The sequence below is a fragment of the Mixophyes fleayi genome, chromosome 12, assembly GCF_038048845.1.
Source record: "Mixophyes fleayi isolate aMixFle1 chromosome 12, aMixFle1.hap1, whole genome shotgun sequence".
In the NCBI taxonomy this organism is placed as follows: Eukaryota; Metazoa; Chordata; class Amphibia; order Anura; family Limnodynastidae; genus Mixophyes; species Mixophyes fleayi.
The window spans coordinates 79,482,904-79,554,992 of NC_134413.1; the positions used below are offsets into that span (position 1 = coordinate 79,482,904).

The 72,089-nt window shown below is 37.5% G+C and overlaps 1 protein-coding gene across 1 annotated transcript; it reads right to left on the minus strand.

The window, feature by feature from the left end:
- Positions 1 to 10,442: 10,442 nt before the first annotated feature.
- LOC142108390 (Fc receptor-like protein 5) lies at positions 10,443 to 50,640 on the minus strand. The gene is made up of 9 exons (XM_075192012.1): positions 50,610 to 50,640; positions 47,339 to 47,362; positions 45,845 to 46,111; positions 43,672 to 43,938; positions 41,119 to 41,379; positions 39,290 to 39,565; positions 37,082 to 37,372; positions 11,366 to 11,628; positions 10,443 to 10,499 (listed from the first exon to the last, which is right to left on the minus strand). The coding sequence occupies exons 1-9, from the start codon at positions 50,638 to 50,640 to the stop codon at positions 10,443 to 10,445; spliced, it is 1,737 nt and encodes a 578-aa protein (XP_075048113.1).
- Positions 50,641 to 72,089: the final 21,449 nt, after the last annotated feature.

Here is a 72,089-nt window from a genome sequence, read left to right on the forward strand (position 1 = left end):
GACTTCATGACCCATGGATCCCTCTCAGCTGCATATATAGACTTGAGTTAGAAAACGACAATTCAAAACTCCATCTTGCACCTTCCTGAATGAAATCCAAGCATGAGCCCCCCTCCCCCCTGGAGTTGTTCCTTATATATCACAGGTCTAATTTCCACAGTCTTTCCCCTCCCTGGACAAACCCCTGCATCTATTCTACTTCCCCATTGGCCAGTGCAGGACTAGGGGGTTTGGACAGGGCAGTGGAGATGAGATGTCCTTTCACAGAAGCCCCTGCTGGGATGCAGACAGAACGTCTGGACTAGTCCTAAGGAGAACAATTGATGCTTAATTGGCTTCCCCTACTTCCAAGGATAAGGTAGCAGTGAGCCCCTCCTAAAATTAACCCCTTACACTACTTTGTGATGTCACAGGGTCCCCAGCTGTTCCATGCTTCCTGTAGAGGGAGGAGGGGGGAGAATGAATGCAGCTCAAGCCCTCTCACCTGTATCCTAGACACCACCTGATCTTTACCCATAACCCTCCTGGCTTCAGTTTAAGGACAATGAATAACATTACTTCAAGTCATCAATATATAATACAAAATATACATATTTAAATTGAATTACAATGTCCCCTTAACCACATGTAATTGGACAATGCAGTTGTAGTCTGATGAGCTGGGGAAACAAAAGAAGGGCTATACAAAGTATTTGCTATAATTCACATATCATACTCGTTTTGTCACATTCCTCCCCTACTTTTTTAGCCCTTGTTTCCCAGTGGCTCCCTAGCCCCAAGTAATCATTTCTTCCAAGTCCAAAGTTTCTGGCCTGCTGTGGTTTCTCCTGGGTCTGATGGCAAGGTAGACAGCAGTACACAGTTCCTCAATCTCCCACCAGGGTCCCATGGCTGCAGGCATATCTTCCCACTCAGCTGGAGTGGGGGTTTATGCTGCCCTGTGTCATAAGATGAGACAACAATAAAACTGGGCCACTCCTGTGCACACATCCATGGTAGGAGAGTTGTAGTCCAACATCCCTTGTGTGCCTTATCCACCCTTAATTGCCCAACTGCAAATAGTCCCTTGGCCTGTCCTCTGTTTCTGGAGACCATGCTCCCCTCCCCCACATATTCAAGTGAAAACTGCCAAGTGGCAGGCAAACTTTCTGGCTCCTTGTCCGTTTGTTTCTGGCAAAGATCCAATCCCCCCTCCCCCAAACACTCAAGGGACAACTGCCCAGTGGCAGGCAAGCGTGGGGGCTCCATTAATTCTTTGCTTATGGGGAATCCTCTGTCCCCCTCCCAAACCACATGTGGGTGCCCCTGTAAGTATGTTTGTGTGCATCTCCCCTCCCCTGCTACCACATCCAACTGTTGCACTACTTCCCTCGCCTCTGGCGCATCGGGGTAGTGTGAATCCTCATTGGACACAGACTTGTCCTCCTGGCAGCAAAGCAAAGTGGATGGTCCAGTGCAGGCCTCTGGTATTGGGTCCTGGATTCCCAGATTTGGAGCTGGAGTGCGATGCATCAAAGCTGGTGGGGCTGGTGAATCTTGCTGTACTGGTGCCCTCTCAGACACCCACTCAGTCAACATCTCCTCATCTGCCAATTCTGCATAGGGGAAGGCATAAGTGTAATTTTCCCAGGGCCCCATGGTAGTGGCCTCTGACATGACAATTCCTTTATCCTCTCCCATTAATTCTGTCCTACAGTCTGTAAACATGATTTCTGCTGGGATCATATGTTGCGCAAGTTTATGATTCTCTTCTGTCACAATTGGGTAAAGCTGTACATCACTTGCCCCGGGGAGCACACATGCGGTATCCTGCGTTACTTCATTAAACAAATTCTTTTCAGGCACAACAGGGATGGATAACTGGTCTTTTCTGTAATTCTGTTCTAACTCAGACACAGTCTCAGGTTCCAATAACACTGGCAAATTATCAGAAGATGCTACTACATGGTACTTACTTGGTAGCTCTTTTCCATCCAAGTCACCAAATGGGAGAATTTCTCCTAATCCTTTCTGAGTAGTCAGAGGTACAACATCCTCACCAAGCAGTTCTTCTCCAGTCTCCCCCAAGATAGTAGCTTGGGCAACTGTATTTAATCCACTGGGATGGACCTCCCCCTGATTAACAGACTGAGCAGCCATCTTTTTAGAGTGTGATAAAAGATATTCCAATTGGCATTTTTCAGTATTCACTCGATAACACTGATCCTGCCACATTTCAGTGTCCGTAAATCCTTGCCGCCATACCTCATCCTCTGCTTCTTCAAAACTCTGTTGCAGACATTGCATTTGTTCCCAGAGAGGTATGTGGGGACCTAAAGTGAGCATCCATTTTCTATAAACACTAAAGGCATTGATGGGATTCTCCTGATCTTTTAACAAACGTTTCAGGATATCCATGTGTGTGCTGTACAGGTAAGGTACACCCCGGATCTGGCATTCCACTATCAGCTCCTCCATACTCATTGTCTCTAGTGGATCTGTAGAATCTGCTAATGGGACAGATTCTATTAATACATTTGCAGGGGATTCATCAGGCATGTCCCTGTGCTGTAATAGTCCATTTACGTCTTGTTTGTACTGCTGATTATTGTTGTATCTGGATTCTCCCTTGGCCAGATTCTGCATAGTACAAATAACTTCATGTGTAAAATCATCCCATGCTGGTTCATCCTGAAAATTACAGGCACTTGCCTCCTCTTTCAACATTAGGAACACATCCAACGGGTTCTCCAATTTCTCCTGTAGACTGGCTCCTTCCCACATAATAATCTTTGGGCACTCCTCATCCCAATAATCCAAAATGTGCTGCATTGTGGTGGGGTGGTGCAACACATCCATATCCCCATCCTGCAGACACTCCCACAGTCCTTCATCCCAGTACACCTTTCTCCTGGTTGTACTGGACTGCTTCATCCCTTCCTTTGGGAACTTTTTCAACACTGGGCTGTGATCTGCTCTCTTGTTCCTAGAGCTCACACCCATTTTACTTCCAGGGATCACCTCACTGTGATTTCCTCTCTTTGAGACACGGTTCCATCTTCCGCTCTCCTCTGGCGGGGTGCGCTTCCCCTTATCAAATCGGCACTTAGACGGCATCTTCCCTCGCCTAAAGCCCACAACGCTTTTCGTGACACTTTCTACCTTAAAGCCTTTAGGAGTAAGTTCAGGATAATGTGGTAACTGGTTTCTAGTGCTAACTGCTTTGCAGAGCCCTGGAATGTATCACGATACAGTTCCCCTGCAGCTCTACCCAGATAGGACCTGGGACTGAGTGATCCCACCGCTGCCACCAAAAATGTGAAGATACCGGGTTTATCTGGCCCAGTGCTACCCAGTACCTTCTAGGATTCGTATGGTCACTCAGGCAAAATGCAGTTATAAAAATACAACAGTATATTTATTGTTATACAAACAACACTAGAATATTATATACACACAGTAAATAAATGCCAGTCAGATTTACCACATCATCTGTCCCTTACCCCAATAACTTAAGGAGATATAGTCACCTGCTGTCCAGACTTCATGACCCATGGATCCCTCTCAGCTGCATATATAGACTTGAGTTAGAAAACGACAATTCAAAACTCCATCTTGCACCTTCCTGAATGAAATCCAAGCATGAGCCCCCCTCCCCCCTGGAGTTGTTCCTTATATATCACAGGTCTAATTTCCACAGTCTTTCCCCTCCCTGGACAAACCCCTGCATCTATTCTACTTCCCCATTGGCCAGTGCAGGACTAGGGGGTTTGGACAGGGCAGTGGAGATGAGATGTCCTTTCACAGAAGCCCCCTGCTGGGATGCAGACAGAACGTCTGGACTAGTCCTAAGGAGAACAATTGATGCTTAATTGGCTTCCCCTACTTCCAAGGATAAGGTAGCAGTGAGCCCCTCCTAAAATTAACCCCTTACACTACTTTGTGATGTCACAGGGTCCCCAGCTGTTCCATGCTTCCTGTAGAGGGAGGAGGGGGGAGAATGAATGCAGCTCAAGCCCTCTCACCTGTATCCTAGACACCACCTGATCTTTACCCATAACCCTCCTGGCTTCAGTTTAAGGACAATGAATAACATTACTTCAAGTCATCAATATATAATACAAAATATACATATTTAAATTGAATTACAATGTCCCCTTAACCACATGTAATTGGACAATGCAGTTGTAGTCTGATGAGCTGGGGAAACAAAAGAAGGGCTATACAAAGTATTTGCTATAATTCACATATCATACTCGTTTTGTCACACTATCGGACACAAGTTATCTAAGCACATGATGCAGAAACCTCTTTGTCAGATGTGTAGATACAGGTTAGATGTGGGTTCGGCTCACACATAAAAGAAGGGGTATGACAGAACATTAGATGGATTATCCAGAAATAGAGTCCAGCGTTATCTGGTCAGTGACTTCCTGTTTCTTTCTTTACTCTTCTGTCCGTTTCACCGCAGCGTACGTGACAGGTGAATCGTCCTAGATGAGGTTTACAATACAATACTAAGGTTAAATAAGGTTTCTGACCTATGTATCATAGAGCTGTGTACATGGTCAATTTTACATACATGTATGTACTTATTACATACTGATGGAGGAGCCACTTTTACACATATGTAACGCTCCAGTTCAGAGCCTATCCTCAGTCACCCCCGGTATGTAAAAGACACATATACATAATTATACATTGTGTTTAGGTCATTAGTAATAAAGAATGGTGCTCTATAACTCTAAACATCCATAGTCACTATCTATATTGTATTATAAGCATATTTACCACCTTCTTTTTTAAACCCATCCTATAATTACTACTAGGGACACGTTGAATTCTAAGGCAGCCTAGAATTTATAGGGAGGTGGTTGTATTTCTGAGTATATGTATCCCTTCAGTTTAAAGGGGCCAATGAGTTATCCTGCACCAGCCAGGACCATAACCCTCAGGACGTTTCTACTGTGTAAAGAGGTTTAAAGAGTTTCCAGAAAGAGCTAAGACACAAGAGCGAGATAAGGCTGATCACACTCTGGATGCTCGGTCCGGTCTTTGGGGCGACTGGACCTCTGTCCCATTTGGCCACACATGTACATAGACAGAGGTGAGTGTATCTGAAAATCTCACTCATTATCCTACTTACATAATAAAGTAGAAAACATATAGTGAAGAAAAAGTAGCTCTAAGTCTTTCTTCCAAATATGTCTTAATCCCCGATATGCAAAACATCGCATCATGTATGTCTATATGTTCATATAAATCAAAGGAATACTCACAATTCTATTGGTAGAAGCTGATAAACATAAAAGAGAACACAATTAATATTGATATTATTATCATTATTATTATTTATTTATTTATACGACAAGACAAAATTCGTCAATTTCATTCAGTGGGGAAATAGACCGAAACGCAAACCATAAAACAAGTAAACGCATGCCTATTGTCTACACACAATGTAGGCAACCACTTTGTGGGCTAAAACAATATACAGGGAAAGTCACCTATCATTCCACCAGGTTAAAGTGTCATTTTGAGTGAAGTCATAAGGTCCTAGTTAATTAATAGTGTGAATAATAGTTCAGCCCACAATATATGTGATTCTTGTAAGTATATAGAGATAAACAAAACCTATTTCTTATGCATTAAATTATACCCATCACCTACACACAGTAGAAGGGTAAGGATGGACCATTCCTTTGCAACACACTTAAATACATACATGATAGACCTTACCACCCTATCTTTCCTTTGTTGTCAGAAGGCCTCTATCTAGCGGGTAAATAATCTTTTATTTTAAATTCCTGCTAATTGAACACTGTGATGTTTTGACTACAGCAAGTTCTTCTCATGTATAAATGTCACTACTAGCATCTTCAGTGTATGGGATTGAAGACATTTACAATTAGGTTACAGCAGACTATCATTGTTTGGAACAAATGTGTGACCATCATTGTTGTCATGGAAAATGTCTGACTTCAACTTAAACAGAGCAGTATTGTATATTATGGGATTGTTGCAATATATCTCATTTGGGTTTGCAGGATTGGTAACAACTGGTGAAATTAGGATTTTGTAGTTATTGCTAGATTACTTTAACACATTCAAAATAAATAAAACTTAAATTTTCTATGTAATAAAGTAAATTTTCTTATTTAGGGTTTAATTTAGGTTTTTGGATAATGGCAAAGGAGACATGAAAAGTGGTTCTTATGCTAGTCCTATAGGATAAATGTGATCAGCTCACACACAAGAAAATCCCACTTTAATGTAACATAATAGTGTATATCTGTTTTAATCACTAAAATTGCATGAAAAATGTTTTGGTTTAGACACAAATTACTAATACTGACCTTTAGGTAAATGTTTAAAGCCAAGGTGGGTGTAACAGACGTCTTCTTCCACAGAGGGGCTTGTGTCATCTATGGTGACAGAATAAAATATTACATACGGCCACATAATTATAAAAATTGAGTGAGGGATACAAGTAAGTCAAATTTTACTAATCAGCTTATTATTGATCAACGGAAGGCAAAAATTTTGTCCAGGAAAACGTTTGTTATTTGTCTACCACAGGGAGGCGAGGAAGTTTTGTGGCCTCAAAAAAGTAATATTTCTGGAATAACATAAGTCACGTAAATATTCCGTGCATCAGCCAACACCACCAATCGTGACAGTGTATTCCACATCTCTTATGTAGCTGCGGTTAAACAATTGTCTGTGTTGCTGATGGAATCTGATGTCAACTTTTGGACAACCTCCCCTCATTATGCTTCCCCCACCAGACCTCCGGTGTCACCTAGAGTCTGGAGTGCAGACAACTAATCACACTGCTGGAAGACACAATGAATCATTCAGTAAAGTAGAATAAACATACTCTATTGAACGGGACTGGCTGAATTGATTCATTTCTATCATTGCATGGGGGATGAGAGTGTCCAAAAGTCCACCCATTTTAATAAAGTGCATGAGGAAACATTCTACAAAGGAAGGGAAGTATTAGAACACGAGTACATGTACTGACACTGGGGGGAAGAGAAGTATTAGAACACGAGGACATGCACTGACACTGGGGGAAAGAGAAGTATTAGAACACGAGGACATGTACTGACACTGGGGGGAAGAGAAGTATTAGAACACGAGGACATGTACTGACACTGGGGGGAAGAGAAGTATTAGAACATGAGGACATGCACTGACACTGGGGGGAAGAGAAGTATTAGAACACGAGGACATGCACTGACACTGGGGGGAAGAGAAGTATTAGAACACGAGGACATGTACTGACACTGGGGGGAAGAGAAGTATTAGAACACGAGGACATGTACTGACACTGGGGGGAAGAGAAGTATTAGAACACGAGGACATGTACTGACACTGGGGGGAAGAGAAGTATTAGAACATGAGGACATGTACTGACACTGGGGGGAAGAGAAGTATTAGAACACGAGGACATGTACTGACACTGGGGGGAAGAGACGTATTAGAACACGAGGACATGTACTGACACTGGGGGGAAGAGACGTATTAGAACACGAGGACATGTACTGACACTGGGGGGAAGAGAAGTATTAGAACACGAGGACATGTACTGACACTGGGGGGAAGAGAAGTATTAGAACATGAGGACATGTACTGACACTGGGGGGAAGAGAAGTATTAGAACATGAGGACATGTACTGACACTGGGGGGAAGAGAACACGAGGACATGTACTGACACTGGGGGGAAGAGAAGTATTAGAACACGAGGACATGTACTGACACTGGGGGGAAGAGAAGTATTAGAACACGAGGACATGTACTGACACTGGGGGGGAAGAGAAGATTTAGAACACGAGGACATGTACTGACACTGGGGGGAAGAGAAGTATTAGAACACGAGGACATGTACTGACACTGGGGGGAAGAGAAGTATTAGAACACAAGGACATACACTGACACTGGGGGGAAGAGAAGTATTAGAACACGAGGACATGTACTGACACTGGGGGGAAGAGAAGTATTAGAACACGAGGACATGTACTGACACTGGAGGGAAGGAGAAGTATTAGAACACGAGGACATGTACTGACACTGGGGGGAAGAGAAGTATTAGAACACGAGGACATACACTGACACTGGGGGGAAGAGAAGTATTAGAACACGAGGACATGTACTGAGACTGGGGGGAAGAGAAGTATTAGAACACGAGGACATGTACTGACACTGGAGGGAAGGAGAAGTATTAGAACACGAGGACATGTACTGACACTGGGGGGAAGAGAAGTATTAGAACACGAGGACATGTACTGACACTGGGGGGAAGAGAAGTATTAGAACATGAGGACATGTACTGACACTGGGGGGGGAAGAGAAGTATTAGAACACGAGGACATGTACTGACACTGGGGGGGAAGAGAAGTATTACAACACGAGGACATGTACTGACACTGGGGGGAAGAGAAGTATTAGAACACGAGGACATGCACTGACACTGGTTCAGAAGAAAGGTGAGGAAAAACTACTTCACAGACAGGGTAGTGGGTAAGTGGAAAAGCCTCCATCAGAGGTGATAGAGGATAATACAGTAGAGTAATTTAAACATGCTTGGGATAGACATAAGGATATCCATTCAAAGATTAAAGGGTCAAATAGGGTTTGAGGTTACCATGAGCAAGAAATGGGCAGACTTTATGGGCCAAGCGGCTCGCATCAGCCGTTAAATTCTATGTTTCTATGTTTCAAAGTCTCAAAGGATGCCAACATATAATACGCACAACAGAAGAAGATTCCCCAGAGAGATCCATTAATTGAAACATGCTTTTGAAACAGAGTAATTCCACATAGATATTTTTGTATATATATATTATCATTAGATGTGATCACTTAGGCCATTCTAATTACTGCATCAAATACTCTTTACTCAAAGTGACTGGTGAGCACACATATATTGTCCCAGTAGTAATAGTGATTGTCGGCCTCCCCGGATCTTCTGCCTCCTCAGGCGTTGGCCCTTTTCTTTCTACATCTCCTGTTCTGGGTGTTTATATCTTTACAATGATAATTAAGCAGATACAGAAAATCACAGTTACCTGTTGTTGTGTTTTCTGGAGGTGCCGTCTGACATAAAGGGACTGATGAAGCTCTTTTACTTCTACATTTCAAGACAAGTAGGACAGAGATGAGGAATACGACCACTAGAGGCCCAATTATGGCACCAACAAGTACAGGTTTAGTCACTGTGAATACTTTCTCTACAAGAAAATAGAACACAAGGGTTAGTGTTTTCGACAACTCAACTATTACAAGTTATGTAAAACAGTCTGTTACAGCCAAATATTTCCATTATCACAAAATTTTCTAATTATATACAAGACAGTACCATCAACTTCTCTAATCTAAAACTTTAACATTCATTGTGGGGAGCTATAAGTTTGGAGGAAGCAGAAAATGGAATTAAACTGTACTTAAACTGAGGAAAATGATCTCCAATATGCTAATAAAAATAAATAAATAAAATTGCCAAGCCCAAAATTCCCTACATTCTAGGCTAAAACAAGTGTATAACATTAAGCAGTTTAACATTTTTAATTAAAAAAAAGGTGCATTGAGAATAACTCATATATGCCTATCTAAAGTTTTAGTAAATTATTGTATTTATAGCATTGCTGAGCGCAAAGTAAGGTTTAAAGAGATAAAGATTCCATGAGAAGTTTAGTTAGATTGTTATAGTTTTTATGCTGATATAAAGCAGCGAAGCAAATATTTAATATTTAGACATTTAGGGCCTGATTTATTTAGGAAAGAAAGCAAAAAAAATGAGTAACTTTGCACCTTGGCAAAACCATGTTGCATTGGAGGGGAGGTAAATTTAAAATGTGGGGGCATATCTATAGTTGGCTTAGGGCATGTCCTAAATCAACTTTACATTTCAGTGTACAAATAAAGCTATCAAGTGTTTGTGTGCTACATGAGGAAACTAATTTGATTCCCTTGCATTGTAACATGGTTTTGTCCAGGAGAAAATTTACTCATTTTTAATGTTTTACTATCCTTCATGGATCAGGCCCTTAGAGGTGTCAAAGAATCTAACTGGAAAATCCTAAAGCATTCTTTTTGGACTATACACTCAATTAAGGACTCTTTTCATATTTGTTGAATTTTCCTATTCGTCGAGCACCCGCGTTGTCAATTGTTTTGTTTGCTAACATGTAAGATTTTTCTGAGCATTAGAAGTTTACCTTAAAACAAGCCATTAACTTAAACTTTCAGTGAAGTAGTAAGAATCCTTACTCAAGCCGCCAATCTAGCTGAGGCATTTGGTTTTGACAGCTGAAGACATTATTAAGGGGCTGAAGCAGCTTAAAATGTGACACTCAGCTTTAATTCTACATGGACTTTCCCATTCAGAATATTTTCAAGTACAACTTACCCCTACATGATTTCAGATTTGCAATATACCGACTATGGGACACAACACTCATACTTCTCTCATTAATGGGGCAATATCCTTAATTGCTGCTTGTTGGCTCTCATGCTGTTTATGACAGTAGAAACAAATCACAGTTTATGCTCTATAGAAGTACCTATAAGTTTCCCAGCTGAATAATCTTAGTATTTAAGGGGAAATTATACGGATGATTTAAATGTATTTATAGGATTAAAAAAATAGTGGAGAGTATATCCCTGACTGTCTTTCTGATGACTACAGTTAACCAGCTGGAGTTACCAAATGATCACAAAACATTTTAATAAATCCTATATGAAAATTAAGAAGGGAGGTAGGAAAAAGTGCACCATCCATGGGGATTAATGGGGAAAGAATCAAATAACATAGTTCTCAATTTGTCCTCTATCGTTCCCATTGATGTTTCAGGTGAAATTACTTAATAAAGAAATTCTATTGTTTTTTTCTGGAAGTAAATTTAATTTTAATTTGGAGACTAATGGAAACACGTAATCTGAGTCACATTTCAGACTCAATATGTTCCACTTGGCTGCACTTGGCTGTCTTTCTCTAACTGAGAACTTTACTTATGTTGTTAAAAATAAACTTTTGGCTAGAAGTGGATGACGTGCAGATAACAGTTTATCTCATCACAAAATAGTTGAATTTACACAGGTATGTTGACAACATCATAATAAAACCTGCTTATAAGAACCTGCTGAATTAAATATTGAATATAATTTGATGAATGTAGTTCAGGCCATGTTTTACATCCCTGAGTATGGGTAAAAACCTAACTACAAAAAACAAATATCACTTTGGTTGTAGTCTAATACTCCATTATCTCTATACATCTTTCCTTCAAATCACGTAATTCTCATCTATAACTCCAATATTAGACTCTCACCATGTATTATATGTATCTGTATATATAACACATCACTCCTCCTCCTCACTCTGCCAGTGATAGTTCTCACTACACAGGTATAATTCCCAGAATCCTCTAGCTGAGCTGACGGAACTCTGTATGTATCAGATACACTGAATTCCTGCACATTCCGCCCATCTCTGTAGAAAGCAAATTCCAGTTCTGTGGTGTCTCTGAGAGGAGCGCGAGTTGTGTCACATGTCAGAGTCATGTTATCACCTTCATATATTGTGTCCAGATCCATTTTTATTTCTGGATATGAGAACAGCTCTAAAAGAGGAAAATATACAACTTTATTAAAACAGTAAATTGGTGAATTATTCAAGACACAACTCAATAATAGGGTAAAACATGTCATTATTATTAAAACAAATTGATGAATCAATTAAGAATCATATATGGTGAATAACATTCTGATTTTGCATCCCAAATTTCAGTACACATTGAAAATAACATTACATTCATCCATCATCAATCTACATACATAACAGAAGTAGGTACTAGAATAGAGACAACCAAATATCTGAGAGTAAATAACATGAAACGGGTTAAACTGAACAAAAAAACAATAATTAAAAAAAATAGTTTTTTTCAAAAAATAATAGTAATATGTACTTTATTATGTTTAATTGTAACAAATGAAAGATTTATGTATTACAATGACCTTAGTTCTCTAGGGGAAACAGATGTATCCAGTCTATCTAACTGGTTGTATATTTTCCAAATTCTGCCAGATAAAGTTCCAAATACAAAATTTAAGGAGATTCAATCAGCCTTTCTTAAATTTGTACAGAATTATAAACCCCCAAGAACCTCTTTGTTGTACCGGGAAAAAAAAACTTTCGTGATGTGAAATTCTATTATCTAGTTTCACATCTAAGCCAAACACGTATGTTACCCATAATATTACTGCCTAGCTGAATATTGAAACTAAGTTCACTAACCTAAATTTCCTTGCATCCTTATTGGGATTAGCCAGGAACAGACAATTCCAACTTAATTCCCTCCCTTCTCTTATAGCTTGTTGAAATATATTGGGCTGGTGAAATTTAAATTGTCTTCTGCAATCTCACCTATTGTCCATATCTGGGATAATCCAGAGATCTCACCAGGCTGTTTCACTCATCACTTGAAACTATAGGTGTCAGAGGGATAAGAGTGTAAATTACCTCAATGTATCAAAAAAAACTGGGCACCTCTACATGATATCCAGCACCAATTACCCACCTTTAGGTCTCTAGCTTTTGAGTTTTTCCAAGAAGGACACTTTCTTAAGTCTCTACTCCTAGTAGATACCGAGTGATCTAACTCCGTTTGATAAAATGTACCTAAAAACCTCTATCCATAAAAGTATGTTCTCTTCATGAAACAGAATATAAGGTTAGTCATAGGTGGCATTATACCCTTGGTAATCTCTTTAAAATGTTACTACTAGTATGAACAGTTGGTGAACTTGGGGACCACTCTATCATATATGGTGGAACTGCCCAAGTATCTTTGCATTTTGGGAAAGTGTACATTCCATACCTTTCTACTTTCCTGATCACAGGCTGTAGGCAATCAAACCATGAAATCTGTATTAATATATTAGTAGCTACAAAATCCTTGATTTCTAAATACTGGAAACAACCCAAACTCCTGTCAAGTTTAACTCCTAAAAATGATCTCCAGCATAGCACATGCATGGAAAAAATTACATATTACCTCCAGGATAAGCAATTTAACTTAGATGCGTCCTGGGCCACGTGTTTGTTTAAAAAAAGTAAGGCAGAATGTCCAACAATCTCCAAGGGTACTTGACTCTCTGATACCCGTAATTCACTATTGATTCTGTACACCATCTAAAAGATACCCTGTCAGGCTAAACCACACCATTAGAATTAATACTATGAATGTAAACTTGGTTTCTGATTGTTATGTGCACTTAAAATAATTTACTGAAAATATATTTTCTGATGGTTATTTAAGGGAACAGTCATGATTTGCAACATCAAAAGGCTTCCAAGATGGATGTATGGTCTTGTATAAATGTAGGTGCGGCTGGGTGGATGGAGGCATTAGATGATTGTGTCCTGATTTTGTCCACTACAATGTTGGGAGATGTACAGACATATGATAGCAGAATTCTCCACTCACCTTCTATCTGAATAGATAACACGTTACTCGTCTTCCTCACACTGCAGCCGTAAGTTCTCACATCACAGGTATAATTCCCAGAATCCTCCAGCTGAGCTGACGGAACTCTGTATATATCAGATACACTGAATTCCTGAACATTCCGCCCATCTCTGTAGAAAGCAAATTGCAGTCCCAAAGTAGCTTTCACTGGATTAAGTCTTGTAACACAGGTCAGAGTCAGGTCACCACCCACTGAAGATCCATTATGTCTTATTTCTGGATCAGAAAAAAGTTCTGAAAGGGATGATAACAAAATAACTGGGTATGGTGTTACATGTGAGTGATTTACAGCAAGTAAATGCTACACATAGATGCATATTAATATTGTACTTTTGTGCATGGTTGTGTGTTCTACGCGAATCTATATGTCCACCTGTAGATTGCATTAATGTTCCCCATCATGCAGCCACTTTGTGATCCCTCGTGTTGTACAACATTCTAGGTAAAAAGTCATCTCAAACCACTGTCTGTGTTCCAATGCTGTTACCTGCTTGTTTCTACCTTAGTTTGCTGAATATGCGCAAAAGTATTGATTGTCCACCATCCCCACCGTGGAGGATATTACATTTTTGAATTGTCAGAACATTATGAAAAATGTAAGAAGATTATCATTTATTTTTCTCCATATTTTCCAAAATTCATACTAAATAATCAATGTTAACAACAATAAAATATGTAAATAAAAATATATATTAAAATGTAAATGTTAGGAAGAGGTTCATAACTTGAAACGTGTAGCTCTGAGGCACAAGTCACTTTGTGATCCGGATTGCCTGTAATGATGGGGAGCAGCCTAGGGCTAAAAGTACATCTCCATTGCCTCAATTGGGAGTGCAATCAGTTATTTTAATAAATTGATGTTAATAAACTCTTTTGGTTGATTGGAGCCTTTTCTCCTTTGTTTTTCTCCAATGCCCTAATCAAGGATAAGACTGTGAATGTTATAACAACTTGTAAAATGGAAAAAAAAATCAAAACCAAATTAATAATTATGTAAAATGTGAAAAAAATTAAAAATAGTTTTCAGGCAGTGTTGTAGTACTGCTTACACAGAGAGTTACTAAAAATGAGTGACAATTCATTGAAGTGCAATGGGTAAGATTTGACGCGTTTCACAAATTTGTTGTACATTTCTAGTTAGCTAGTCAGACCTCCAGTGTAGAACTAACTCTAAAGGCTCCTCACATGACTATCTATAAATTTACCGAGTCAACTTCATGTCTAACACTACAGCACAGCATTGGATAAACAGACTATCAATCAGACACACAAACAGTCAAAGTAATCCCAGCTGTCTCTGATACCCCTGGACTGTATAATGTGACGCCAGCTAAAAAAAGATGAACCCCTTTATTGAAAAACCGAAATATGGCCGGTCTCCACAAGTATGCCTGCCAAGTTTTGTGCAAATTAAGCACACAATGTGCCCAACGCCGGACATGATTTACCTAACCACTCCCTCACGTGCTTGAGATGATATCCACTTCCCGATAAACCTTGCTCCTCTAAGGGCCGTCGTCTTATATGTATATTATTCATTCAGTATGTCTGGTCTTTGTATTTTGCTCTTCATGTATCATGTTATGTGTTATAGATCACAGCTTTCTGTATATGTCATGTACGGCGCTGAGGACACTTTGTGGCGCCTTATAAATAAAAGATAATAATAATAATAATAAACAAATACATGTGCAAAAATGTGCATTAGAGGTGCCCAAATTCAATGTACCGTTCACCTTATTGACTCTTATGGACTGTAAATGTACTGCAAATATTTTAGTTACTGAAATGACCATATTTACCTTGGACCAAGATAAACGTCTCATCATTTTCTGTTCTATAAGAAGACAATGACTTGTCTAATCTCTTTGTACATTGGTATATCCCAGTCATAGCTGTGTTTACTTTTGGAATATATAGAACATGCTTTTCTGGCTGTGTATATTTATTATCTGTTAGAAAAAATGTCACTATTTCATATTTGTATAAAGACCAACTGTGACATCTCAGCGTCAATGGGTCACCTTCATATATGTAAGGGGGAGCTTGCAGGATGACAGGGGCTGAAAATATAAATAACATATATATTATATAAACTACAAAACATAGTTATGTATCTCAAAAAGAAATTCAACCTACACCAACAATTGGATCTGTCAGGCGTCAGTTTGTTGCTAATATATAAAGTTTCTCCACAATAAATTTGACCATGGTGAAGACTCCACCTGACACACTGACATCAACCACCAGAAAAAAAGACATTAAACAAAAGGACTATGTTTTTATCTCTACTAACAAACTACAATAAGAAAATATTACATTAAAAATCGGAGCAAATATAATGCAAATACTATCGACTAAGCAGCCCTAAACCCCGGGGGCCCCACGGTCTGATTGTCCCGCACCCTAACCTAGGGGAACAAAGCCCATACAGTGCACAGTCCCCAGCGCTCTCCCTGGTCGCAATGTGCATAGGTCACGTCTGAGATGCTGTCACTGGAGAGGAGCCGGGAGGCACCAACAAGAAGATGATAGAAAAGAAGGTCATGATTTCAGGATTTCTGTCTATAGAAACTGGTGGGATAATTACTGCACTATGGATCAGCAACAATCAGCGTTTGCTGTCTGTGACTGATCCAAAACAATTGAATTTATTCGATATGATGGATTATTAGGCAATTTATCCTTTAGAACAAGATTTATTACGATCTCCCCAGATTGTTAAATCTTGACAAATCTAAAAATTCTTTAATAATGAGGAAACTGCAGACCAGCCAGAGCGCAATGTTCAGCATTGAGCTCTGGCTGGTCTCCCCTCTCGCACAGCCTTACTTACGACCCTAAGTTACATCTGCAATATTTATTATTATTACTAGGCTCTGACTTGTTTATAGACATATACGCACAACAGATACACTTTGTTCAATTCCATCCCACAATTTATAAAACATGTTAATTCTAAACTTTGAACATTTTTCATCTGGTAGTACTCCTTTTTTTCAATCTAAGTGACCACTTATAATGTACTTAAAATATATGTAAACTTTGCTGTTTGTATGGAAATAAACTTCTTAGAATCAATGTAATTTTTTTTTTATGTTAATAAGTATTGCTATTTTTAAATTATAACAGTTTATGTGATAGATAAACCTTGTTTTATAGATATTTCTATATTTTTATCTTGCATATTTTTTAATTAGGATTATAGATGAGCGATATTAATTTATTGCTGTGGTGATGGTGAGGGCAGTTTATATGATGGTGGGAGATATTTATTTTTAAAATCTGGGCCATGTTAGTGCCTATTAATTTAAGGTGGGGTTATAGGACTATTTATTTAATGCTTTTGTGGTTTGGGACCTAAAAATTGAATGTCAGGGTTGAGTTATTGGGGAGGAACCATTTATTAAATGTGAATACTAATTATTTAATGTTGTGCTATTTAGGGGGGAAAAAAGTCTATAGATTAAATATGAATGCTATTAATTTAAAGACGGGAGTAGTACAGCTACAGAGACCTATATATTATAATTGGATGATATTGATTTAACACTGGGGTTGGTTTGGGGAGGAAAGCTTAGATGGTTCATTCATTGCTAGACTTTCCATATTTCTGTACCAATTTATTTTTTGAAACAGGGTCTCAACAGGATCAGGATCCAGACAAGCAGCAACTGAACTTAAAACATGACCAGCAGCAGGTAGTAAGAGCTGTAAGAGCAGGACAGTCTACCAACTGTCCTGATTCTGGTGGGCAGACTGTCCCGCTCACTCAGGATTTTGTGCCCACTGCATGTACAGTTGGGAGATATGTCCCTCTTCACTCTCCTTTGCTCATGACAGTAGAGCACTCAGAACTGTCTGTGTATTTGAGGTTGGGGAGCAAACTAAGACTGACTAAAATGACAGTCATGCTCCATGCATGATGTTCATGCCCACTGTGGCAGCTCCATTCTATAAAAATGCATTTGCCTCTGCACTACCCCTGCCCCACCCCCCAATGCATCTCGTACAGTTTGATAGAAGGATATAAGAATCACTGCCCCTACCAGAAGGAGAAAAGGATCACTCGGGTAAATGTTCCCCCCATTAACTAATCTGGGGCAGGTTAGAGAATTGAGAGCTGTCCAAGTCTAGTTTAAATAAATGCAAAGACTCACCATATGGGTTAACATTTAATCTGACGGGGTAACTTAAACTCCCAGTTCCATATGAGCATTGATAATCCCCAGTGTCCTCTTTTGTTGCAATTATAATTGTTAAATCCCCTTTCTGCTCTTTATTAATCATTTCCATGTTTTTGTACCAATAATATTGTTGTGTTCCTTGTGCAGTAAATTCCACATCACATCTCATAACCACTGTTTCATTGATAAATATCTTTCTCCAGTTAGGTGTAAAAGTCACAACAGGTCTGAATGCAGAGCCTACAAAATAATAACACATTATATAAGTATTTGTACATTCCTTGCAGCACTTCAAATAGCCAAAGAATGACATTTATAACATGTTATAAAGATATTATTAATTAAAATGAAACATTTCAAAGAAGACTTATGAAAATATGACTTGGAACCAGTATATACAGTATGTATCTGGCGTGATAAACTTTATAAACATTATGAATAAACAGTTTATTCAGGATCAGATCGCATGTAGGCTCCTCGGCTCCTTACATCTGGGAATCAAACTGGCAACATGGTCTCTGCTGTGCACAAAGTGTGTCCACATGTTCCCCAAGTCCACAGACTTTGTGGCGGCAGTTGGCGCAACCAAGGAGACCATGGAGATCACCAAAGGAGGAAAAGAGATGACAACAGCGAGAACGAATAACTGTGTTCAACGTGATAACACATGAATGGCACAATAAGGTAAATTCATGAGGTGTCGCTAGTCATGTTAAGACTTGATACATCTTTATAAGTTCTGGTGACATCCCATTATCCCACCCACCAGAAGACAAGTACTCTCAATAAATTATCATACTTCTTGTTTTACTTCTAATTCAGGACTCTCTACACAACAGCGGCCAGACAATTAGACTCCTGCAAATTCCACCAGTTGTCTGGAGGAGTTTTAACATTATGGGCCTGATTCATGTTCAGACCCAACCTGCACACAAATGAGGAGTGAACTTGAGCGTTGCTCTTACCGTATTCAAATCCAAGCGGATCACAAGATACATATGTGCAATATAAACTACTATCAGAATGCATGCAAAGAAAAGTTTTTAAAATAAAATAGCAACTTATAATACTATAATCATTAATAAAAATGTGTTCTAATTTATTTTTTACATTACATAAATAAACCAGGATGCGCACTGCACATACATCACACTTTTATAGTCTTTATGACTTGCATATACATGTCCTGTGCTATCTAGTGGCCAGGATACATGTAGTTATTAATACAAAGACTATGCCGTGTCAGTCATCACTATCAGTCGGCTCTTACACCTGCCCTGTAGCTGGGGCAAATGATACGGCAAAAAAAAAATTACTGTACTTTAGAGAATTCCAGGACTTTAATCAGCAACATCGTGTAATTGTGTTCATTTGTGTGAGGTCCATTTTTGAGCATCTACAGAGCTATTTCATGCAAGATACAGCACACAATGGGTCTTACATCCAAACATGATTCAGGCCCTATATATCTAATATGGAAACATATTCTAATGGTCTACAGATACTAAAGATATCCTATAAAATATAACCCCATGACATCTCTTTATTATTAGCATAAAGATAGGTTCAATATTCAGAAATAAGGGTTGGGTACCATTTTCCGGCTGTGGAAAACCCGACAGTGCTTACCCCGGCTGACGTCACGTTGAAGAGACTCATTGTGATTCGACTTGTTCTGGTAATAATTTAAGGAGGCAAAGCCTGTACAAGATTCCTTACTATATCATCTACCTTGTACAGGCGTTGCCTCCTTAAATTATTACCAGAACAAGTCGGATCACATTGATTGAGAAAAGTCATCCTTGGAAGCTATCAGTCATTTCAGTCAGTCGGCGAACAGCTCTTCGGTTTCCTCCACCCTTGGTAAGGAATGTCGGGTTTTCCACGGCCAGAAAACTGACTACCACCGAGAAATAATGGTATATAGCAAATTCTTTAAAAGAGGAAGTTAGAAATTTATCTGACGGAACATCTACTAACAAATAGGTCTGGAAAATAGAATATTTCTCAGTCATCGAAATGCTTATAATTTATGTATCATACAAAAAGCCATCGCTATTCTGATTATATGTAAGCAAGATAACTCACCCTTAGAATGAACATACAGTCTGGCAGGGTAACTAACATCACCAGTTCTGGCCTTGCACTGATAATCCCCACTGTCATTCTCTTCTGCAGATGTAATTATAAATTTCTGTTCATTTATGCTCATCATTTCATTGTTTTTATACCAATAGAAGTAGTAGATGCTGAATTGTTTAATAGATCTCACATTACATGATATGGTCACTGAATCACCTTGAAATACATTTTCCCAGTTTGGAGTAAATGTCACAAAAGATCTGACGGAACCACCTAGAAAATAACAGATTTAAAAAAAATATATGTACATACATTGTGTACTGGGAGACTTATCAACAGCTATGAACCAAGATTACATGAAAACAAGTTTCTTTTTATTTTCTATCATGCATATTAGCATGCATGGCTCAAAATGAGCACTCACACAATCTAAGTCAAATATACAATGTTTTATACCCAGTTTTACATCACGATATATACATCAGGAAAGTGATTGCAATTAATGTAACGTTCATCACACCGGTGATTACCACAGTTATGCCTTAATGCTGGTTCCTGGAACATCCTTTGGTCAGACAGTTTACAGAAAATTCATCTTATCTTAAGAAAACAACTTATGAGTTGGAATGTATTGGCGTAAGTAGACCCAGGTTATGGAAGCCAGTAGAAAACATTTAATGAAGACAATTACATTTAAAATTGTTTAATTTTATGCATGTTGATGATCAGGACTTTCTCCTGCATACTACATACATCCTAGTAAAGTTGTCGAGACGGGGACCTCAATGATGTAACTTGCATCATTTTGGCCACCCCCACCGTGGCACGATGGCAAAATAGTGCTATTTCAATGCAGTGGGAGGGTCCAAAACTATACAATTTGTGCCCCCCCCTCTGCATTTTTCACTTGACCTTGTTAAAGTTGGCAAGTGTGCCCGTGTATTGTCCACTTCTCCCATCGTACGGACACTCGGCAGGACATTTAGGACATTTAGTACATCTGTGTACAAGTTGTGTAAACTGACTTGAACAATTTCTCATGCATCTCAATGGTTGGAAACTCTACTTAATTAAAGTCTAATAGACTCATTCTTTGGGGATGGCAATTTTAGCTGTTGTTTTGTTTGTGCGATTTTGTTTTCTATTTATGCAATTTGGATAACCCTGTTGCATGGTGTGCTAAGGCAACACTGCATTAATATATAGAAATCTAGGGTATTGCATATTTTTTATATTAAACTCTTCTTAAACAAACACATGTTATACCAACTTGCATGAGATGTGGGTATTTTATCAAAGGAATATAAATAAACATTTATGTCATTAAACATTAAACATATCATTAACATTTATATTTATTAATTCTGTATGCGTTTATTACATCCATATTTGTACATTATCATTGACACTATTCTCACGGAATTTCCCATCAAGGAAAAATTTTAAATGTTAATATTATTAGTGGTTCTCTTGTACTTTTCATAAAGAAATGCACAGTTAGTGTTACAGTCAACTCACCTGAGATTCTCAGCTCAATCAATGCTGTAATATAAAATAAAACAAGATTTAGTAGCCGGACACTTGAGTCCTATTGGGAGAAAAGCGCTTTATAAATAACATTATTATTAGTAAATTATTAAATACGTATATGGAGCAGTAAGCATATGTTGGTGAAAAGTACAGGAAATATTCTGCACTTCAGCAGATATAGTGAAAAGCACCTGTTACTGGATTTCTGCATGTTTAAGGAATACATGTAGTTTTAAATATTATTTTTCGGAATCACTTTCCTGCCCTTAATTAAATAATTGATTAAATAAGTAATTAAATTGGTAACAATATTAATACTTACACATTGCTGCAATGAACACGATGAAGGCATGATAACAATTCACAATACACGTAGAATAATTACATTTAGAGAATAAAGTAAATAGGAGTTAAGAGTGTCTCCTTCCTGCTACTTGCCCACAGTGTTATATTGTTTGAAAATTAGCGGTCTTCATTTTTTTTTCTAATCAGACCACTGCGCTACCTGTTATTATTTCAGTCACTGTGTAGAAATGTCCTGGAAATATTAAAGTGAAACTCTATTAAATGTATTTATTACTTTAATGTTACCATACTGATCATAAGATTTTTTGCTGAATTCATACTTTCTTCTATTTTCTATTTTGTTTTGGGTGAAATATATCACTTATTTATGCTGTGTGACCTTGAGTTTTTTCCCAGTGGGATTACACCTATTTTAAAGCATTGCACATATATAAGTGCTTAGCAAAAAAATTATACGGTTATTAAAAAGCTCATTTCAAAATACTTTTGGATATCGTATTTGGACAAACCCTTTAATAAATGTGAATTTGTAATATTTTTCTCCTAAACTACTGCTGATCTGGCCCTGGTTCATGTATTATGTACATACATGTAGTATTATTATGGTGGACTTTGTGGTGTTTCTAGTTGCTTATTATAAGCTCTGATTTTCTGTAACCAACAATCTGAAGTGGTATATTGTAGTGTATATAGTAGTGTAACCTTTTTAGAAGAAATCTTCATCCACTTGAGATATTTGGAGGTATGATAAATCCTGAGGCTCCTGGTGGACACATGTTAGGGGTAAAGGGATTGCACAAGTGAAGTGAAGGAGAGAAGGAGCCCAACAAAACCTAATGGGAGTGTCATATTTACTACCTATGTTTAGTTGGACGCTTCTGATGAGGCATCTGGCTGAAAAACAGGAATATTTGCCCCAGGCAGATGTCAGGCATAGCAAGTGTCTATACTTATGTCTCTTGATAGTGTAGGTGTAGCGTAGAGATAGCAGAGACATGTGGATTGACTGTAGTTTCTGTACTCATGTGTCATAAACACATGAAGGTTGTTAATTAATTACTTGCATTAACATATGATTTATAATTATATGGAAACACAAATAAATATACCAGTTAAATAAAATTAATTTAAATGTACGCATGTTTGTACTGCACATGGGCACCAAAAATGCCTATCTTATTTAAAAAAAATAGATAATAACATATAATAAGAACTGTATTTTCTATCTAATGAAATACATAGTCAGATTTGATTTTATAGTACATACTAAACTTGCACCTTTGTTGGTTCTTAATTATAGCAAATATTCTAAATTGTGTTCTGAATGTTGAAATGCATTCTTTGACAATATATTTCATAGCAAGCTATAAGTTATAAGCTATCTATAATTTATCTTCAGTTCTTACACTGATAACAGCTGATATCTGATCAATTGCTCAGAGTTTTAGGACATGATTGGTCTTTGCATAATTTTTTCCTAAAAAAAAGAACCCCAGTACTGCAGTAGTAGATGAAATAATGATCAATCTTTCTCCTTTCATCCTTTTTGCTAGTAGAGTAATTTGCAGGTGCTGATTGGATTGACTTGCAAACATTAAATGGGCAATTCTCCTAACCACCCAAATGACATGGGATCTCCAACCACCCAATTATCTGAAGCCAGCATTCAACTGTACTGTTAGGGTGAGTGTGTCCATACATCTACCTTAGGGCTCAACAAAAGTGCTATTATTATTTGTCTCACAGTTCTTTTCTGGGAACCTCAGAAAATAGGGGTGTAAAAGTCTTAGAGAGGGACCACCACATACTAGCTACAGGGGGTATCAAGGTAAAATTGCTAGGACTTTATTTTGCAACATAATTTCTCATCTGCCATGAAAACCTTCTACTGACTAATTTGCATAATAGGTAATTAGTTTTGTAACATATGTAGAGATTTTAATTATGTCAGTAACTTATATGTTGCTATTAATTTATTTAGCTCAGACCCAATGGGGGGTATTCAATTGTCAGCGAGTTGGTTTTTTTGAGCGTTTTAAGTAATTTTAACGCTGTTTTTTATTATTCTTGAGTGGGTTAACTTTACCCGCAATTCAATTCCATTTTTATTGCTACGTTTTTTTCATGAAACGGTCCTCTCGTGTTGCAGTTTAAGGTCTATTGAAAGTACAGGGTGTGTGAGAGGCAGCCGCATTAAAAGCTATTCAATTGTTTTTTAACGTGGCTGGTAAAACAGGAAAATATGCTGTTTTATCTCGATCCTCCTTGGGGTGTGTTAAAAATAAAAAAACCTCTGAAAAGTATTTGAAATCGAGTAAAAATGTTAAAAAAAGTTAAACTTATGTTGATCACTAATGTCTAGCTTGTGTAAGTTGATTTTCTTATGAAAAAATATTGAAATAAAAAAAATAAATCACAAATTAATTAAATTTAGGTATGTTTTTGGTACAAATATGAATGTAGCAATGTGTTTTGACATGGTATAGATGATTGTATGGTAAAAAATAGTTCAACAAAAAAATATGCTAAAGAAAATACTGTAATGTAGATATTATCAATGTTTATTGCAATCTAATGTATGGAAATGTATGCAAAACTTTTTTTTTCTGTTATACGTGACAGCATTAAAACTCCCCTAAAATCTCTCAAACACAATTTTTAATGCGCGGGGGCAGCGTTCCATTTTTTTCAAATGAATTGCACGAGTTTTTTCCGCTGCGCTAACTGAAAATGGTCACTATTGCCGGCTAAAACCCGAGGGAGATTTTTTTTTTTTTTTAACATGGCGGAAAAAAATAAATATCTTGCTAACAATTGAATACCCCCCAATCACTGTATTGCACTAAAACCTAATCTAATTTCACTCCTGGATTTTTGCATGTTTAAGAAATATCTGTAGTTTTAAAAATTGTTGATAGGAATTACTTTCCTGCCCACTGTCCTTGTAATTAAATTGGTAACAATATTTCTACTTACACATTGCTGCAAGGAACACGATGAAGGACATGGTGGCAATGACCAGTATATGTAGAATAATTAAATTTAGAGAAAAAAGTAAATAGAGGTTACACCCATTTCCTTCCTGTTCCGTGCCCACAGTATATTGCTGGAAAATTAGCGGTCTTCAGTTTTTTTTCTAATGAGACCACTGCGCTACCTGTTACTATTTCAAAGTTCTACAATCTTTGTGCAGAAACGTCATGGAAACATACCAGAGAAACTCTAATAAATGTATTTCTTCATGTTTTGGTTTTGGTTTTGGCTTTGGATCCTGATTTTTTTTTTTAAAATCCTTATTTTTATTGCTAAAATCACATATTTTTGCTTTTTTCCCCCTACATTATTATTAACCTCAATAACACTAATTTCAAGTCATTTGCAGTCAATTATGACCACCTCACAGATCACAATATTATTTCATACACTTTCAAACAGAGACTGCAAATTTAGAAGACCAAGCTTGCCAGACCTATTATTTGTATTTCAGCAATGACAATTAGCAATGGAGCAGTGGAGCTCTCCTCTTTGTATGTTACTTGTATAACACTTGTAAAGGGAAACTTCCCTTTACAAGGCAGCGCCGCTTTAAATTAAGAGCTGAAGACGCGGGAGTTCAAGAATTCGGAGGTTAATGCATTTACCCATAAGACTGCCAGCCCTATTATTTATATTTCAGCAATGACAATTAGCAATGGAGCAATGGAGCTCTCTTGAATGTCACTGGAAACTTTGAAGAACACTGCTACCCCTACTCTTTCTTTTCTACCAATGACGCTGCCCAACTGCACTAGAGACTGCCAAGAACTGTGCTACCCCTGCTCTGTCCCTTTGTGAAATAGCGCTAGATCGCCATGGAGGGCAATACTTATAGAATCCAAAGTTTGGGAGATCCGAGATCCGACGATGTAACTATGACGTTCTGCCTCATTTTCAATTCGAGGGCGCGCAGAAGAACTGAGCCGCCTCAGCTCAGTACTCGGATCTGCTAAGTTTGTGTGTGTTCGGTTCTCGGGGAACCGAGCCTGAGCATCTCTAGTATTTACATGCATCTGTGTAATCCTATGAGTTTCTTTACAATGCTTTGATACTGAACAATAGATGTGATATTAAATGGACACTCGTATTTTGTTTTTTATTTCATAAATCAATTTCACGTATGGTGCATGTGAGGACACCGGGGTTAGAACCAAAGCTCACTAGATACCCTGTCCTCTAGGCTCACAGGTCACACAGGTAAGGAGACAGGAAAGAAATAATAATCCCTTTTATTAAACAAAGTGTACACACTTAGTAAAATACAACAGTGCTCCCCAAGGAGAAACTTGTTCCCCCACCAAATATATCAAGTGTCAGAAAATCACCAGTGCAAGTAAAAACTCCCCAACAAAGTCCCCAGCGGGTTACCTCCAAGCACAGAGTCCTAGCAGGCCCAAACTCCTGGTAATAAAATCCACAGCTGACAATCCAAGTGGGCCACGGTTTCTGATCCTTAAGGTGGGTCTGTGTATCTTGCTGATCCCAGCCGCTCGACCAACTCTCCACCAGCTTGGTGGGACCCTGGGTATAGTCTCCCTACCGATGTAGGCTCACCAATTCCCCAGAATCTGCGAGTGTCTCCCGATGGAGTAGTAACAGAATCAGTCCTAGAGGTACACTGTCCGATCTCTGTCAAGAAGCTCCTGCCTTAAGCATTCCTTTAAGGCCCTGCGAGAATCCGGTTACTCTCCAACAGTCCAAGTCCTCACTCTCTCAAGATTCTCCAACAACTCACCTTTTATCCCTTCCACAACCCCCCACTCATTGTCCTCTTCTGATTGGTGGTGTGGAGAGTTTGGGTGGTAACAGGGGTGGAAATAGTGCATGAAATCAGTGGTCTCCCCCCTGCGGTGATGGTGCCATTCGGACTGTGTTGCAGACTTGCTAGAACAATAGTTAGCAAACAGGGAGAGACCCCCTCCTGATTTCAGATAAGGTCCTGACCCTCCTCTTTTTAACCCGTTCCACTACTTTTTGATGTCACAGGGTCCACAGCTGATTCCCACTTCCTGTGAGCTGCCTGTCCCCTCCCTCTCTGGACACCACAGCAATAAGAGATCTGGCCACTGGGCGGCATTTAATAACAGAGTGGGCCATGCTTGTTCAGTTGGCCCACTGAGGACAGACCGGGTTGGCAGGATATTCTCAATATAAGGCCCGGGTCTGTCACAGTGCATAATAATCTAATTTACTTTTTCTCAAACTTTAAAATTGTGCACATTTGTATTTATTTTTTTATGACATTCTTATATTGAAGTAGCCCACATTCTTTTAATAATAATTTAATGAGATTATTGTGGGCCAATCTATTTATTTTTAAGTACTTTTTAGGCACAATGGACAGGGTGTTAATGTGCTCCTTGTCCGTTATAAAGGAACAACATGGATGACAACATTGCCACTTGAGGGCTTCCATACATTAATTTCCCAGATTGCCACTGTCCAGGAATGTTTAGCAGAGCTCCTTCGCAGTGCAGTGCTGGTAACCTTTAGCAGCAGTACCGGTCGTTCCCTGACTGAGCTAATTATGGTGAGAGTGGGGGATCCCTTGCTGCTGGTTTCCTACCTTCGCTAACCCTGGGGCTGTTTGCAAAAATTTTAAGGGAGGGAGGGCTAAACTGTCTTAAGTCAAGATGGACTGCATATGCCACACTGTTGTTGCCGGGAACCAGTTGGGCTTACTTTGCCACCGTTCCCTTTCGTTATCCCAAATGCACAGTAGGAGGGGCTTACAAATACTGCCACCACAGGACTCCTTACCGGCATCCAGTACCGGGTTTCTTCTGGGTAACTGATGCTGCGAGTATACACCATTATTGGTGTACCTGGGCTGGTACTCCTGACCTCTTCCAATGGATCAGGGTTGCTGTGGATGGATCCCCTCTGGCCTATCACACTGACCAGGGCTGCTGGGTAGCATGCAGAGGGTTGGTACTGTATGCTGGGTCCAAACCTCAGAAACAGCCGGGAATGGATTAGATTTTAGGTCTAATCTGTAGGTCACAGGGGTAGAGAAGTTTTCAAGAAAGTCTTTGAAGCAAGTGATGTTTATTTACTCACACTGGTTGAAGGTACCAGGGAGTAGGTTAGATGGAACAAGAAGAACAATTTTCAATACAGACAGTGTTTTTTATATAGATTTGGACACAGCGTCATACGGTAAACCAGCCCCCTGAGGTCTGAGCTATTTTTAGAATCAGGATGCAATTTGTTTGCCGAAACATGGATTTGCATGCAATGCAAAGCTAACAATATTTACACTTATCTCTGATATCCTTTTTCTGTGATTTCCTGCATCTTGCTTTAGACGCAGGCAATCTAGTATCAAGTCTAATTAAACCTTCCTGTGTCTTCAGATGCTGGACCATCACACATCAAAAAGTCTAATTAAGATGAGATTAACATGGGTCCTTTCTTCAGACAGATGCAGAATTCACATTCCCAAAGAAAGTTACAAACCCCCAAACAAGTCTTTTTCCTACATCACGATACACAAAATATTTCCTCAACAAAGACTTATTGTATCAGATATATACATCAGAAATAATGCATTTCCTCCAGCAAAGTTAAAATAAACGAATTTCTTCTCCTGGTCTCAGAAATAAAGATATTTCCTTTACCAACATACACACAATATCAAAAATAAATACATTTGCATTATATAAATTAGCGCCCTGCGCTATTTCTTTTCAATAAATTTATACCATAAGTTATTTATAAGTGATCCAGTCAGATGTCTGTTTAATTATTTATTTTTATTAGCATGAACAACCTCATCCGCTATAAATGCTACAATCATCATTAGCCATCCTGAGATAATTATCACTATAACAAGGTGGACAATTAGTGTATAATGATACCTAGCTGCCGGTTTGGTCAGCACACAGGGCTGATACCAGTATTATAAGCTAGTATTTTATAGTATTATATATCGCACACCCTGTGAACAAACTTAATTGTTGTTATTGGGTAATTCAGGTTATAATTGCATGGCTAAATATATTACAAAATACAGTAAAGGAGTTACTCTTCTTCCAGAAAAGCGTTGTCCATTTTAAGATGAACCGAAAAGTCTGGGCGATCTGACAATGGGAAACTTCTAAAAACAGTATTTATTTCACATATTATACCTAGTACCATAGTTGTCACATAAAGAAAACTGAATAGGTGTAAATAATGTATTCTTGTAATTTCTCTCCTGCACATATCACACAGCACACATGGGTATCATAATATATATATATATATATATAAGGGTTATACAGGGGTGTCACGAACAGCACTCACCTTAGCCTGTGTGACGTGTGTGTGACAAAGGGTTAACTAAAAACAACCACCTGGTCTGTCTGAAATGATTAAATCCTTCCCTATCGGTGCCATACACTAGCTTTGCCAACTATGCCACCACCAAGGTTTTTTTTATGAAGAGCTGACACTCTTAGTTAGGGAGCTTTCGGATCTCCCTTAGAACTAATCTAGCACAATTTACTTTACTCACTGTCAACAGCGACCACAATGTTCTCCCCGGTTTTTAATTAGGTAGAGTTTTGACCAAACGGACGCGTGAATTTGCAAGAACACAGAGACTTGAACTTATTAAGTGGAATTTAATATGGAAAATACATCCACAATGCTTAAGATAAAACAGTTAATAAAATGACATACAAATATAATGCAACGGTTTGCATACGGTTTGCATAAAACACAGAATTGATAACTCAGGCATAATCAACTTTCCGGTGCTGGGAGAAGCAGGAAAATGGGACACTCTTCAATGTCAGATTGACTCCCAAAAGTGAACAATTCCTTAGAGTCACAGTGCAGTTTTAAAACCAAGCTGCAGGGCCCACAGCCCCCCCCCCCTTTCTGTGATGTCAGAACTAAGGTCTGTGTGAATGAAAATTAGGGTTTTATGAGCCCTCTGGACACAGCTCCTAAGTCAGGTTTTAAATAACCTGTCCCGACTTATTACCAGTATGGCTACAAACATGATTTTACCTCCACACAACAGGCCATAAGTTCCCCTTCCTCTGCAGACCACACATGCCCCTGGTAAGTATGATATTGGAGAAAAGGATATGATATTTTCCTGTGACCCTATTCAGCTTCATTTTGTCATTGATATATAACCCTGTCTCTGCAGTCGGCATGTCTGAGGCTTCCCAGACGGGCATTAGATTTCACCGTCTTGAAAGAGATTTTCAAAGGCCTTCACATTTGCGACCTGCCACAAATGATACAAAGTGCTACAATGGATCTAGACTATTATCTACCAGCCCCCTCTGGGTAGTTTAACATAAACAAACACATTGATTTAAACAGCTCCTCTGAGCCATGTCACGCTAATTCTAGGAATTAATTTACAAACACATATTTGCAGATTTCTATGCATAAAATTTAGCTTGCACATGACAGGGGGTGTGTCATACCGACACTTCTCCTACTGTCTTCATTGTAGCTCCTCCCTCTAGCTCCTGGGAGTAAGTGTAGTTAGTGCTTGTCTGATATCTGGTGCAAGACCAGGGCTGGGCCACCCTGGGCTGGGAAACTCCCCAGGCAAGTCCCAGGCCTCTGGGCCTGTTCTGGGAGAAAACTCACAGGCCCAAACAGCTGTGCTTTCAAAACCTCAAGTTATTTCTCAGCCAGGTAATGTGAATGTTACCAGTACAAGTGCAGTGATTGTGGAAAAAGGAAAAGATGAAGGAAAGAAAGAGAATGTGGCACAAAAGTAAATGTAATTACTAAACAAGACAAAGGTTTGGAAAGTCAAACTAGCAGCAAACAAATGCAACAGCAAATGCAACAGCTTCAAACAAAGGGAATGAAGCAGCGTCAGGAAGAAATACAACAAATACAGGATAAATCAAAGGAAAGTAAACAACACAAACTGCAAAGAGCACAGGAGGGCAAACAAAGTGCAGCAAACTCACCTGGTGTGCAAACAGCCCCTCTCCCCAGAGACAGAGGAGAACATCTCTGGAAAGACAGACTATGCAAGAAAACCTGCAACAGCAAGTACTTGTAACCAGCCTGGTGCACCCAGGTCGCCCTCGATCCCAGTTAGGTGGAGGTGACCTTGGGAACACTAATAAAGTGACAGCCTGTGTCAGTGGACCCCCCTAAGCTGCAATCTGCAGAGAAGTCCTTGGTGCCATTAAAGCAAAGTGCGTAAAGCTGCAGCTACAACAAACCCAGGATCTAGGCCGCAAGCTGATGATTTAAACCATACAGGAGCAGCAGTGCTAGCAGTTACAAGTTGTATACCTGTCACTGAGAGACATGTGGCAGGAAAGAGCAGTGATATAGGAAAAATGGATATTACTAAGGGAAGACATTCTCCAAGGAGAAATCTCAAGACAGACTCAGAATCTTAAAGGGGCAGAGCGTGCACCTGAGCTGCACCTAGCAGATAAACTCCCTGTACTTGTAAAAAGAATGGAGGCTTTAAAGAATACAAAGCTAACAATACAAAAGCAGATTGAAAATGTCTATAAACTAAAAGCTGCAAATAAAAGCAAAAAAGCTTTATATGATGGTAAACTAAATTCATAAAGTAAAGTAAACCTTGCAATTGTTGTAAGAGACATTGATTCTGTCTTAGAGCAGCTGGGACCTGTTGGAGAAGTATATAAAAATCAGGAGCATTTTGATGCAAATAAAGAGGTACAGATAGAAAATGGAGCCAGAGTCCAGATCTTCATGTGAAGCTGAGTCTGAAGACCTCCCAGATGATGTGCAGCTGCTACAGAAAAGACCAGTGTTGCAGGAAGCCAGTTTTTCCTTTAAGGAAGGAGACTTGTACAAGAAGGGACAGATGGCAGTGGCAAAGCAGCAGAGAGAAAGTACAGATCAAGTACTAACACCTCTGGTCCCGAGGGACATTGTTAAACAACCATTGAGTGGAGATGTCAGCACACCTCAGGAAAGTGGATCCCAGAAGAGAGATGCAACTAGTGGGACACAGGAAAGAGGAGAAGTACCTGAGCATTGTATACAAGAGACTCCTAGCATACATAGTGATAGTGCTGAAAATATGGTGGACAATAATGGTGTTGCTACCGATGAGATAGAATATACAGATGGTAGTTTACAAGAGGTGGTAGTAAATGAATGTGAGGAAGGTTTACAATTAATATGAAATGTTGAACCCTCCACAAAAAGAAAACAATCAGTGGAGCAATCAGGGGATCAGAATACGGATATAGATGAGATGGAAGTCTCAGTAGAGAATACTACACTAAATTTCCCCCCTTTATCTGGAGTGGGACAGTCTCAGGTATCAGCAGATATACCCACAACAGGGAGCAGTCAATCTGTACTGGATCATACACAGAATAGTACACAAGGAAATAATACAAATAGTGGATCTGGCCAGGTTCCTCCTAGGAATGCATGGAGCCGTGGGGCACCAACACTTAGGTCTAATATGAACTATACAGGTCAGGCTTTTAGGAGGAGGAATGTGGTCAGATTCAGGAACAAAGGTACCAGAGAGGAGTTGCCAGACAGAAGATATGTCATACGAGAGTTATTGTGTCACCAGATGGGGTTTGTACTAGCAAACATATTGGCAGTAATAAACCTACCTGATAGACAGGGGTACGATGTGAGTTTTAAACTTATGTCTGATCTGGATAGATTGTAGGCAAATTTCAGCAAGTTTAGGGATGCCGAAGGTTGGAATAAGTTTAGTTTTATTTCAATCTCCAAGCCAGACACAGTCAATGTAACAATATTTTTTTGGAATGAAGCAGTGCCTCCCCAGGACATTGTGATCTGGCTCAGGAGACATTGTGATCTAGTGTCAGACCTGACAAAGAATAAAGATACTGATGGTGTCTGGACTGGTGGTCGGAGGGTTTTGGTAAAACTGCGGCAGTATAACCATGTAACCCACCATCTGCCAAATTCTTTCTTTATTGGACGTGAAAGAGGGGTATGTTTTTATGCGGGTCAGCCCAGGACATGTTTTAAATGTGGGAAGTCTGGTCATGTGGCCAATATTTGCACAATCCTTAAGTGTAATCTGTGCGGTAAGGTTGGGCATGTAAGTGCTACCTGTGTGAATGTTAGATGCAATTTATGTGGAAGAATTGGCCACCCCCATAAGTATTGTCCAGATGCCTGGCATAACATTTGTAAGGATTCTCCAGATGAGGGCTTGGTGGAAGAAGAAGAAGAGGCTTTGGAAGAGGAATATATTAATGTCAGGGTCAATAGTAACACAGCAGGAAGTTCAGCTTGAGATGGCTGATACAGGCAGTATCCAATTAGGAAATAGGTGGACATTTGTTGTAATATGAGTTGATTATGGTTGTTCCATTGTATTCAGTTGGTTTTCATCAATAAAAATCGCCTTCATTGTAATGCTATCACATTCCAGTCTCTTACATAATATCTATATATATATATATATATATATATATATATATATATCTATATCTATATATATATATATATATATATATATATATATGTATATACAGTGGTGGAATTTGGGGTATACGGGGATATGTCATACCACCACTTCTCCTACTGCCTGCATTGTAACACTATCATTAACACTACATTCCCATTACATTGTCCATACCACCATTTCTATATTTCCGCCTTGGCCACTGATCCTAACTGAAGTAAGCGGCACGACAAGAAACAACATATGTAAATCTACCTCTTCTCTTAAATCTGTAGAGATTGTATATAAGTTGTGGTCACAATGATACAGAAGTCATTTAACTTCAACTCCTCCATTGGAAATTATAACATTTTGGTCCACATGTCCAGGCACATTTCCCTAAATATAAACACCCTTTCCGTGTCCTGTTTTTAAATACATTTTACACTAACATATTTAAAAAACAATACATAAAACAATTATATTTATTGAAAACATTATAGAGGATGGGGCTCTGGTCCAAGTGATGTGGTACAGGACAGTAATAAGAATGTCGTCTCCCATCCTAAGTGTCTCTCTCTATATTTTACATTATTAACCATCTCTTGTGGGTGACAATGTATTCCAAGCACATGATGCAGAAACATTCAGAAGTGTAGATACAGGAAAGATGTGGGTTCAGCTCACACATAAAGGAGCGGAGAGTGTGACAGAACATGAGATGGATTGTCCAACGTCATCTGGTCAGTGGCTTCCTGTAGGCTTCACCGCTGCATGTGTGACAGAGGAATCTTCCTAGATGAGGTTTACAATACAATAGTCAAGTTAAAAAAAGTTTCCACTCTATGTGGTGTAGACGTATGTACATGGTAGGTTTTTATAAATGTATACACTTACTATATAGCCACTTTTGAGTAATGGCTAGAGTCAGTACTATATCATGGATCTGAAGAAGAAGGTTATCTGTTTTCCAGGGGTAGTTTTATTTATTTTTTCTACATTGGGCACAATTGAGTCACATATGTGTTATATTGATACTCTATCTGGAACTACATCCTAACAGGCTTCTAAGAGAATAGAGGCACCTGCAGCTGATAGAGGACTAAGCTGCTGCTGGAGTAAGTCAAGTTCTTCAACTCACCCCTGGAAACAAATGATCTTGTTCTTCAGTTCCAATGAAACAACGTTCCTGTGAGCTGGTAGAGTCTAAAGTGGATCCAAAGAGAAGATATTGTATAAATCCTCTTCATGTGTGTGTAACAAATTAATGAAGATTGACCCTGAATTCAATCATATGGTTGGTATACAGTAATATTATTTGAACAACAAACCACGCTTTATTCTGAAAAATATTTGGACTATTTTTTAGTATATAAATTGTTATGGTATATGTTTTTTATGTTTTTCTATGAAAATAGTATATAGTATAAATTTCTTTTAAATAAGATTGATCTGTGATGTATAATTCACTTGGTAAAGGAGATGTGCGCCTTTCTGTTTTTTTCTTTAGTTTTCTATGTAAAATGTGAAAAGCCTTTTCCCCAATAAACCCAACTTACCCCGACATTAATGACGTTTCTTGAACAGTTTTGCCATCTATGATAAAAGATTACATACAGTTACTTAGCTATCGAGGCTGAGTGAAAAACACAAGTAATTCAAATTGAATATCTCAATCAATTACTGATTAACTCCTTCAATACTGCAGCTTTTCCCACCCCTGATTTATTATGGGCTGATCACATATTTATATATTTCATGATAATAAAAAAATTGACAAGCAGACAATAAACTGTGGAAGCATAATTGGAAATAGGAAAGTTCTGTCTTTCAAATGAGCATACACACAGTTTTCTAAGTGCTGGAGATAAGGAGATAGAGGCTACAAAATAGCCTCCGGCATCCCTGGCATTGCTCATTGGCTTTAATAGACTGTGTGTGTGCACGTGCCAGCTCGTTCTATTGCCGGAAAGGTTCCTTTCTTCTGACATAATCAGAGAACATACAGATCATGGTGGGAAATGATCTGTTGGTTTTCTTAGCCCCTTAAATGCAGAGAACAAGTGGGAGTTAGGGGGTCATGTAGAGGAGGTGTCCCACTTCTTCCTAGCACTCAAGGGGTTAAGGGAGAGCTAAACATTCCCTGAGTAAAGATTTGCCATTTGTCTATCATGGGTCAAAAATATTCTCTGACTTCAAAATAGCAATATTCCTGCATTAGCGTCAACTGATACACAAAATACATTTCCATAACACTTCTTGTATCCACTGCATTAGCTGATACTTACAACTATGGAAGCATATTTTACATCTCTACTGCAGTTGTGATTGTTTATGTTGCTGATGGAATCTGCTCGTTTAAAGGTTTTGTTAACCAGAGGACAACGTGCCCTCACTGCGAACATCCCACCATTAGACCCCTGTTGTCGGAAGTGCAGCCACAACATTGCAGGAATGCACAACCCATCCATTTATTACCCTCCCTGAAGTTACTCTCCGCTTCTCATCACAGTGATCCATTATCTCAAACCCCACTGTATCCTATCTCTGAATATCAATAATTCACAAGTCTCCTAAAATACATTACACTGTGTTAGAACATAACACATTATTCAGCATATCAGTTTCAGTCATTACACAGGAGACTGTAATCCCAGCACATATATTACACAATAATAGTAGTGACTATTGGCATTCAGGTCTCCCCTGACATATTTCATACTTCGATGTGGATTTTTGCATTTTCACATTGCAAAACTTGGGCGCTTGTATCTTCACGATGATAGTAACACAGATACAGTACAGGAAATAATAGTTACCTGCTGTTGTATTTGTTAAGTGTGCATTTTCATATAAAGGAAGTGATGAAGCTGAGTTATTTCTGCATGTCCAAACAAGGATACATATGAGAAGTATGACCACTAAGATACCGATTATGGCACGTACCAGGATGGACACTGGGGAACTTTCCTCTAAGGGAACATAGCATACAAGGGTTAGTTATTTGGTAGCTTCTACACTGTAGCTGCAGAATGTTTATATAGTGTGCATCTTGCTCAATAGCTATACATTCTTGTTTTATATTTCAGCATTACAAAACTAAGTGCAATTATAGTTTTTTGCTTCACTGTGGATTCTGCGTCCACTTTGGTCACAGATGTTGGTATAGAGCAGTAGAATCTCAACAATGGACAACTTGCAAACAAACAATAGTTATTTGTAGTAGAAGAACTCATGTTTCATGGAAAAGCACCTTCATAAGGTTTGCATACTATGACATTAAATATAACAGATAACGACTGAAAAAATAGTGGAAGATCCAAAAACGTTTTTTTAACGAAACTTTAACGAAACATTGACGAAAGGACTTTTTTGATACCTGTTTTCTGGGCACCTCTGTAAACAATTGTTGTGTTTACTATTATGGCCGAGCATGAAAGAATTATCTCGAAACAAGCACAGCCCTTAACTTTTAATCTGGCTGAAGTTCAAGGTATCCTTATCCAAGCCAATCCAAGTCAATTGGTTTTGACATACTTTAGGGTGTTATTAAGCTTAAATGACAAAAAAAACCTACGGTAAACTGATTTAAATCTACATGGTAGATCACATTATCATATTTTTGCATCCAACATATCCCTAAAGAATTTCAGATGTGCCATGGACATACTATTGGATGCAATAATCAGGACGTGATGCTATATCCACGCAGCATTGATTGAGATAAGCCTTTGGATTTTTTTATCTATTAATAAGTTTCTAATCACATCATCATTAACATTTATATAAATGACTACACTATGGAGGTGACGTCTGTGTTATTCCTAGGTCTGGTCCTGCAAGCATTGGCCTCATAGAGAATCCAATGATTAAGTGATTATCAGATAAGATCATATTTCATTGAGTTTAATTAAATGCATATGTGTATAAGGGTATTATTTGGTACATCAAGTACTACACTATATTACGCTCTCAATGTATCTTCTGCTGTTATGGATATATGTTCCTAACTCCAGTATTAGACACTTACCATGTTTTATATGTATTTGTATATACAACACGTTACTCCTCTTCCTCACACTGTCGGTGGAAGTTCTCACATCACAGGTATAATTCCCAGAATCCTCCAGCTGAGCTGACGGAACTCTGTATGTATCAGATACACTGAATTCCTGAACATTCCGTCCATCTCTGTAGAAAGCAAATTCCAGTTCTGTGGTGTCTCTGAGAGGAGTAAGAGTTGTGCCACATGTCAGGGTCATGTCATCACCTTCATGTATTGTGTCCAGATCCATTTTTATTTCTGGATATGAGAACAGCTCTAAAAGAGGAAAATATACAACTATATTACAACTGTAAATTGCTGTAAATTGGTGAATTATTTAAGACACAACCTAATAACAGGGTAAAAAATGTCATTAATATTAAAAAAAAATTGATGTACCAATTAAGAATCATATATTGTGAATGACATTCTGATCTTGGATCCCAAATCTTCAGTCCACTTTGAGAATGACATTACATTCATCCATTATTAATTTACATACATAACAGAAGAAGTTACTAGAAGAGAGACAAACAAACATCTGAGAGTAAATTACATGAACAAAATAACAATAATTAAAAAAAAAAATGTTTTCAAAAAATAATAGTAATATGTGTTTCAGAATGTTTAATTGTAACAAGTGAAAGATTTATGTATTACCATGACCTTAGTTCTCTAGGGGAAACAGATGTATCCAGTCTACATAACTGGTTGTATATTTTCCGAACCCTGACGGTTAAAGTTCCAAATACAATATTTAAGGAGGTTCAATCAGCCTTTCTTAAATTTGTACAGAATTATAAACCCCCAAGAACCTCTTTGTTGTACCGGAAAAAAAAAGCTTTCGTGATGTGAAATTCTATTATCTAGTTTCACATCTAAGCCAAACACGTATGTTACCCATAATATTACTGCCTAGCTGAATATTGAAACTAAGTTCACTAACCTAAAATTCCTTGCATCCTTATTGGGATTAGCCAGGAACAGACAATTCCAACTTAATTCCCTCCCTTCTCTTATATCTTGTTTAAATATATTGGGCTCGTGAAATTTAAATTGTTTTCTGCAATATCACCTATTGTCCATATATGGGATAATCCAGAGATTCCACCAGGACGTTTCACTGTTCACTTCAAACTATAGGTGCCAGCAGGAATAAGAGTGTAAATGACCTCAATGTACCAAAAAACTGGGCACCTCTACATGATAATCAGCGCAAATTACCCTCCTTTATAGCTCTAGTTTTTCAGTGATTCCAAGAAGAACACTTTCTTATGTCTCTCCTCCCAGTAGATACCAAGTGATCTAACTCCGCTTGATAAAATTTACCTAAAAACCTCTATCCATAAAAGTATGTTCTCTTCATGAAACAGAATATAAGGTTAGTCATAGTTGGCATTATACCCTTGGTAATCTCTCTAAAATGTTACTACTAGTGTGAACAGTTGGTGAACTTGGGGACCACTCTATCATATATGGTGGAACTGCCCAAGTATCTTTGCATTTTGGGAAAGTGTACATTCCATTATTAACATAGGAGAGAACAAATAATACCTAGAGACCCATTGACCTTTCTACTTTCCTGACCACAGGCTGTAAGCAATCAAACCATGAAATTTGTATCAATATATTAGTAGCCACAAAATCCTTGATTGCTAAAGACTGGAAACAACCCGAACCCTTGTCCATTTTACCTCCTAAAAATGATCTCCAGCGTAGCACAAGTATGGAGAAAATTACATACTACCTCCAGGATAAGCAATTTAACTTAGATGCGTCCTGGGCCACGTGTTTGTTTAAAAAAAGTAAGGCAGAATGTCCAACAATCTCCAAGGGTACTTGACTCTCTGATACCCGTAATTCACTATTGATTCTGTACACCATCGATTGGATACCCTGTCAGGGTAAACCACACCATTACAATTAATACTATGAATGTAAACCTGTTTTCTGATTATTATGTGCACTTAAAATTATCAATTAAAAATCATATATTCAAAATATATTTTCTGATGGTTATTTAAGGGAATAGTCATGATTTGCAACATCAAAAGTCTTCCAAGATGGATGTATGGTCTTGTATAAATGTAGGTGCGGCTGGGTGGATAGAGGCATGAGATGATTGTGTCCTGATTTTGTCCACTACAATGTTGGGAGATGTACAGACATATGAGTGCAGAATTCTCCACTCACCTTCTATCTGAATAGATAACATGTTACTCGTCTTCCTCACACTGCAGCCGTAAGTTCTCACATCACAGGTATAATTCCCAGAATCCTCCAGCTGAGCTGACGGAACTCTGTATGTATCAGATACACTGAAGTCCTGCAACATCCACAAATTTCTGTAGAAAGCAAATTGTAGTCCCAAAGTAGCTTTCACTGGATTAAGTCTTGTAACACAGGTCAGAGTCAGGTCACCACCCACTGAAGATCCATTATGTCTTATTTCTGGATCAGAAAAAAGTTCTGAAAGTGATGATAACAAAATGACTGGGTATGGTGTGACATGTGAGTGATTTACAGCAAGTAAATGCTACACATAGATGCATATTAATATTGTACTTTTGTGCATGGTTGTGTGTTGTACGCAAATGTATATGTCCACCTGTAGATTGCATTAATGTTCCCCATCATGCAGCCACTTTGTTATCCCTCGTGTTGTACAACATTCTAGGTAAAAAGTCATCTCAAACCACTGTCTGTGTTCCAATGCTGTTACCTGCTTGTTTCTACCTTAGTTTGCTGAATATGCGCAAAAGTATTGATTGTCCACCATCCCCACCGTGGAGGATATTACATTTTTGAATTGCCAGAACATTATGAAAAATGTAAGAAGATTATCATTTATTTTTCTCCATATTTTCCAAAATTCATACTAAATAATCAATGTTAACAACAATAAAATATGTAAATAAAAATATATATTAAAATGTAAATGTTAGGAAGAGGTTCATATCTTGAAACGTGTAGCTCTGAGGCACAAGTCACTTTGTGATCCGGATTGCCTGTAATGATGGGGAGCAGCCTAGGGCTAAAAGTATATCTCCATTATCTCAATTAGGAGTGCAATCAGTTATTTTAATAAATTGATGTTAATAAACTCTTTTGGTTGATTGCAGCCTTTTCTCCTTTGTTTTTCTCCAATGCCCTAATTGATATCAGAACTATAAATTATTCACAAAATGTTATCAAGGATAAGACTGTGAATGTTATAACAACTTGTAAAATGGAAAAAAAAATCAAAACCGAATTAATAATTATGTAAAATGTGAAAAAATTTAAAAATAGTTGTCAGGCAGTGTTGTAGTACTGCTTACACAGAGAATTACTAAAAATGAGTGACAGTTCATTGAAGTGCAATGGGTAAGATTTGACGCGTTTCGCAAATTTGTTGTACATTTCTAGTTAGCTAGTCAGACCTCTACTGTAGAACTAACTCTAAAGGCTCCTCATATGACTATCTATAGATTTACTGAGTCAACTTCAGGTCTAACACTACAACACAGCATTGGATAAACAGAATATCAATCAGACACACAATAAGTCAAAGTAATCCGAGCTGTCTCTGATATCCCTGGACTGTATCATGTGACGCCAGCTCAAAAGATGAACCCCTTTATTGAAAAACCTAAATATGGCCGGTCTCCATAAGCATGCCTGCCAAGTTTTGTCTAAAGTAAGTGCAGAATCTGCCCAACGCCGGACATGATTTACCTAACCACTCCTCACGTGCTTGAGATGATATCCACTTTCCGATAAACCTTGGTCCTCTAAGGGCCCACGTCTTATCTGTATATTTATTCATTTAGTTCATGTTATGTGTTATGGATCACTGCATTCTGTATATGTCATGTACGGCGCTGAGGACACTTTGTGGCGCCTTATAAATAAACGATAATAATAATAAACAAAGACATGTGCAAAAATGTGCACTAGAGGTGCCCAAATTCATTGTACTGTGCACCTTATTGACTCTTATGGACTGTAAATATTTTAGTTACTGAAATGACCATATTTACCTTGGATCAAGATAAACGTCTCATCCTTTTCTGTTCTATAAGAAGACAATGACTTGTCTAATCTCTTTGTACATTGGTATATCCCAGTCATAGCTGTGTTTGCATTTGGAATATATAGAACATGCTTTTCTGCCTGTGTATATTTATTATCTGTTAGAAAAAATGTCACTATTTCATATTTGTATAAAGACCAACTGTGACATCTCAGCGTGAATGGGTCACCTTCATATATGTAAGGGGGAGCTTGCAGGATGACAGGGGCTGAAAATAGAAATAACATATATATTATATAAACTACAAAACATAGTTATGTATCTCAAAAAGAAATTCAACCTACACCAACAATTGGATCTGTCAGGCGTCAGTTTGTTGCTAATATATAAAGTTTCTCCACAATAAATTTGACCATGGTGAAGACTCCACCTGACACACTGACATCAACCACCAGAAAAAAAGACATTAAACAAAAGGACTATGTTTTTAACTCTACTAACAAACTACAATAAGAAAATATTACATTAAAAATCAGAGCAAATATAATGCAAATACTGTCGACTGATCAGCCCTAAACCCCGGGGGCCCCACGGTCTGATTGTCCCGCACCATAACCTAGGGGAACAAAGCCCATACAGTGCTCCGCCCCCTGCACTCTCCCTGGTTGCAATGTGCATAGGTCACGTCTGAGATGCTGTCACTGGAGAGGAGCCGGGAGGCACCAACAAGAAGATGATAGAAAAGAAGGTCATGATTTCAGGATTTCTGTCTATAGAAACTGGTGGGATAACTACTGCGCTATGGATCAGCTACAGACAGCGTTTGCTGACTGTGACTGATCCAAAACAATTGAATTTATTTGATATGATGGATTATTAGGCAATATATCTTTTAGAACAAGATTTATTACGATCTCCCCAGATTGTTAAATCTTGACAAATCTAAAATTTCAAAATCTAAAAATTCTTTAATAATGGGGAAGTAAAGTTACCTTGTTGTAACTGAAGGAAATAAGCATCACAGCTAGAAATTAAGAGATCGGGCAATATTCCTTTTAGCGCTCGGAGAAAGAAGGAATACTGCCACACCACTATGCTTAAATTTTGACCAAATTAACCTAAAAAATTCCTAATCTGCAGACCAGCCAGTGCGCATCAGCATTGCGCTCTGGCTGGTCTCCCCTCTCGCACAGCCTTAGTTACGACCCTGAGTTACATCTGCAATATTTATTATTATTACTAGGCTCTGACTTGTTTATAGACATATACGCACAACAGATACACTTTGTTGAATTCCATCCCACAATTTATCAAACCTGTTAATTCTAAACTTTGAACATTTTTCATCTGGCAGTACTCCGTTCTTCAGTGACCACTTATAATATACTTAATATATATGTAAACTTTGCTGTTTGTATGGCAATAAACTTCTTAGAATCAATGTAATTTTTTTTCTATGTTAATAAGTTTTGCTATTTTTAAATTATAACAGTTTATGTGATAGATAAACCTTGTTTTATAGATATTTCTATATTTTTATCTTGCATATTTTTTTAATTAGGATTATAGATGAGCGATATTAATTTATTGCTGTGGTGATGGTGAGGGCAGTTTATATGATGCTGGGAGATATTTATTTTTAAAATCTGGGCTATGTTAGTGCCTATTAATTTAAGGTGGGGTTATAGGACTATTTATTTAATGCTTTTGTGGTTTGGGACCTAAAAATTGAATGTCAGGGTTGAGTTATTGGGGAGGAACTATTTATTAAATGTGAATACTAATTATTTAATGTAGTGCTATTTAGGGAGGAAAAAGTCTATATATTAAATATGAATGCTATTAATTTAAAGACGGGAGTAGTACAGCTACAGAGACCTATATATTGTAATTGGATGATATTGATTTAACACTGGGGCTGGTTTGGGGAGGAAAGCTTAGATGGTTCACTCACTGCTAGACTTTCCATATTTCATGTACCAATTTATTTTTTGAAACAGGGCCACAACAGGGATCAGGATCCAGACAAGCAGCAACTGAACTTAAGACATGAGCAGCAGCAGGTGGTAAGAGCTGTAAGAGCAGGTAGGAGATAGCAGTCTACCAACTGTCCTGATTCTGGTGGGCGGCCCCAATTTTGTGGGTGACTGTCCCACTCACTCATGATTTTGAGCCTACTGCATGTACAGTTGGGAGATATGTCCCTCCTCACTCTCCTTTGCTCATGACAGTAGAGCATTTAGAACTGTCTGTGTATTTGAGGTTGGGGAGCAAACTAAGACTGACTAAAATGACAGTCATGCTCCATGCATGATGTTCATGCCCACTGTGGCAGCTCCACTCTATAAAAATGCATTTGCCTCTGCACTACCCCTGCCCCACCCCCCCCCCCCCCCCCCCAATGCATCTCGTACAGTTTGATAGAAGGAAATAAGAATCACTGCCCCTATCAGAAGCAGAAAAGGATCACTCGGGTAAATGTTCCCCCATTAACTAATCTGGGGCAGTTTAGAGAATTGAGAGCTGTCCAAGTCTAGTTTAAATAAATGCAAAGACTCACCATATGGGTTAACATTTAACCTGATGGGGTAACTTAAACTCCCAGTTCCATATGAGCATTGATAATCCCCAGTGTCCTCTTTTGTTGCAATTATAATTGTTAAATCCAGTTTCTGCTCTTTATTAATCATTTCCATGTTTTTGTACCAATAATATCGTTGTGTTCCTTGTGCAGTAGATTCCACATCACATCTCATAACCACTGTTTCATTGATAAATATCTTTCTCCAGTTAGGTGTAAAAGTCACAACAGGTCTGAATGCAGAGCCTACAAAATAATAACACATTATATAAGTATTTGTACATTCCTTGCAGCACTTCAAATAGCCAAAGAATGACATTTATAACATGTTATAAAGATATTATTAATTAAAATGAAACAATTCAAAGAAGACTTATGAAAATATGACTTGGAACCAGTATATACAGTATGTATCTGGCGTGATAAACTTTATAAACATTATAATTAAACAGTTTATCCAGGATCAGATCGTATGTAGGCTCCTCGCCCCCTTACATCTGGGAATCAAACTGGCAACATGGTCTCTGCTTTGCACAAAGTGTGGCCACATGTTCCCCAAGTCCACAGAATTTGTGGCGGTGGTTGGCACAACCAAGGAGGCCACGGAGATCACCAAAGGAGGAAAAGAGATGGCAACAGCGAGAACGAATGACTGTGTTCAACGTGATAACACATGAATGGCACAATAAGGTAAAATCATGAAGTGTCGCGGGTCATGTTAAGACTTGATACATCTGTATAAGTTCTGGTGACATCCCATTATCCCACCCACCAGAAGACAAGTACTCTCAATAAATGATCATACTTCTTGTTTTACTTCTAATTCAGGACTCTCTACACAACAGCGGCCAGACAATTAGACTCCTGCAAAATCCACCAGTTATTTTTAATTCAGGACTCTCTACACAACAGCGGCCAGACAATTAGACTCCTGCAAAATCCACCAGTTGTCTGGAGGAGTTTTAACATTATGGGCCTAATTCATGTTCAGACCCAACCTGCACACAAACGAGGAGGGAACTTGAGCGTTGCTCTTACCGTATTCAAATCCAAGCGGATCACAAGATACATATGTGCAATATAAACTACTATCAGAATGCATGCAAAGAAAAGTTTTTAAAATAAAATAGCAACTCATAATACTATAATCATTAATAAAAATGTGTTCTAATTTATTTTTTACATTACATTAATAAATCAGGATGCGCACTGCACATACATCACACTTTTATAGTCTTTATTACTTGCATATACATGTCCTGTGCTATCTAGTGGCCAGCATACATGTAGTTATTAATACAAATACTATGCCGTGTCAGTCATCACTATCAGTCGGATCTTACACCTGCCCTGTAGCTGGTGCAAATGATACGGCAAAAAAAAATAAACATACTTTAGAGAATTCCAGGACTTTAATCAGCAACATCGTGTAATTGTGTTCATTTGTGTGAGGTCCATTTTTGAGCATCTACAGAGCTATTTCACGCAAGATACAGCTCACAATGGGCCTTACATCCAAACATGATTCAGGCCCTATATATCTAATATGGAGACATATTCGAATGGTCTACAGATACTAAAGATATCCTATAAAATATAACCCCATGACATCTCTTTATTATTAGCATAAAGATAGGTTCAATATTCAGAAATAAGGGTTGGGTACCATTTTCCAGCTGTGGAAAACCCGACAGTGCTTACCCCGGCTGACGTCACGTTGAAGAGACTCAATGTGATTCGACTTGTTCTGGTAATAATTTAAGGAGGCAACGCCTGTACAAGATTCCTTACTATATCATCTACCATGTACAGGCGTTGCCTCCTTAAATTATTACCAGAACAAGTCGGATCACATTGATTGAGAAAAGTCATCCTTGGAAGCTGTCAGTCATTTCAGTCAGTCGGCGAACAGCTCTTCGGTTTCCTCCACCCTTGGTAAGGAATGTCGGGTTTTCTACGGCCGGAAAACTGACTACCACCGAGAAATAATGGTATATAGCAAATTCTTTAAAAGAGGAAGTTAGAAATTTATCTGACGGAACATCTACTAACAAATAGGTCTGGAAAAAGAGACTATTTCTCAGTCATCGAAATGCTTATAATTTATGTATCATACAAAAAGCAATATCTATATGTAAGCAAGATAACTCACCCTTAGAATGAACATACAGTCTGGCAGGGTAACTAGGATTACCAGTTCCTGTCCAGCACTGATAATCCCCACTGTCATTCTCTTCTGCAGATGTAATTATAAATTTCTGTTCATTTATGCTCATCATTTCATTGTTTTTATACCAATAGAAGGAGTAGGTGCTGAATTGTACATTTGATCTCACGTTACATGATATGGTCACTGAATCCCCTTGAAATACATTTTCCCAGTTTGGAGTAAATGTCACAAAAGATCTGACTGCAGCACCTAGAAAATAACAGATTTGAAAAATATATCTACAAATATTGTGTCCTGGGAGACTTATCAACAGCTATGAACCAAGATTACATGAAAACAAGTTTCTTTTTATTTTCTATCATGCATATTAGCATGCATGGCTCAAAATGAGCACTCACACAATCTAAGTCAAATATATAATGTTTTATACCCAGTTTTACATCACAATATAAACATCAGGAAACTGACTGCAATTAATGTAACGTTCATCACACCGGTGATTACCACAGTTATGCCTTAATGCCGCTTGCTGGAACATTCTTTGGTCAGACAGTTTACAGAAAATTCATCTTATCTTAAGAAAACAACTTATGAGTTGGAATGTACCGGTGTAAGCAGACCCAGGTTATGTAAGCCACTACAAAACATTTAATGAAGACAATTACATTTGTTCAATTTTATGCATGTTGATGATCAGGACTTTCTCCTGCATATCACATACATCCTAGTGAAGTTGTCGAGACGGGGACCTCAATGATGTAACTTGCTTCATTTTGGCCTCCCCCACCATGGCACGATGGCAAAATGGTGCCATTTCAATGCAGTGGGAGGGTCCAAAACTATACAATTTGTGCCCCCCCTCTCTGCATTTTCCACTTGACCTTGTTAAAGTTGGCAAGTGTGCCCGTGTATTGTCCACTTCTCCCATCGTACGGACACTTGGTAGGACATTTAGTACATCTGTGTACAAGTTGTGTAAACTGACTTGAACAATTTCTCATGCATCTCAATGGTTGGAAACTCTACTTAATTAAAGTCTAATAGACTCATTTTTTGGGGATGGCAATTTTAGCTGTTGTTTTGTTTGTGCGATTTTGTTTTCTATTTATGCAATTTGGATAACCCTGTTGCATGGTGTGCTAAGGCAACACTGCATTGATATACAAATCTAGGGTATTGCATATTTTTATATTAAACTCTTCTTAATACAAACACATGTTATACCAACTTGCATGAGATGTGGGTATTTTATCAAAGGAATATAAATAAACATTTATGTCATTAAACATTAAACATATCATTAACATTTATATTTATTAATTCTGTATGCGTTTATTACATCCATTTTTGTACATTATCATTGACACTATTCTCACGGAATTTCCCATCAAGGAAAAATTTTAAATGTTATTATTATTAGTGGTTCTCTTGTACTTTTCATAAAGAAATGCACAGTTATTGTTACAGTCAACTCACCTGAGATTCTCAGCTCAATTAATGCTGTAATATAAAATAAAACAAGATTTAGTAGACGGACACTTGAGTCCTATTAGGAGAAAAGCGCTTTATAAATAACATTATTATTAATAAATTATTAAATACGTATATGGAGCAGTAAGCATATGTTGGTGAAAAGTACAGAAAATATTCTGAACTTCAGCAGATATAGTGAAGAGCACCTGTTACTGGATTTCTGCATGTTTAAGGAATACATGTAGTTTTAAATATTATTTTTCGGAATCACTTTCCTGCCCTTAATTAAATAATTGATTAAATAAGTAATTAAAATTGGTAACAATATTAATACTTATACATTGCTGCAATGAACACGATGAAGGGCATGATAGCAATTCACAGTAGACGTAGAATAATTCAAGAGCGTTTCCTTTCTGCTACATGCCCACAGTGGTATATTGTTTAAAAATTAGCGGTCTTCAGTATTTTTTGTCTTATGAGACCACTGCGCTACCTGTTACTATTTCAAGTCACTGTGTAGAAACGTCATGGAAATATTAAAGTGAAACTCTATTAAATGTATTTATTACTTTAATGTTACCCTACTGATCATAAGATTTTTTGCTGAATTCATACTTTCTTCTATTTTCTATTTTGTTTTGGGTCAAATATATCAGTTATTTGTGCTGTGTGACCTTGAGTTTTTTTGCAGTGGGATTACACCTATTTTAAAGCATTGCACATATATAAGTGCTTATCAAAAAATTATGCGGTTATTAAAAAGCTCATTTCAAAATACTTTTGGATATCGTATTTGGACAAACCCTTTAATAAATGTGAATTTGTAATATTTTTCTCCTAAACTACTGCTGATTTGGCCCTGGTTCATGTATTATGTACATACTTATAGTATTATTATGGTGGACTTATTGGTGTTTGTAGTTGTTTATTATAAGCTCTATTTTGCTGTAACCAACAATCTGATGTGGTATATTGTAGTGTATATAGTAGTGTAACCTTTTTAGAAGAAATCTTCATCCACTTGAGATATTTTGAGGTATGATAAAACCTGAGGCTCCTGGTGGACACATTTTAGGGGTAAAGGGATTACACAAGTGAAGTGAAGGAGAGCAGGAGCCCAACAAGACCTAATGGGAGTGTCATATTTACTGCCTATGTTTAGTTAGACGCTTCAGATGAGGAATCTGGCTGGAAACCAGTAATATTTGCCCCAGGCAGATGTCAGGCATAGCAAGTGTCTATACTTATGTATCTTGATAGTGTAGGTGTAGCGTAGAGAAAGCATAGAGGATTGACTGTAGTTTCTGTACTCATGTGTCATAAACACATGAGAGTTATTAATTAAACAGTTGCATTAACATATCATTTATAGTTATATAGAAACACAAATAATATACCAATTAAATAAAATTAATTTAAATGTACGCATGTTCGTACTGTACATGGGCACCAAAAATGTCTATCTTATTTTAAAAAAATAGATAATAACATATAATAAGAACTGTATTTTCTATCTAATGAAATACATAGTCAGATTTCATTTTATAGTACATACTAAACTCGCACCTTTGTTGGTTCTTAATTATAGCAAATATTCTAAATTGTGTTCTGAATTCTGAAATGCATTCTTTAACAATATATTCCATGGTAAGCTATAAGTTATAAGCTATCTATAATTTATCTTCAGTTCTTACACTGATAACAGCTGATATCTGATGAATTGCTCGGAGTTACAGCACATGATTGGTCTTTGCATAATTTTTTCCTAAAAAAAGAGCCCCAGTACTGCAGTAGTAGGTGATATAATGATCAATCTTTCTCCTTTCATCCTTTTTGCTAGCAGAGTAATTTGCAGGTGCTGATTGGATTGACTTGCAAACATTAAATGGGCAATTCTCCTAACCACCCAAATGACATGGGATCTCCAACCACCCAATTATCTGAAGCCAGCATTCAACTGTACTGTTAGGGAGAATGTGTCCATGCGTCTACCTTAGGGCTCAACAAAAGTACTATCATTATTTGTCTCACAGTTCCTTTCTGGGAACCTCAGAAAATAGGGGTGTAAAAGTCTTAGAGAGGGACCACCACATACTAGCTACAGGGGTATCAAGGTAAAATTGCTGGGACTTTATTTTGCAACATAATTTCTCATCTGCCATGAAAACCTTCTACTGACTAATTTGCATAATAGGTCATTAGTTTTCTAACATATGTAGAGATTTCAATTATGTCAGTAACTTATATGTTGCTATTAATTTATTTAGCTCAGACCCAATGGGGGGTATTCAATTGTCAGCGAGTTGGGTTTTTTTGAGCGTTTTAAGTAATTTTAACGCTGTTTTTTATTATTCTTGAGTGGGTTAACTTTACCCGCAATTCAATTCCATTTTTTTTTCATGAAACGGTGCTCTCGGGTTGCAGTTTAAGGTCTATTGAAAGTATAGGGTGTGTGAGAGGCAGCCGCATTAAAAGCTATTCAATTGTTTTTTAACGTGGCGCGTTAAACAGGAAAATATGCTGTTTTATCTCGATCCTCCTTGGGGTGTGTTAAAAATAAAAAAAATCTCTGAAAAGTATTTGAAATCAAGTAAAAATGTTGAAAAAAAGTTAAACTTATGTTGATCACTAATGCCTAACTTGTGTTAGTTGATTTTCTTATGAAAAAATATTGAAATAAAAAAAAAAACATAAAAAAAAAATGAAAAAAAATCACAAATTAATTAAATTTAGGTATGTTTTTGGTACAAATATGAATGTAGTAATGTGTTTTGACATGGTATAGATGATTGTATGGTAAAAAATAGTTCAACAAAAAAATATGCTAAAGAAAATACTGTAATGTAGATATTATCAATGTGTAATGCAATCTAATGTATGGCAATCTATGCAAAACCTTTTTGTTGTGTTATACATGACAGCATTAAAACTCCCCTAAAATCTCGCAAACACAATTTTTAACGCGCGGGGGCAGCGTTCCCTGTTTTTCAATTAATTTGCACAAGCTTTTCCCGCTGCGCTAGCTCAAAATGGTCGCTATTGCCGGCTAAAACCCGAGGGAGATTTTTATTTTTTTTAACATGGCGGAAAAAAAAATCTCGCTAACAATTGAATACCCCCCCAATGACTGTATTGCACTTAAACCTAATCTAATTTCACTCCTGGATTTTTGCATGTTTAAGAAATATCTGTAGTTTTAAAAATTGTTGATAGGAATTACTTTCCTGCCCACTGCCCTTGTAATTAAATTGGTAACAATATTTCTACTTACACATTGCTGCAAGGAACATGATGAAGGACATGGTGGCAATGACCAGTACATGTAGAATAATTAAATTTAGAGAAAAAAGTAAATAGAGGTTACACCCATTTCCTTCCTGTTACGTGCCCACAGTATATTGCTGGAAAATTAGCGGTCTTCAGTTTTTTTTCTAATGAGACCACTGCGCTACCTGTTACTATTTCAAGGTTCTACAGTCTCTGTGCAGAAACGTCATGGAAACATACCAGAGAAACTCTAATAAATGTATTTCTTAATTTATATCACCTTATTGATCATAAGATTTTCTCCTAAATCAATATATTGCTCTGGATCCTTTCGGGTGAAATATATCACTTATTTGTGCTGTGTGACCATGTCCTTTTTTTTCCCTTTGGGATTAAACCTATTTTAAAGCATTGCACATATCTAAGTGCTTACTCATTTTCATGGTTTATTTTTTAGAAATTCTTTAATAATAGATAATAAAAAGCTCATTTTAAAATACTTCTGAATATCACTATTGAACCAACCTCTTAATAAATGTGAACTTTTTTATTTTTTGTTTCTCATTAACTACTGCTGATTTGTCCCTCGTTTATGTATTATCTAACATATGAGAGTTTCCTTTTGAGTATGTATTTTCATGCAGCTCTGTAATCCTACGAGTTTCTTTACAATGCATCAATAATGAACAATAGATGTGATATTAAATGGACACTAGTATTTTGTACTTTTTTCAGGCACAATGGACAGGGTGTTAATGTGCTCCTTATCCATTATAAAGGAACAACATGGATGACAAGGTTTCCACTTGAGGGCTGCCATACATTAATTTCCCAGTTTGCCACTGTCCAGTAATGTTTAGCAGAGCTCCTTCACAGTGCAGTGCTGGTAACCTTTAGTAGTGGTACCGGTCATTCACTGACTGAGCTAATTATAATGAGATTTGGGGATCCGCTCCTGCTGGTTTCCTACCTTCACTAACCCTGGGGCTGTTTACAAAAATTTTAAGGGGGGGGGGCTAAACTTTCTTATGACAGGATGGACCGCCTATGCCACCCTGCCTGCTGTTGCTGGGAACCGGTTGGGCTTACTTTTCCACAGTTCTCTTTTGTTATCCCAAATGCGCCCTCTAGCCACAGTAGGAGGGGCTTAAAAATGCTGCCACCACTGGACTCCTTAATGGCATCCAGTACCAGGTTTCTTCTGGGTAACTGATGCCGTTACTGGTGTACCTGGGCTGGAACTCCTAAGCTCTTCCTATGGATAATGGTTGCTGTGGATCGATCCCCCCTGGCCTATCACACTGACCAGAGCTGCTGGGTAGCGTGCAAAGCGGTGGTACTGTATGCTGGGTCCAAACCTCAGAAACAGCTGGGAACAGATTAGATTTTGGGTCTAATCTGTAGGTCACAGGGATAGAGAAGTTTCCAAGAAAGTCTTTGAAGCAAGTGATGTTTATTTACTCACACTGGTTGAAGGTACCAGGGAGTAGGTTAGATGGAACAAAAAGAACAATTTTCAATACAAGACAGTGCTTTTTATATAGATTTGGACACAGCCTCACACGATAAACCAGCCCCCTGAGGTCTGAGCTATTTCTAGTATCAGGATGCAATTTGTTTACCCAAACATGGATTTACATGCAATTCAAAGCTAACAATATTTACACTTATGTATGATATCCTAAAACTTGCTGTGATTTCCTGCATCTTGCTTTAGATGTAGGAAATCTAGTAACATGTCTAATTAAACCTTCCTGTGCCTTCCTGTGGACCCTCACACATCAAAAGGTCTAATTAACATGAGATTAACATGGGTCCTTTCTTCAGACAGCTGCAGAATACACATTTCCAATGAAAGTTACAGAACCCCAAAACAAGTCATTTTCCTACATCACTATACACAGAATACTTCCTCAACAAAGGCTTATCAGATATATAACTCAGAAATAATGCATTTCCTCCAGCAAAGTTAAAATAAACGAATTTCTTCTCCTGGTCTCAGAAATAAAGATATTTCCTTTACCAACATACACACAATATCAAAAATAAATACATTTGCATTATATAAATTAGCGCCCTGCGCTATTTCTTTTCAATAAATTTATACCATAAGTTATTTATAAGTGATCCAGTCAGATGTCTGTTTAATTATTTATTTTTATTAGCATGAACAACCTCATCCGCTATAAATGCTACAATCATCATTAGCCATCCTGAGATAATTATCACTATAACAAGGTGGACAATTAGTGTATAATGATACCTAGCTGCCGGTTTGGTCAGCACACAGGGCTGATACCAGTATTATAAGCTAGTATTTTATAGTATTATATATAGCACACCCTGTGAACAAACTTAATTGTGTTTATTGGGTCATTCAGGTTATAATTGCATGGCTAAATATATTACAAAATACAGTAAGGGAGTTACTCTTCTTCCAGAAAAGCGTTGTCCATTTTAAGATGAACCGAAAAGTCCGGGCGATCTGACAATGGGAAAATTCTAAAAACAGTATTTATTTCACATATTATACCTAGTACCATAGTTGTCACATAAAGAAAACTGAATAGGTGTAAATAATGTGTTCTTGTAATTTCTCTCCCACACATATCACACAGCACACATGGGTATCATAATATATATATGTATATATATGGGGGTTATACAGGGGTGTCACGAACAGTACTCACCTTAGCCTGTGTGATGTGTGTGTGACAAGGGGTTAACTAATAACAACCACCTGGTCTGTCTGAAATGATTAAATCCTTCCCTATCTATGCCATACACTGGCTTTGCCAACTATGTCACCACCAAGGTTTTTTTTATGAAGAGCTGACACTCTTAGTTAGGGAGCTTTCGGATCTCCCTTAGAACTAATCTAGCACAATTTACTTTACTCACTGTCAACAGCGACCACAATGTTCTCCCCGGTTTTTAATTAGGTAGAGTTTTAACCAAACGGACGCGTGAATTCGCAAGAACACAGAGACTTGAACTTATTAAGTGGAGTTTAATATGGAAAATACATCCACAATGCTTAAGATAAAACAGTTAATAAAATGACATACAAATATAATGCACCGGTTTTTTATAAAAAAAAACGGAAAAAACACAGAATTGATAACTCAGGCACAATCAACTTTATACAAAGTGCTAAAATGGATCTAGACTATTATCTACCAGCCCCCTCTGGGTAGTTTAACATGAACAAACACATTGATTTAAATGCTATTTCTAGGAATTAATTTACAAACACATATTTGTAGATTTCTATGCCTAAAAATTAGCTTGCACATGACAGGGGGTGTGTCATACCGACACTTCTCCTACTGCCTTTATTGTAGCTCCTCCCTCTAGCTCCTGGGAGTAAGTGTAGTTAGTGCTTGTCTGATATCTGGTGCAAGACCAGGGCTGGGCCACCCTGGGCGGGGAAACTCCCCAGGCAAGTCCCCGGCCTCTGGGCCTGTTCTGGAGAAAACTCACAGGCCCAAACAGCTGTGCTTTCAAAATCTCAAGTTATTTCTCTGCCAGGTAATGTGAATGTTACCAGTACAAGTGCAGTGATTGTGGAAAAAGGAAAAGATGAAGGAAAGAAAGAGAATGTGGCACAGAAAGTAAATGTAATTACTAAACAAGACAAAGGTTTGGAAAGTCAAACTAGCAGCAAACAAATGCAACAGCAAATGCAACAGCTTCAAACAAAGGGAATGAAGCAGCCTCAAGAAAAAATACAACAAATACAGGATAAATCAAAGGAAAGTAAACAACAAAAACTGCAAAGAGCACAGGAGGGCAAACAAAGTGCAGCAAACTCACCTGGTGTGCAAACAGCCCTCTCCCCAGACACAGAGGAGAACATCTCTGGAAAGACAGACTATGCAAGAAAACCTGCAACAGCAAGTACTTGTAACCAGCCTGGTGCACCCAGGTCGCCCTCGATCCCAGTTAGGTGGAGGTGACCTTGGGAACACTAATAAAGTGACAGCCTGTGTCAGTGGACCCCCCTAAGCTGCAATCTGCAGAGAAGTCCTTGGTGCCATTAAAGCAAAGTGCTGGTAAAGCTGCAGCTACAACAAACCCAGGATCCAGGCCGCAAGCTGATGATTTAAACCATACAGGAGCAGCAGTGCTAGCAGTTACAAGTTGTATACCTGTCACTGAGAGACATGTGGCAGGAAAGAGCAGTGATATAGGAAAAATGGATATTACTAAGGGAAGACATTCTCCAAGGAGAAATCTCAAGACAGACTCAGAATCTTAAAGGGGCAGAGCGTGCACCTGAGCTGCACCTAGCAGATAAACTCCCTGTACTTGTAAAAAGAATGGAGGCTTTAAAGAATACAAAGCTAACAATACAAAAGCAGATTGAAAATGTCTATAAACTAAAAGCTGCAAATAAAAGCAAAAAAGCTTTATATGATGGTAAACTAAATTCATAAAGTAAAGTAAACCTTGCAATTGTTGTAAGAGACATTGATTCTGTCTTAGAGCAGCTGGGACCTGTTGGAGAAGTATATAAAAATCAGGAGCATTTTGATGCAAATAAAGAGGTACAGATAGAAAATGGAGCCAGAGTCCAGATCTTCATGTGAAGCTGAGTCTGAAGACCTCCCAGATGATGTGCAGCTGCTACAGAAAAGACCAGTGTTGCAGGAAGCCAGTTTTTCCTTTAAGGAAGGAGACTTGTACAAGAAGGGACAGATGGCAGTGGCAAAGCAGCAGAGAGAAAGTACAGATCAAGTACTAACACCTCTGGTCCCGAGGGACATTGTTAAACAACCATTGAGTGGAGATGTCAGCACACCTCAGGAAAGTGGATCCCAGAAGAGAGATGCAACTAGTGGGACACAGGAAAGAGGAGAAGTACCTGAGCATTGTATACAAGAGACTCCTAGCATACATAGTGATAGTGCTGAAAATATGGTGGACAATAATGGTGTTGCTACCGATGAGAAAGAATATACAGATGGTAGTTTACAAGAGGTGATAGCAAATGAGGGTGAGGAAGGTTTACAATTAATATGGAAAGTTGAACCCTCCACAAAAATGAAACAATCAGTGGAGCAATCAGGGGATCAGAATACTGAAATAGATGAGATGGAAGTCTCAGTAGAGAATACTACACTAGATTCCCCCCCTTTATCTGGAGTGGGACAGTCTCAGGTATCAGCAGATATACCCACAACAGGGAGTAGTCAGTCTGTACTGGATCATACACAGAATAGTACACAAGGAAATAATACAAATAGTGGATCTGGCCAGGTTCCTCCTAGGAATGCATGGAGCCGTGGGGCACCAACACTTAGGTCTAATATGAACTATACAGGTCAGGCTTTTAGGAGGAGGAATGTGGTCAGATTCAGGAACAAAGGTACCAGAGAGGAGTTGACAGACAGAAGATATGTCATACGAGAGTTATTGTGTCACCAGATGGGGTTTGTACCAGCAAACATATTGCCAGTAATATACCTACCTGATAGACATGGGTATGATGTGAGTTTTAAACTTATGTCTGATCTGGATAGATTGTGGGCAAATTTCAGCAAGTTTAGGGATGCCGAAGGTTGGATTAAGTTTAGTTTTATTCCAATCTCCAAGCCAGACACAGTCAATGTAACAATAATTTTTTGGAATGAAGCAGTGCCTCCCCAGGACATTGTGATCTGGCTCAGGAGACATTGTGATCTAGTGTTAGACCTGACAAAGAATAAAGATACTGATGGTGTCTGGACTGGTGGTCGGAGGGTTTTGGTAAAACTGCGGCAGTATACCCATGTAACCCACCATCTGCCAAATTCTTTCTTTATTGGACGTCAAAAAGGGGTATGTTTTTATGGGGGTCAGCCCAGGACATGTTTTAAATGTGGGAAGTCTGGTTATGTGGCCAATATTTGCACAATCCTTAAGTGTAATCTGTGCGGTAAGGTTGGGCATGTAAGTGCTACCTGTGTGAATGTTAGATGCAATTTATGTGGAAGAATTGGCCACCTCCATAAGTATTGTCCAGATGCCTGGCATAACATTTGTAAGGATTCTCCAGATGAGGGCTTGGTGGAAGAAGAAGAGGAGGCTTTGGAAGAGGAATATATTAATGTCAGGGTCAATAGTAACACAGCAGGAAGTTCAGCTTGAGATGGCTGATACAGGCAGTATCCAATTAGGAAATAAGTGGACATTTGTTGTAATATGAGTTGATTATGGTTGTTCCATTGTATTTAGTTGGTTTTCATCAATAAAAATCGCCTTCATTGTAACGCTATCACATTCCAGTCTCTTACATAATATCTTTATATATATATATATATATATATATATATATATATATATATATATATATGTATATACAGTGGTGGAATTTGGGGTATATGGGGATATGTCATACCACCACTTATCCTACTGCCTGCATTGTAACACTATCATTAACACTACATTCCCATTACATTGTCCATACCACCATTTCTATATTTCCACCTTGGCCACTAATCCTAACTGAAGTAAGCGGCACGACAAGAAACAACATATGTAAATCTACCTCTTCTCTTAAATCTGTAGAGATTGTATATAAGTTGTGGTCACAATGATACAGAAGTCATTTAACTTCAACTCCTTCCATTGGAAATTATAACATTTTGGTCCACATGTCCAGACACATTTCCCTAAATATAAACACCCTTTCTGTGTCCTGTTTTTAAATACATTTTACACGAACATATTTAAAAAACAATACATAAACAATTATATTTATTGAAAACATTATAGAGGATGGCGCTCTGGTCCAAGTGATGTGGTACAGCACAGTAATGTGAATGTCGTCTCCCATCCTAAGTGTCTCTCTATATTTTACATTATTAACCATCTCTTGTGGGTGACAATGTATTCCAAGCACACGATGCAGAAATATTCAGAAGTGTAGATACAGGAAAGATGTGGGTTCAGCTCACACATAAAGGAGCGGAGAGTGTGACAGAACATGAGATGGATTGTCCAACGTCCTCTGGTCAGTGGCTTCCTGTAGGCTTCACCGCTGCATGCGTGACAGAGGAATCTTCCTAGATGAGGTTTACAATACAATAGTCAAGTTAAAAAAAGTTTCCACTCCATGTGGTGTAGACGTGTGTACATGGTAAGTTTTTATAAATGTATACACTTACTATATAGCCACTTTTGAGTAATGGCTAGAGTCAGTACTATATCATGGATCTGAAGAAGAAGGTTATCTGTTTTCCAGGAGTAGTTTTATTTAGTTTCTCTACATTGGGCACAATTGAGTCACATATGTGTTATATTGATACTCTATCTGGAACTACATCCTAACAGGCTTCTAAGAGAATAGAGGTACCTGCAGCTGATAGAGGACTAAGCTGCTGCTGGAGTAAATCAAGTTCTTAAACTCACCCCTGAAAATAAATGATCTTGTTCTTCAGTTCCAATGAAACAACGTTCCTGTGAGCTGGTAGAGTCTAAAGTGGATCCAAAGAGAAGATATTATATAAATCATCTTCATGTGTGTGTAACAAATTAATGAAGATTGACCCTGAATTCAATCATATGGTTGGTATACAGTAATATTATTTGAACAACAAACCAGGCTTTATTCTGAAAAATATTTGGACTATTTTTTAGTATATAACTTGTTATGGTATATGTTTTTTATGTTTTTCTAAGAAAATAGTATATAGTATAAATTTATTTTAAATAAGATTGATTTGTGATGTATAATTCGCTTGTAAAGGAGATGTGCGCTTTTCTAATGTTTTCTTTTGTTTTCAATGTAATATGTGAAAAGCCCTTCCCCCAATAAACCCAACTTACCCCGACATTAATGACGTTTTATGGACAGTTTTGCCATCTATGATAAGAGATTACATTACATACAGTTACTTAGCTACCGAGGCTGAGTGAAAGACACAAGTAATTCAAATTGAATATCTTAATCAATTACTGATTAACTCCTTCAATACTGCAGCTTTTCCCACCCCTGATTTCTTATGGGCTGATCACATATTTATATATTTCATGATAATAAACTGACCAGCAGACAATAAACTGTGGAAGCATAATTGGAAATAGGGAAGTTCTGTCTTTCAAATGAGCATAGACACAGTTTTCTAAGTGCCGGGGATAAGGAGATAGAGGCTACAAAATAGCCTCCGGCATCCCTGGCATTGCTCATTGGTTTTAATAGACTGTGTGTGTGCACGTGCCAGCTCCTTCTATTGCCGGAAAGGTTCCTTTCTTCTGACATAATCAGAGAACCTACAGATCATGGTGGGAGATGATCTGTTGGTTTTCTTAGCCCCTTAAATGTAGGGAACAAGTGGGACTTAGGGGGTCATGTAGAGGAGGTGTCCTACGTGTTCCTAGCACTCAAGGGGTTAAGGGAGAGCTAAACATTCCCTGAGTGAAGATTTGCCATTTGTCTATCATGGGTCAAAAATATTCTCTGACTTCCAAATAGCAATATTACTGCATTAACGTCAACTGATACACAAAATACATTTCCATAACACTTCTTGTATCCACTGCATTAGCTGATACCTCCAACTATGGCAGCATATTATACATCTCTACTGCAGTTGTGATTGTTTATGTTGCTGATGGAATCTGCTCGTTTAAAGGTTTTGTTAACCATTGGACAATGTGCCCTCATTTTGAACACCCCACCCCTAGACCCCTGTTGTCGGAAGTGCAGCCCACAACATTGCAGGAATGTACAACCCATCCATTTATTACCCTCCCTGAAGCTACTCTCCACTTCTCATCACAGTGATCCATTATCTCAAACCCCACTGTATCCTATCTCTGAATATCAATAATTCACAAGTCTCCTAAAATACATTACACTGTGTTAGAACATAACGCATTATTCAGCATATCAGTTTCAGTCATTACACAGGAGACTGTAATCCCAGCACATATATTACACAATAATAGTAGTGACTATCGGCATTCAGGCCTCCCCTGACATATTTCATACTTCGATGTGGATTTTTGCATTTTCACATTGCAAAACCTGGGCGTTTGTATCTTCACGATGATAGTAACACAGATACAGTACAGGAAATAATAGTTACCTGCTGTTGTATTTGTTAAGTGTGCATTTTCATATAAAGGAAGTGATGAAGCTGAGTTATTTCTGCATGTCCAAACAAGGATACATATGAGAAGTATGACCACTAAGATACCGTTTATGGCACGTACCAGGATGGACACTGGGGAACTTTCCTCTAAGGGAACATAGCACACAAGGGTTAGTTATTTGGCAGCTTCTACACTGTAGCTGCAGAATGATTATATAATGTGCCTCTTGCTCAATAGCTATAAATTTTTGTTTTATATCTCAGCATTAAAAAATGAAGTGCAATTATAGTTTTTTGCTTCACTGTGGATTCTGCGTCCACTTTGGTCACAGATGTTGGTATAGAGCAGTAGAATCTCAACAAAGGACAACTTGCAAACAAACAATAGTTATTTGTAATAGAAGAACTCACGTTTCATGGAAAAGTACCTTCATAAGGTTTACATATTATGACATTAAATGTAACAGATAACGACTAAAAAAAAAGTGGAAGATTGAAAAACTTTTTTTCAGTGAAACATTGACAAAAGGACTTTTTTGATACCTGTTTTCCGGGCACCTCTGTAAACAACTGTTGTGTTTACTATTATGGCCGAGCATAAACATTTTATCTAGAAACAAGCTAAGCCGTTAACTTTTAATCTGGCTGAAGTTCAGGGTATCCTTATCCAAGCCAATCCGAGTCAATTGGTTTTGACATACTTTAGGGAGTTATTAAGCTTAAATGGCAAAAAAAACCACGGTACACTGTATCCTAGCTATCCGGCAGTGAGGAATCTGTGTATAAATAAATAATGATGATATTGGTAGTCATAATATATAATCATAAAAATATATCCAATAGACACTAGACACAATATTATAATCACAAAACACGGTAAACCTAGTATGTAAGATATGTGGTAATATCAAGAATAAATACATTCATGAGTATAAAATGCAGAATTGACACTTGAAAGGCATTTGTCACATTCAAAAAAACATGACAGAGATGAAAAGTACATTTTCAATTAGAGACATGGGTATATTTACTAAACTGCGGGTTTAAAAAAGTGGAGATGTTGCCTATAGCTACCAATCATATTCTAGTTATCATTTATTTTGTACATTCTACAAATTGACAGCTAGAATCTGATTGGTTGCTATAGCAACATCTCCACTTTTTCAAACCCGCAGTTTAGTAAATATACCCCATGGTAGTATTAGAAACACTAAATTGTAAATAGAATGAAAACAATAGAAGGGCCAATGAGACATATCAATTGTATGTACATAAAATACTGATAAGTTTAGTGTTTTGTTTAAGCCCTTTTGAAACATCTTCTGCAGTGTGCAGATCCAAGATGATTGTGATATATATCTGTAAAATGCACCAACTTTCTCAAAAATATGTTCACTCTCAATAGCAGGAAGAGAACTATGCTTCTTCAAATGTTTGTTGCACAATTGTCTAGACTAATGCTGCTTAAGACCTTTCCTCCAACTTCATAGAATTGTAAAGACCTTTATTAGTAAAACATACATGTTGAAGACCACAGCTATGCATTTTAAATATAAATAATTGTTTATTGCCATTCGTATTGATTCTAATCAATTAACGATAATTAACCTGAATGTTGTGATTATATTTTCAACATATTTACAGACCAAACGGAGCCTATATCCACACAAAATATCTGTGTAGGTTCCTCATTAGGGGGTTTCAATATAATAGTTGCAAAAATGTTCTTAAAATAATTTGCTTTTCTAAACATACTTTTGGACTTTCCACCACGGACAGAAATGAAAGTTTAGTACATAGCAAATATTGTAATATTTCTGGATCATATTTGATATTTGTTTTGATTTATTACCAAAAATTATTGACAAATAAACGTTACTGTAAATCCTCCATTTTACATTTTGTTTATTGAGCAGAATTGTTATATGTAGGTTCTGTGCATTAACATTAGCATCAGAAAACAGGTAGCATATCCCTTTTATTTATGCTAGCAATGTATTTGAATGATCTTACTTAATGTAACAAATTGTACATTTTTATATGCAAGGTGGGGATTAAAGTAAGTACACATATAAGTAGTATACGCTACTCTTCCAGATAAAGTTACATCTGAAAAGAGAATGAATTTTTCAAATACCTCAAGTGTATAGTGCCATCAAAGTGAATTATTGTTCAAATAAGTAAGACATTCTACTATTAAAATATTACAGCCATCCCAAATGAAGATCAGATCTCTAATGGTGATCTAGTACTACATTTGCACCAAATGGAGAACTTGTTCACATGTTTTTGACATCTCAGTAGCCTATAACTAAATTTGTAAAACTTTGTACAAACATGGTACCCATTGCTGTACCATAGTACTGCACATAATATTGAGATTAAAAAACAAAAAATATGATTTAAAATGCATTCCATTGTGTCTGTCAGAAATTTTTTAAGACGTAAAAGAGGTAGTATTTGAAAAAAAGACCCAGCAATCAAATCATGTCTTTTTTGTGTATAAAATTATATTTAATTAAAGCTGATTAATTTTTAAACATATTTCCAATAAATATATTTTTTTATTATTATTATTATCAATGATTATTACTATAGTGCCACCATATTACACATTGGTTTCCAGATAATGCCAAATAACCTACTAGTATGTTGTAGACACTAGGAGAAAATTGGAGCCGGAAACAATACAGATAGTGCCCTGGTTAGAATTGAACCCATGAATCCAGTGTTTTGCAGCAGAAATGCTAACCACTGTGCCTCCATATCTTTACCAATAGATAAAAGGTGAATCCCATAAAAATATCTTTAATTACTTGACAAAGCTGCACTGTCAGTAAGGTCCAGCAAAACAGCTACAAACCTACATTGGGAACATTACCATTTTAATAAAAGGACAAAATATGGATAATTTGAAACCATAACTATAATAAATCAACGATAATAACAATAACAATAACTTGAGCATAACAGTGTCTCAATGCAAAATTAGTGACAGATAAACTAAGAAATTCACCAAAGTGTCTTTATTGTTTATTAAGATTTTAATTTCATGATTTAATATTTTACAAATACTATAAGAGAATGACAATGACACTTCTTGCCATGAATGCTTTATCCATTCATGGATGGCCCGAAAAGTCCTGATATATGGACAATATGAAACTGCCACAAAAAGTATTTGTTTTGCCTATTAATATAGTTGTTACCACCTAAAGCAGATTAATTATGTGTAAACAATATACTTTTTGAATTTTCTCCTGTAAATATTATAAAGCAAACATGAGTATCGTACATTACTTTTAAATGACAGAAATGGCAACAGTGACATCTGCAGGGTAAAAGAAAGTATTGCGCTATAGTAAAAAACAAAGAACTAAAAGCAATATCGCAAAACACTATTGAAACAGGTGGAATGACTAGAAACAACATACATTAATGTTCTTCACTTACACAATATATACAATATACTTATACAATATACTGTGTGTATATATATATATATATATATATATACAGTAAATAAGTGGAGATTATATATAAGCTATGGTCACAATGGTATAGAAGTCCTTAACTTTACATAAGATTATTCCTGACAACACAGACAAATGTTGGAGATGTCTCTCGGAAGGAGATGCTATACAATAGGTAATATCTGACTTGTAGTTCAGCTTTAGAATTAAAAGCTAATGACACCGATGTGGCAATTTTTTCGTATGTTTTGTAAGTGTTGAATGAACAAAATTGACTTTAAGGGTATAATCTGTAAATGTGACCCCTATCCATTCTATAAGTGTTTCCTACAAACTCCTACAAACACACTTTGCAGTAGAGTATATATATATATATATATATATATATATATATATACACATACATACAGCAGAGGGGTCCAGCTACATGCAGCAGCTGCAGAACAGGTTATTGCTGTATTCACTCTATTAGATAATACAGATAATTGTTGCAGATAGAACATGGTTTACTCTGTATTATCCCCTAAAATTTGATTTCATAAACACTCTTCTGATTGGCATTTGCTAAACTTATTCCCACATATCCACACACTTTTCCGTAATAGTAGGCACGCTTTACCTTTGCTGTCCTGTTTTTCATGTAAACAAGATATAATAATGATAATAATGATTTCTGATACATTTGCTATCAGTACATAAAGTAATATGATAACTTTATTGTATGAAAACATTATAAAGGGTGGGATATGGGGGTTTTGCTCTCAGTGATGTGGGACAAGCCGGTAATGTGAATGTTCTACTCCAACCCTTATATTGACTCCTTTACATTTCATCCCATTACCCATCTCTTCCCCTCCTGTATCTACTGATTATCGGACACAAGTTATCTAAGCACATGATGCAGAATCCTCTTTGTCAGATGTATAGATACAGGTAAGATGTGGGTTCGGATCACACATAAAGGAGCGGGCGTCATGGCAGAACATTAAATGGGTTATCCAGAAAGAGAGTCCATCTGGTCAGAGAGAGTCATCTGGTCAGTGACTTCCTGTTTCTTTCTTTACTCTTCTGTCCGTTTCACCGCAGCGTACGTGACAGATGAATCGCCCTAGATGAGGTTTACAATACAATACTAAGGTTAAATAAGGTTTCTGACCTATGTATCCTAGACCTGTGTACATGGTCAATTTTATATACATGTATGTACTTATTACATACTGAAGGAGGAGCCACTTTTACACATATGTAACGCTCCAGTTCAGAGCCTATCCTCAGTCACCTCCGGTATGTAAAAGACACTTATACATAATTATACATTGTGTTTAGGTCATTACTAATAAAGAATGGTGCTCTATAACTCTAAACATCCATAGTCACTATCTATATTGTATTATAAACCTATTTACCACCTTCTTTTTTAAACACATCCTATAATTACTACTAGGGACACGTTGAATTCTAAGGCAGCCTAGAATTTATAGGGAGGTGGTTGTATTTCTGAGTATATGTATCTCTTCAGTTTAAAGGGGCCAATGAGTTATCCTGCACCAGCCAGGACCATAACCCTCAGGACGTTTCTACTGTGTAAAGAGGTTTAAAGAGTTTCCAGAAAGAGCTAAGACACAAGAGCGAGATAAGGCTGATCACACTCTGGACGCTCGGTCCGGTCTTTGGGGCGACTGGTCCTCTGTCCCATTTGGCCACACATGTACATAGACAGAGGTGAGTGTATCTGAAAATCTCACTCATTATCCTACTTACATAATAAAGTAGAAAACATATAGTGAAGAAAAAGTATTTTAACTTTTCAGCTCTAAGTCTTTCTTCCAAATATGTCTTAATCCCCGATATGCAAAACATCGCATCATGTATGTCTATATGTTCATATAAATCAAAGGAATACTCACAATTCTATTGGTAGAAGCTGATAAACATAAAAGAGAACACAATTAATATTGATATTATTATCATTATTATTATTTATTTATTTATACGACAAGACAAAATTCGTCAATTTCATTCAGTGGGGAAATAGACCGAAACGCAAACCATAAAACAAGTAAACACATGCCTATTGTCTACACACAATGTAGGCAACCACTTTGTGGGCTAAAACAATATACAGGGAAAGTCACCTATCATTCCACCAGGTTAAAGTGTCATTTTGAGTGAAGTCATAAGGTCCTAGTTAATTAATAGTGTGAATAATAGCTCAGCCCACAATATGGGTGATTCTTGTAAGTATATAGAGATAAACAAAACCTATTTTTTATGTATTAAATTATACCCATCACCTACACACAGTAGAAGGGTAAGGATGGACCATTCCTTTACAACACAATTAAATACTTATATGTTAGACTCCACCACCCTATCTCTCCTTCATTGTCAAAGGACCTCTTTCTATTTGGGAAATAATCTATTGTTTTAAATCACTGCTCACTGAACAATGTGATGTTTTGAATACAACAAGACAAGTCCTTCTCATATATAGATGTCCCTGCTAGCACCTTGACTGTATGGGATTGTTAGGAACAAATGTGTGAGATATGCATCATTGTTGTCAATCTCTGACTTCAATTTAAAAAGAGTAGTCTTGTATATTATGGGATTTTTGCAATGTATCTCATTTGGGTTTGGCAGGATTGGTAACAACTGGGATTTTGTAGTTATTAGTAGATTAATTTAACATATCCAAAATAAATAACACATAGATTTTTTGGGGGTTTAATTGAGGTTTTTGGACAATGGCAAAGGAGACATAAAAAGTGGTTCTTATGCTAGTCCTATAGGAGAAATGTGACGAGCTCCCACACAAGAAACTCCCTGCTTAATGTAACATAAAAGTATATATCTGTTTTCATCAATAAAATTGCTTGAAAAATGTTTTGGTTTATACACAAATTGCTAATACTGACCTTTAGGTAAATGTTTAAAGTCAAGGTGGGTGTAACAGACGTCTTCTTCCACAGAGGGGCTTGTGTCATCTATGGGGACAGAATAAAATATTACATACGGCCACATAATTATCAAGGTTGAGTGAGAGATACAATTATGTGAAATTGAACTAATCAACGTATTACAGACATAAGGATATCTTTACAAAGAATAAAGGATCAAATAGGGTTTGAGGTTACCATGGTCAAAAAATGGGCAGACTTGATGGGCCAAGTGGTTCTTATCTGCCGTCAAATTCTATGTTTCTATATTTCAAAGTCTCAAAGGATGCCCACATATAATACACACAACAGAAGAAGTTTCCCCAAAGAGATCCATTAATTGAAACATGTATTTAAAACAGAGTAGTTCCACAGATATTTTTGTTTATATATATTATCATTAGATGTGATCACGTAGGACATTCTAAATACTGCATCAGATGCTCTTTACTCAAAGTAACTAGTGAGCAAACATATATTGTCCCAGTAGTAAAAGTGATTGTCGGCCTCCCTGGATCTTCTGCCTCCTCAGGCGTTGGCTCTTTTCTTTCTACATCTCCTGTTCTGGGTGTTTATATCTTAACAATGATAATTAAGCAGATACAGAAAATCACAGTTACCTGTTGTTGTGTTTTCTAGAACTGTCGTCTGACATAAAGGGACTGATGAAGCTCTTTTACTTCTACATTTCAAGACAAGCAGGACAGAGATGAGGAATACGACCACTAGAGGCCCAATTATGGCCTCAACAAGTACAAGTTTAGTCACTTTCTCTACAGGAAAATAGAACACAAGAGTTGGCACTTTAGACATCTCAACTGTTACATGTTTTATAAAATAGTCTGTTACAGCCAAATATTTCCATTTATCACAAAATTTTACAATTATATACAAGACAGTATCATCAACTTCTCTAAAGTGAAGTTTTAACATATATTTTTTGGGGGATTTATAAATTTGGAGGAAGCATCATGTGGAATTAAATTGTACTTAAAACTGAGGACAATTATTTCAAATTTGCTATTAAAATAAATAAAAGCGATCACCAAGCCCAAAATTCCCAACATTCTAGGCTAAAATAAATGTATAACATTAAGCATATAAGGTTTTTCTTTTAAATTTCAAAATCAATTTGTTCCACTTTCCTGTCTTTCTGTAACTGAGAAATTTATTTGGGGTGTTAAACATGATATTTTGTTAAAATGCAGATGATGTACATATAACAATTTATCCCATCTCAAAATAGTTGAAAATACATAGTTACTATGACAACATCATAATAAACACCTGATTATAAGAAACTGCTAAATTAAGTATTGAATATATTTTGATGAAAGTAGTTTAGGACATGTTTCACGTTCCTTTGTGTGGGTAAAAAAATAACTATCTTTTATTTAAAAAAAAGAAATGTCACTTTGGTCGTAGTCGAACACTCAATTATCTCTATACATCTTTCCTTCAAATCATTTAATTTTGATGTTTAATTCCAGAATTAGACACTCACCATGTATTATAAGTATCTGTATATACAACACGTTACTCCTCTTTCTCACATTGCCGGTGATAGTTCTCACATCACAGGTATAATTCCCAGAATCCTCCGGCTGAGCTGACGGAACTCTGTATGTATCAGATACACTGAATTCCTGAACATTCCGCCCATCTCTGTAGAAAGCAAACTGTGGTTTTGGGGTGTTTGGGAGAGGCGCAAGAGTTGTGTTACATATCAGGATCATTTCATCACCTTCATTAATTGTGTCTGTAACCAGTTTTATTTCTGTATATGAGAACAGCTCTAGAAGAGAAAATATAAATTGAATATTGTTTGTCTCTGGGAGATAAAATATATAAGTTAAGGACAAATATTGCACCACTAGTTCCGCAACGCTCTATCCGTAAAAGTATGTTCTCTTCATGAAACAGAATATAAGGTTAGTCTTAGGTGGCATTATACCCCTTGTAAACTCTCTAAAATGTTAATACTAGCGTGAACAGTTGGCTAACCTGTAGCCACAGGGGAACAACCTATCATATATGGTGGAACTGCACAAGTATCCTTGCATTTTGGGAAAGTTTACATTCCGTTATTAACACAGGACAGAACAAATAATACCTAGAGACCCATGGACCTTTCTACTTTCCTGACCATCGGCTGTAAGCAATCAAACCATGAAATTTGTATTAATATATTAGTAGCCACAAAATCCTTGATTGCTAAAGACTGGAAACAACCCGAATGCATCAAAAGGCTCCCCAAGTTGGATGTATGGTCTTGGGTAAATGTAGGTGCGGCTGGGTGGATGGAGGCATTAGATGATTGTGTCCTGATTTTGTCCTCTACAATGTTGGGAGATGTACAGACATATGATCTCAGTATTCCACACTCACCTTCTATCTGAATAGATAACACGTTACTCCTCTTCCTCACACTGCCGCCATAAGTTCTCACTACACAGGTATAATTCCCAGAATCCTCCAGCTGGGCTGACGGAACCCTGTATGTATCAGATACACTGAAGTCCTGCAATACCCACCGATTTCTGAAGAAAGCAAATTGCAGTCCTGTAGTGGATCTAACTGGATTAAGTCTTGTAACACAGGTCAGAGTCACATCACCACCCACTAAATATCCATTATTTATTATTTTTGGAGCAACAAAAAGTTCTGAAAGAGATGATAACAAAATTACTGAGAGTGGTGTGAAATGTGAGCGATTTACAACAATTAGATGCAGATCTCATTTTGTACTTTTGTGCATGGTTGTGTGTTGTACACTAATATATTTGTCCACCTGCAGATTGCATTAATGTTCCCCATCATGGAGCCACTTTGTGATCCCTCGTGTTGTACAACATTCTAGGTACAAAGTCATCTCAAACCACTGTCTGTGTTCCTATGTTGTTACCTGCTTGTTTCTACCTTAGTTTTCAGGATATGCTCAAAATTTGTGATTGGCCACCATCCCCACCGTGGAGGATATCAAATTATTAATTAGAAAAAATATTGTGTAAAATGTTAGAATAATATATTTCCCTCCATACTTTCCAAAGATTTGGCAAACCCATAGTGATTTCCATTTATATCAATTCTCTTATGGTCATATTTCAGAATTTGACAAATAAATTTGCTGATATATAATTGGCTATGTTTTTCCATCTAGGAAGATAAAGGCACTAGTGACAAATGTGGTTTTAAAAATGGACACTTATGATGATACATAAATATATGACATAAATATAAAAATCAGAACTGATATTATGGTCAATGTGTAATGTCTCACTGCTTCATTGCTCAAAAGGAAATTTAACAACAAGTTCTTCTATATCAAGAATATGTTACTGCATAACCTATATGATGTTTATAGTAATTTAGACACTAGGGTACAGTTTTGGACACTTGTTAATATCAGAGAACTTCACAGGTTTCAGAAATGTTATTAATAAAAAAAATGGAGAGATTCAGTTATAAATAAAGAGAATATGCAAAAAATATTGCCTTAGAGACGTCTAAATTCAATATACTGTCTACCTCAATAACTCTTATGTACTGCAAATATATTAATTACTTAAATTACCATATTTACCTTGGACCAAGATAAACGTCTCATCCTTTTCAGTTCTATAAGAATACAATGAACTGTCTAATCTCTTTGTACATTGGTATATCCCAGTCATAGCTGTGCTTACATTTGGAATATATAGAACATGCTTTTCTGGCTGTGTATATTTATTATCTGTTTGAAAAAGTGTCTCTGCTTCATCATTGTATAGTGGCCAACTGTGGCATCTCAGCGTGAATGGGTCACCTTCACATATGTAAGGGGGAGCTTGCAGGATGACAGGGGCTGAAAATATAAATAACACATGTATGCAATAAAACTACAAAACATACTTATGTATCTCAGAAAGAACTTCAGCCTACACCAACAATTGGAACTGTCAGACGTCAGATTGTTGCTGATGTAGCAAGTTAACCAATTTGACCATGTTACAGAGAAGATATATTTACATGCAACTACCAGAATAAATGACATTGAACAAAAGGACTATGTTTTTATCTCCTCTAACAAATGATACTGAGTAAGTATTACATTAAAAATGTGAGAAAAATTACTGCAAATACTATCGACTGATCAGCCCTATTCACAGCTCTAATCCCCGGTGGGCTCCATGGTCTGATTATCCCGCACCCTACCCTAGTGGAACAGGGTCCAGACAGTGCTCTGCTCCTACACTCTCCCTGATCACAATGTCAATAGGTAACGTCTGAGATGCTGGCGGTGGAGAGGGGCCGGGAGAGACCAGACAAGAAGATGATAGAAAAGAAGGTCATGTTTTCAGGATTTTTGTCTATAGAAACCGGTGTGATAATTGCTGATCCAGAAAAAAGATTACCTCATCTGTGCATGATAAAAGAAATCCTGAAAACATGAACTGTGAGGACTGAGTTTGAGCTCCTCTGACCTAAGGTAGGTATGTGATGCAGGGTTGAAAAGAAATGGGGGCAGAGTTGTAATTTAAAATTTTAGTGTCCGTGTTGAGAAGGAATACTGTCTAAAAGTAGTGCATGCAGAATTTCCTGTGTTTTTGAAGTGATTGGGAAGGGGTTGGTGTGTAGCCTCAGGCTGGCTATGCATAATGTTCATGCCCACTCTGGGAGCTCCACTCTAGAAATATTGCATTCCCCATTGCCCTACCCTTACCCCAACCCACTATGCATCTCGTGCAGTATTCTAGATGGAAAAAAGAATCACTGCCCCTACCAGAAGGTGAAAAGGATCACTCAGGCAAATGATCCCCCCATTAACTAATTAGGGGAAAATTAGAGACTTGATAGGTGGCCAAAATTGGCTTAATTATCATTTCTTTTTTAATTTGGATAAATGCAAAGACTCACCATTTTGGGTAACATTTAATATGACAGGGTAACTGAAATTCCCATTTTCTGTTGAGCATTGATAATCCCCAGTGTCCTCCTTTGTTGCAAATATAATTGCTAAATCCCGATTCTGCTCTTTATTAATAATTTCCTTGTTTTTGTACCAATAATATCGTTGTGTTCCTTGTGCAGTAGATCTCACATCACACGTCATAGTCACTTTTTCACTGATAAATATCTTACTCCAGTTAGGTGTAAACGTCACAACTGGTCTGATTGCAGAACCTGCAAAATAACACATTATATAAGTCGATGCACATTACTTGCAACACTTCAAATAGCCAAAGAATGACATTTATAACATGTTATAAAGATAATATTAATTAAAATTAAACATTTCAAAGAAGACTTAAGAAAATATGACTTGGAACCAGTATATACAGTACGCATGTGACGTGATAAACTTTATAAACATTATGAATAAACAGTTTATCCAGGATCAGATCGTATGTAGGTTCCTCGCCTGCTTACATCTGGAAATCAAACTGGCAACATGGTCTCTGCTGAGCACAAGGTGTTGCCACATATTCCCCAAGTCCACAGAATTTGTGGCGGCAGTTGGCACAGCCAAGGAGGCCACAGAGATCACTAAAGGAGGAAAAGAGTTGGCAACAGCGAGAACCAATGACTGTGTTCAAAGTGATAACACATGAATGGCACAATAAGGTAAATTCATGAGGTGTCCAGCTGCGTAACATCGCATGCATCCGGCCCTTCCTTTCCCAAGATGCCACTAAATGTCTTATTCACTCTCTGATCATCTCCCGCATAGACTACTGTAACCTCCTCCTTACTGGCCTCCCCCACTCTCACCTCGCTCCCCTTCGATCTGTACTTAACGCTGCCTGCTAGGCTCATCTTCCTTTCTCGCCGCTCCTCTTCTGTCTCCCCCCCTCTACCAATCCCTTCACTGGCTCCCCTTACCCTACAGAATCCTGTTCAAGCTCCTCACTCTTACATACAAGGCCCTCGCCAACTCCACAGCACCCTACATCTCCTCCCTCCTCTCTATTCATGCTCCATCCCGCCCTCTCCGATCGGCCAATGACCGTCG

Excerpts from the sequence above, each read along its gene's own strand:
- LOC142108390 (XM_075192012.1), bottom strand. The coding sequence starts at position 50,640 with ATGTCCTTCATCATGTTCCTTGCAGCAATGT. Across the intron at positions 47,363-50,609 it reads CATGTTCCTTGCAGCAATGT|CATTAATTGAGCTGAGAATC; the intron begins GTAAGTAGAAAT and ends TTTATATTACAG. Across the intron at positions 11,629-37,081 it reads ACAAATACATATAAAACATG|TTGTATATTTTCCTCTTTTA; the intron begins GTAAGTGTCTAA and ends GTTTTAATAAAG.